General features: G+C 36.5%; 3 protein-coding genes and 1 non-coding gene across 4 annotated transcripts; 2 read left to right on the top strand and 2 right to left on the bottom strand.

Moving 5' to 3' along the window:
* Positions 1-14174: 14174 nt before the first annotated feature.
* On the top strand, positions 14175-14282 carry LOC148580960 (small nucleolar RNA R71). Its single transcript, XR_015899197.1, has one exon. It is a non-coding gene; the product is annotated as a small nucleolar RNA R71 (small nucleolar RNA).
* Positions 14283-41476: 27194 nt separating this feature from the next.
* Positions 41477-43550, top strand: LOC107622328 (ubiquitin-ribosomal protein eL40 fusion protein). Its single transcript, XM_016324185.3, has 5 exons — positions 41477-41765; positions 41863-41949; positions 42267-42369; positions 43099-43165; positions 43250-43550. The coding sequence occupies exons 1-5, from the start codon at positions 41663-41665 to the stop codon at positions 43274-43276; spliced, it is 387 nt and encodes a 128-aa protein (XP_016179671.1). The 5' UTR covers positions 41477-41662; the 3' UTR covers positions 43277-43550.
* Positions 43551-43690: 140 nt separating this feature from the next.
* On the bottom strand, positions 43691-55657 carry PLR1 (NAD(P)-linked oxidoreductase superfamily protein). Its single transcript, XM_088508776.1, has 9 exons — positions 55357-55657; positions 55055-55283; positions 54873-54972; positions 54678-54801; positions 54466-54567; positions 54207-54358; positions 54007-54100; positions 44007-44188; positions 43691-43890 (listed from the first exon to the last, which is right to left on the bottom strand). Exons 1-9 carry the CDS (start codon positions 55456-55458, stop codon positions 43887-43889), a joined length of 1089 nt encoding a protein of 362 aa, XP_088364902.1. The 5' UTR covers positions 55459-55657; the 3' UTR covers positions 43691-43886.
* A 1739-nt stretch (positions 55658-57396) lies between these two features.
* Positions 57397-59167, bottom strand: LOC107622327 (uncharacterized). The gene is made up of 2 exons (XM_016324184.3): positions 58431-59167; positions 57397-58254 (listed from the first exon to the last, which is right to left on the bottom strand). Exons 1-2 carry the CDS (start codon positions 58818-58820, stop codon positions 57877-57879), a joined length of 768 nt encoding a protein of 255 aa, XP_016179670.1. The 5' UTR covers positions 58821-59167; the 3' UTR covers positions 57397-57876.
* Positions 59168-72089: the final 12922 nt, after the last annotated feature.

Below are 72089 nucleotides of genomic sequence, written 5' to 3'. Positions count from 1 at the left end.
TGCTCAGCCCAAGCACACACCAAGTGGGCCCGGAAGTGGATTCTGCATCATTTACTCATTTCTGTAAACCCTAGGCTACTAGTTCTCTATAAATAGGACCTTTTGCTGTTGTATTTACACACCTCATGACACTTTACACGTTTCATATTGTATTCTCTACAGCATGAGTCTCTAAACCCCATGGTTGGGGGTGAGGAGCTCTGCTGTGTCTCGATGAATTAATGCAATTACTACTGTTTTCCATTCTATCACGCTTGTTTCTATTCTAAGATATTCACTCGCACTTCAACTTGATGAATGTGATGATCCGTGACACTCATCATTATTCTCACCTATGAACGTGTTCCTGACAACCACCTCCGTTCTATCTGCAATAGCTTGAGTGCATATCTCTTGGGTTTCTAATCTAAGATTAGAACCTTCGTGGTATAGGCTAGAATTATTGGCGGCCATTCCTGAGATACGGAAAGTCTAAACCTTGTTTGTGGTATTCCGAGTAGGATCTGGGAAGAGATGACTGTGACGAGCTTCAAACTCACGAGTGCTGGGCGTAGTGACAGACGCAAAAGGATCAATGGATCCTATTCCAACATGAGTGAGAACCGACAGATGATTAGCCGTGCGGTGACAGCGCATTTGGACCATTTTCACTGAGAGGACGGATGGTAGCCATTGACAACGGTGATCCACCAACATACAGCTTGCCATGGAAGAAGCCTTGCGTGCATGAAGAAGAAGACGGTAAGAAAGCAGAGATTCAGAAGATAGAGCATCTCCAAAACCTCAACCTGTTCTCCATTACTGCAAAACAAGTATTTATTTCATGTTCTTTTACTTTTTACAATTAAATACGAGAATTATTGATATCCTGACTAAGAGTTACAAGATAACCGTAGCTTGCTTCAAGCCGACAATCTCTGTGGGATCGACCCTTACTCACATAAGGTATTACTTGGACGACCCAGTGCACTTGCTGGTTAGTTGTGCGGAATTGCAAAAGTGTGATTGTGATTTCGTGCACCAAGTTTTTGTCAAAAACTTGGTGCACGAAATTGTGATCATCAATGGCGCCAACAACTTGGTACGCACAATTGTAATCTCAACTCTTTATCACAACTCCGCACAACTAACCAGCAAGTACACTGGGTCGTCCAAGTAATAAACCTTACGTGAGTAAGGGTCGACCCCACGGAGATTGTCAGCTTGAAACAACCTATGGTTATCTTGTAAATCTCAGTCAGGCAGATTCAAATGGTTATGGAGAATTGATAATTAAAAGATGAATAAAAGATAAAATAAGATAGAGATACTTATGTAATTCATTGGTGAGAATTTCAGATAAGCGTATGAAGATGCTTTGTTCCTCCTGAACATCTGATTTCCTATTGTCCTCATCCAATCATTCATACTCCTTCCCATGGCAAGCTGTATGTTGGGTTTCACTGTTGTCAATGGCTACCTCCCGTCCTCTTAGTGAAAATGGTCTAAATGCGCTGTCACCGCACGGCTAATCATCTGTCGGTTCTCGATCATGTTGGAATAGGATCCATTGATCCTTTTGTGTCTGTCACTACGCCCAACACTCGCGAGTTTGAAGCTCGTCATAGTCATCCCTTCCCAGATCCTACTCATAATAACACGGACAAGGTTTAGACTTTCCAGATCTCAGGAATGGCCACCAAAAATTCTAGCCTATACCACGAAGGTTTTAATCTGAAATTAGAAACCCAAGAGATACACATTCAAGCTTGTTTGCATGTAGAACGGAAGTGGTTGTCAGGCACGCGTTCATAGGTGAGAATCGTAACAACCCTGTTTTTCGAGTATGCGAGATCTTTTCTGAAGGCACGGATTTCTCCAGAAGATCAGTAAAGGGAAGACCTCTTATATATCATAAAGTATCTCAATCCTCATTGTCATTATGTCATCCTTAAGCTAGAACCTTTTCTGAGGCAAGCTCGATAACGCAATCACGAATAACCTAGTTTTTGAACCGTATCGTTTAGGAGTTTTGATTCTAGTTTGCGTAAATAGGCTCAGTTTGACGAACCGGACTCGATTCATGAGAGAAGAGAGATAATAGTATAGTATTAGTATTATATTAGTATTAGAAGATTCTTGAATGATATTATAAGGTTACCTGGTCTGTTTTAGTTAAAAACAAAAAATCAGTTTAACTGGGTTTACGGTTTACTGGTGCAGCTTAGCACCAGCACTCTTTGATGACTTTAGCAATGCTAAGGCCTCATTATTCATGTTTTATTCTTATAATAAATATGTTACTAGTGTCATTTATGCTAGTAGCTCAGAAAATAATTTTTAGAGATGTTTTACGAGTGTTCCAATACACCTAGTTTTAGTAGTTGTACACCAAAGATATTTTAATTTTATTTTAATCCACCTCCAAGCCAACCAATCACAACTCACCTTACACCCCCAAAACCTCCAAGGCTGTCTCATTTCATCATTTTCGCCAAAAATAATAAGAGAGAAAAGAGAGAAACTTTCATGAACACTTAATCTTCAAAGCTTGATTTCTTCTGAACTAAAACTCAAATCAAAACTCCGATTTCACCAAAATGATCCTCTCTTCTTCTTCTACAAAACCATGTGACTTATCAAGGCTGGAAATAAGGTGAGATGGCTGTCTCCCTCCCTCTTCAATTCGGTTTTCAAGGAAACATGCTTAAACAAGTGTTTTCTTGATGTTCTTCCTTAGATCTCTTGCTTAGCTTGACTTGTGGGCCAAAGATCTTTGATTTCCTGTACGTTTAAGGTGAGGATAACCTTCCTAGGATGCTTCTGAAGTTCGTTTAGTTGATGGTTTAGAGTTTTAAATTTGTTCTTGATGTATTTTAGGAGGAAAAAGTGCTTTAAGAACACTTCAAAGAGTAACCGGATTTGGAGCAGCAAATCAAGGTAGGTTTTGACAAATTTAATCTTGAATATTTGTGTTTGAGTTGTGTGAATGTTGTATGATTTGGCTGTGCTAAAAATTGGTTGCATATATGATTGATTCTTGGTGAAAATTTGGTGAAATTTTGATGAAATTTGATGAAATTCAAGCTATGAATGGGTGTTCTTGTGGCTGCTGGAAAACGAAACCCTAGGCCCTAAATTGGGGTTCAATTTGTGTTAAAATCATGTAGAAAAGATGGGGTTTTAGTGGCTGGGAATTTATTTTTAATTTTGGTAAAAATCGGTTGCTGAAAAGACTGAAAAACAGGTAAAAATAGAGAAAGAATTTGAAGAATATACGAAGAACATGAAGAACACTTTGAGTGTGGTGAAGAACATTGAAGAACACCTTTTAGATCTTAGAAAGGGCAAGAAAGTAAATATTTTGGTGTTTGAGGGGTTATTTTGTAATTTTTGAAAGTTAGGGTGGTTAAAGTAAAAATATTAAAAGTTACTGGGGTAAAAAGTTAATTTTAAAGGTTAAAAGGTAAAGGCAAGGTAATTTTCGAAAATTTAATAATAAAATAAAAAATAATAATAAAATATTAAATAATAATATTTAATTAAAAATAATATTTTAATAAAAATAATAAAATAATGCGAAAAAGGCAGTTTTTTGTAAAAGCTTTAGAAAGACAACTTTAAGTGCAGAATCTCATAATTACCTTCATAAAACATTTAGGGAGTGGTAATAACATGTTAGTGAGGCAAAGATAAATAAAAGATAAAAAGTTAAAGAAAGGATAAAAACCAAAGAAAAAGTCTGTAAAATTTTAAGGACAGAAAAACGGACAGAGACTAGTGAACGAACTAGGGCAACTTAGTTAGTACTTGAGTTGCGACTAGGGTTAGGTATAATATGAAAAGTTAAACTATTTCAGTATAGACTTAATGAACCTATACTTGGGACAGGCTAACTATTCATACCGAAATTTACATAAGCTTTAAACATATACGTTAAGCAGAGAAATCAGAGCAGAGTAGAGAAACACAGAAAATAGAGTAACCAGAGTAAAGTAAGAAGATAAAGAGAAAAAGAGTAATATAGATACAGATGAAAAGAGTAATCAGAGAAGAAAAAAGAGATACAGAGAACAGAGTAATTAAAATAGAGTAAAAAGATACAGAGAAAAGAGAAACCAGAACAGAGTAAAGAGATATTTATATATATTAGTTGCTTGATGCAACCCAGAGCTATATTTATATATATATTAGTTGCTTGATGCAACCCAGAGCTATATTTATACATATATTAGTTGATTGATGCAACCCAGAGCTATATTCAATATATATTAGTTACTTAATGCAACCCAGAGCCTCTGTAGGGAAACTAAGTTACCTACAGCCATTTTCCGCTTCCCTAGAGCAGAGCAGAGTATATATATATTTTCCTATAGTAAGCAGAGGCTGTCTCAAATGAGCGGCTATTATTATATGCACATTTATTTAGGAACGGAAAATCGTATCCGGGAAATCGGGATTACTCGTGACCGGATAAATGTCGGGATTGCGGGCAGTCAACCGACACATGAGCTCATGGCCTGCGCTAGGGCTAGACATGCATCATTCTGGTCTGCACATCATTCTCTGTTGCATTCCTTTCTGTGTGTGATCTACTTCTTTATGTTTGTCTGCTTGTATGCTATTTCTGTATTTTATTTTCTTGTATTCTTTTATTTGTGTTCTGCTTTCTGTTGTCTCTACTTTCTCTTTCTATCTTTATCTTCTGTTTACTGCTTCGCTATATTATGTTATTCGTCTATTAATCGACCCCAAATAAATGAACGTAACTAATAACCTCGGTCTTACTAAGAACTCCCCAGTTCTTACCCCTTCTCTCTCTCTTCTCCCTTCAGATGGAAGTAAGAGTACCTTACCATAGTTCGCTGATGACCGTTCCCAAGAAGAGGATTCTGCTCTAGATAGTCTTCTGAGTCTAGGGTGAATATTGTTCTCTGTTTATATGTATATACTGTGAGACCAGCCAACGTCTGCACCCCGTTCGTATGTGCACTTTAACCTAAATCCTGTGTACGAGATTCCTGTTGTGTGGCTACTTCATGAGGTACCAGAGAGACATCCTGTGGAAAAGTCTGATCATGCAGAGGAGTAGCAGATGATGTTCTATCTTTTGATGACGTTCCACCTGACTTGAGTTTTGAAGACCTAGAACGTACTTTTCCTCGCTTTAGTAGTTTAGAGGGACTAGGTGAGTATATAGTCTAGGCTAGCCTAGATACCAGCTTAGGGACCTCTTGAACAGGTCAGGACCTGGGATATTATATGTATGTATTATTATATAGTTATTATCTAGCTATATCTAGGGGTGTTCTAACTAAAAGTCCATACTCTGATAAAAGCTGGATCACGGAATGTTATCAACTGCTTGAAATGTATTTATGTGTGGTTGTTTATAACTGTTTTATCTGTTATCAGTTATGAATTAATTATGAATGAATCCGTCTACTAACCCAAATGTTTAAAAAAAAATACACCTCACAAATTAACTACGCTTTTAACAACGAATCAGGCTCATATGATAAATAATAGATAATAATTAGGAAGACAAATTGGTAGTGCTCAGTTTCCGGTATGATCTAGACATATTGAAAATTGGGTCGATACAATTTGGTATCAGAGCAGTTCGTTCCCAGTAGAGCCTGGGGAGTGGACTGACTATGCTTCATTGCATACTCTGCTTGTGTGTCTCATGCCGTTAGGGTATCTTTAAGATACATTTGGCATGAATGTCTATGAGCACTCATTTTGGGAATGTTCGTGCCTAGCTTGAGATATTAAGACTGATCACCTTAATGTTGATTGTTTGGTGCGGATAAGACCTCAATGACTATGAATAGGCATGGTTTAATCGAGCTCCGAACGATGAATCGACGTGAGCCACAGCAATCTTCATAGCTGTTATGATCTTAATGGCTATGGATGTGTGAGATTTGGATGCTATCAGCAACAAACCGATCTCTTCGTTAGGATGGCTTGAAGGAAATAGACCTCTTGAAGAAGGATTCTTGCACACGGCTGAAATTTTGAGGGCAAAATTTTCTTATAGGAGGGTAGAATGTAACAACCCTGTTTTTCGAGTATGCGAGATCTTTTCTGAAGGCACGGATTTCTCCAGAAGATCAGTAAAGGGAACACCTCTTATATATCATAAAGTATCTCAATCCTCATTGTCATTATGTCATCCTTAAGCTAGAACCTTTTCTGAGGCAAGCTCGATAACGCAATAACGAAGAACCTAGTTTTTGAACCGTATCGTTTAGGAGTTTTGATTCTAATTTTCGTAAATAGGCTCAGTTTGACGAACCGAACTCGATTCATGAGAGAAGAGAGATAATAGTATAATATTAGTATTATATTAGTATTGGAAGATTTTTGAATGATATTATAAGGTTACCTGGTCTGTTTTAGTTAAAAACAGAAAATCTGTTTAACCGGGTTTACGGTTTACTGGTGCAGCTTAGCACCAGCACTCTTTGATGACTTTAGCAATGCTAAGGCCTCATTATTCATGTTTTATTCTCATAATAAATATGTTACTAGTGTCATTTATGCTAGTAGCTCAGAAAATAATTTTTAGAGATGTTTTTACGAGTGTTCCGATACACCTAGTTTTAGTAGTTGTACACCAGAGATATTTTAATATTATTTTAATCCACCTCCAAGCCAACCAATCACAACTCACCTTACACCCCAAGACCTCCAAGGCTGTCTCATTTCATCATTTTGGCCAAAAATAATAAGAGAGAAAAGAGAGAAACTTTCATGAACACTTAATCTTCAAAGCTTGATTTCTTCTGAACTAAAACTCAAACCAAAACTCCGATTTTACCAAAATGATCCTCTCTTCTTCCTCTACATAACCATGTGACTTATCAAGGCTGAAAATAAGGTGAGATGGCTGTCTCCCTCCCTCTTCAATTCGGTTTTCAAGGAAACATGCTTAAACAAGTGTTTTCTTGATGTTCTTCCTTAGATCTCTTGCTTAGCTTGACTTGTGGGCCAAAGATCTTTGATTTCCTGTATGTTTAAGGTGAGGATAACCTTCCTAATATGCTTCTGAAGTTCATTTAGTTGATGGTTTAGAGTTTTAAAGTTGTTCTTGATGTGTTTTAGGAGGAAAAAGTGCTTTAAGAACACTTCAAAGAGTAACCGGATTTGGAGCAGCAAATCAAGGTAGGGTTTGACAAATTTAATCTTGAATATTTGTGTTTGAGTTGTGTGAATGTTGTATGATTTGGCTGTGCTAAAAATTGGTTGCATATATGATTGATTCTTGGTGAAAATTTGGTGAAATTTTGATGAAATTTGATGAAATTCAAGCTTTGAATGTGTGTTCTTGTGGCTGCAGGAAAATGAAACCCTAGGCCCTAAATTGGGGTTCAATTTGTGTAAAAAGTATGTAGAAAAGATGGGGTTTTAGTGGCTGGGAATTTATTTTGTATTTTGGTAAAAATCAGTTGCTGAAAAGACTGAAAAACGGGTAAAAACAGAGAAAGAATTTGAAGAATATACGAAGAACATAAAGAACACTTTGAGTGTGGTGAAGAACATTGAAGAACACCTTTTAGATCTTAGAAAGGGCAAGGAATTAAATATTTTGGTGTTTGAGGGGTTATTTTGTAATTTCTGAATGTTAGGGTGGTTAAAGTAGAAATATTAAAAGTTACCGGGGTAAAAAATTAATTTTAAAGGTTAAAAGGTAAAGGCAAGGTAATTTTCAAAAATTTAATAATAAAAATAATAAAATAATGCGAAAAAGGCAGTTTTCTGTAAAAGCTTTAGAAAGACAACTTTAAGTGCAGAATCTCATAATTATCTTCATAAAACACATAGGGAGTGGTAATAACATGTTAGTGAGGCAAATATAAATAAAAGATAAAAAGTTAAAGAAAAGATAAAAACCAAAAAAAAAGTCTATAAAATTTTAAGGACAGAAAAACGGACAGAGACTAGTGAACGAACTAGGGCAACTTAGTTAGTACTTGAGTTGCGACTAGGGTTAGGTATAATATGAAAAGTTAAACTGTTTCAGTATAGACTTAATGAACCTATACTTGGGACAGGCTAACTATTCTTACCAAAATTTACATAAGCTTTAAATACATACGTTAAGCAGAGAAATCAGAGCAGAGTAGAGAAACACAGAAAATAGAGTAACCAGAGTAAAGTAAGGAGATAAAGAGAAAAAGAGTAATATAGATATAGATGAAAAGAGTAATCAGAGAAGAGAAAAGAGATACAGAGAACAGAGTAATTAAAACAGAGTAAAAAGATACAGAGAAAAGAGAAACCAGAACAGAGTAAAGAGATATTTATATATATTAGTTGCTTGATGCAACCCAGAGCTATATTTATATATATATATTAGTTGCTTAATGCAACCCAGAGCCTCTGTAGGGAAACTAAGTTACCTACAGCCATTTTCTGCTTCCCCAAAGCAGAGCAGAGTATATATATATTTTCCTGCAGTAAGCAGAGGCTGTCTCAAATGAGCGGCTATTATTATATCGCATTTATTTAGGAACGGAAATCCGGGAAATCGGGATTACTCGTGACCGGATAAATATCGGGATTGCGGGAAACCAACCGACACATGAGCTCATGGCCTGCGCTAGGGATAGACATGCATCATTCTTGTCTGCGCATCATTCTCTGTTGCATTTCTTTCTGTGTGTGATCTACTTCTTTATGTTTGTCTGCTTGTATGCTATTTCTATGTTTTATTTTCTTGTATTCTTTTGTTTGTGTTTTGCATTCTGTTGTCTCTACTTTATCTTTCTATCTTTATCTTCTATTTACTGCTTCGCTATATTATGTTATTCGTCTACTAATCGACCCCAAATAAATAAACGTAACTAATAACCCCGGCCCTACTAAGAACTCCCCAGTTCTTACCCTTTCTCTCTCCCTTCCCCCTTCAGATGGAAGTAAGAGTACCTTACCATAGTTCGCTGATGACCGTTCGCAAGAAGAGGATTCTGCTCTATATAGTCTTCTGAGTCTAGGGTGAATAACGTTCTCTGTTTATATGTATATACTGTGAGACCAGCCAACGTCTGCACCCCGTTCGTATGTGCACTTTAACCTAAATCCTGTGTACGAGATTCCTGTTGTGTGGCTACTTCATGAGGTACCAGAGACACGTCCTGTGGAAAAGTCTGATCGTGCAGAGGAGTAGCAGATGATATTCTATCTTTTGATGACGTTCCACCTGACTCGAGTTTTGAAGACCTAGAACGTACTTTTCCTCGCTTTAGTAGTTTAGAAGGACTAGGTGAGTATAGAGTCTAGGCTAGCCTAGGTGCCAGCTTAGGGACCTCTTGAACAGGTCAGGACCTGGGATATTGTATGTATGTATATGTATATAGTTATTATCTAGCTATATCTAGGGGTGTTCTAACTAAAAGTCCATACTCTGATAAAAGCTGGATCACGGAATGTTATCAACTGCTTGAAATGTATTTATGTGTGGTTGTTTATAACTGTTTTATCTGTTATCAGTTGTGAATTAATTATGAATGAATCCATCTACTAACCCAAACGTTTTCAAAAAAAAATACACCACGCAAATTAACTACGCTTTTAACAACAAATCAGGCTCATATGATAAATAATAGATAATAATTAGGAAGACAAATTGGTAGCGCTCAGTTTCTGGTATAATCTAGACATATTGAAAATTGGGTCGTTACACGAATAGTGATGAGTGTCACATAATCATCACATTCATCATGTTCTTGTGTGCGAATGAATATCTTGGAGAAGAAATAGGCTTGGGTTGAATAGAAAAACAATAGTACTTTGCATTAATTCATGAGGAACAGCAGAGCTTCACACCTTAATCTATGGTGTGTAGAAACTCCACCGTTGAAAATACATAAGAACAAGAGGCCCAGGCATGGCCGAAAGGCCAGCCTCCCAAAGAGGGTTCAATCATCAAAACATGATTAAAAGATGATTCAAGGATGAAAATACAATAGCAAAAGGTCCTATTTATAGAAAACTAATAGCATAGGGTTACAGATATAGGTAATTAATGCAGAAATCTTCTTCCGGGCCCACTTGGTGTGTGCTTGGGCTGAGCATTGAAGCTTTCACATGTAGAGACTTTTCTTGGAGTTAAACATTGGCTTTTGTGCCAGTTTGGGCGTTTAACTCCAGCTTTTATGCCAGTTCTGGGGTTTTGACGCCAGAATTTTTATGCTGACTTGGAACGCCGGTTTGGGCCATCAAATCTCAAACAAAGTATTAACTATTATATATTGCGGGAAAGCCCAGGATGTCTAATTTCCAACGCAATTAAGAGTGCGCTAATTGGGTATCTGTAGCTCCAGAAAATCCACTTCGAGTGCAGAGAGGTCAGAATCCAACAGCATCTGCAGTCCTTTTTCAGCATCTGAATCAGATTTTTGCTCAGGTCCCTAAATTTCAGCCAGAAAATACCTGAAATCATAGAAAAACACACAAACTCATAGTAAAGTCCAGAAATGTGATTTTTATTTAAAAACTAATAAAAATATAATAAAAACTAACTAAAATATACTAAAAACATACTAAAAACAATGCTAAAAAGCGTATAAATTATCCACTCATCACAACACCAAACTTAAATTGTTGCTTGTCCCCAAGCAACTGAAAATCAAATAGGATAAAAAGAAGAGAATATACTATAAATTCCAAAATATGAATAAAACTTAGCTCCAATTAGATGGGCATGACTAGTAGCTTTTTGTCTCTGAACAGTTTTGCCATCTCACTTTATCCTTTGAAGTTTAGAATGATTTGCATCTATAGGAACTCAGAATTTAGATAGTGTTATTGATTCTCCTAGTTCAGTATTGTTGATTCTTGAACACGGTTACTTTATGAGTCTTGGCCGTGACCCTAAGCATTTTGTTTTCCAGTATTACCACTGGATACATAAATGTCACAGACACATAACTGGGTGAACCTTTTCAGATTGTGACTCAGCTTTGCTAGAGTCCCCAATTAGAGGTGTCCAGATCTCTTAAGCACACTCTTTTTTTGCTTTGGACCATGACTTTAACTGCTCAGTCTCAGGCTTTTCACTTGACACCTTCACACCACAAGCACATGGTTAGGGACAGCTTGGTTTAGCCGCTTAGGCCAGGATTTTATTCCTGTGAGCCCTCCTATCCACTGATGCTCAAAACCTTGGATCCTTTTTATTTTACCCTTGCCTTTTGGTTTAAAGGGCTATTGGCTTTTTCTGCTTGCTTTTTCTTTTTCTTTCTTTTTTCTTTTTTTTTCGCCAATTTTTTTCTCTTCTTTTTTCTTTCTGCAAGCTTTTCACTACTTTTTCTTGCTTCAAGAATCAATTTTATGATTTTTCAGATTATCAATAACATTTCTCCTTTTTCATTATTCTTTCAAGAGCCAAAAATTTTAACATTCATAAACAACAAATTCAAAAAAATATGCACTGTTCAAGCATTCATTCAGAAAACAAAAAGTATTGTCATCACATCAAAATAATTAAACTAGTTTCAAGGATGAATTCGAAATCATGTACTTCTTGTTCTTTTGTGATTAAAACATTTTTCTTTTAAGAAAGGTGATGGATTCATAGGACATTCATAGCTTTAAGACATAGACACTAATGATCATGTAATAAAGACACAAACATACATAAATATAAAGCATAATTTTCGAAATACAGAAAAATAAGAGCAAGGAGATTAAAGAACGGGTCCACCTTAGTGATGGCGGCTTGTTCTTCCTCTTGAAGATCTTATGGAGTGCTTGAGCTCCGCAATGTCTCTTCCTTGCCTTTGTTGCTCCTCCCTCATGACTTTTTGGTCTTCTCTAATTTCATGGAGGAGGATGGAATGCTCTTGGTGCTCCACCCTTAGTTGTCCCATGTTGGAACTTAGATCTCCTAGGGAGGTGTTGATTTGCTCCCAATAGTTTTGTGGAGGAAAATGCATCCCTTGAGGCATCTCTGGGATTTCATGATGAGGATTTTCCTCATGCTCTTGTTGAGGTCCATGAGTGGGCTCTCTTGTTTGCTCAATCCTTTTCTTAGTGATGGGCTTGTCCTCTTCAATGAGGAGTCTTGGCCACAACTTCATAGAAGTGGTCTTGATGGACCTTTGAGATGAATCTCTCCATCTCCCATGACTCGAAGGTGGAAGCATTGCCTTTCCTTTCCTCTTTCTAGAGGTTTCTCCGGCCTTAGGTGCCATAAATGGTTATGAAAAAACAAAAAAAGCTGAGCTTTTCCACACCAAACTTAAAAGGTTTGCTCATCCTCGAGCAAAAGAATAAAGAATGGAAGAGAAGAAGAAGAGATGGAGGAGATGGAGGTGTGTGAATTGTTCGGCCAAGGGGGTTTTAGGTGGTTATGATGTGGAAAAGGAAGGAGTGATGGTTTGAATTTTAGTGGGTGGGTGTAGGTGGGTTGTATGATGGTTTTGGAGGAGTAATGGAGGTGATTGGTGGAGGTTATTTAGGGAAGAGTATTATGAAAAGGTGTGAAGAAGTGAGAGAGAGTGAGTCGAGGTTGGTGGGGATCCTGTGGGGTCCACAGATCCTGAGGTGTCAAGGATTTCTCATCCCTGTACCAATTAGGCGTGCAAAATGCCCTTAGAGTGCAATTCTGGCGTTAAACGCCACCTATGTGCCCCTTTCTGGTGTTAAATGCCAGTATGGTGCCCATTTTTGGCGTTAAACACCCAGAATGGTGCCAGACTGGGCGTTTAACGCCCATTCTGCTACCCTTACTGGCGTTTAAATGCCAGTAAGCTTCTCCTCCAGGGTGTGCTATTTTTAATATTGTTTTTCATTCTGTTTTTGCTTTTTCAGTTGTTTTTGTGACTTCACATGATCATCAACCTACAGAAAACATAAAATGACAATGGAGAATAAATAGATATAATTAAATGAAATTGCGTTGCCTCCCAACAAGCACTTCTTTAATGTCAATAGCTTGACAGTGAACTCTCATGGAGCCTCACTGATAATCAGAGCAGGGTTGGGGCCTCTCAACATCAAACTTAGAGTTTGAATGTGGGGGGTTTTGTTTGACTTTGTATTGAGAGAAGCTTTTCATGCTTCCTCTCCATGGTTACAGAAGGAGATCCTTGAGCCTTAAATACAAGGTAGTCCCCATTCAATTGAAGGACCAATTCTCTTCTGTCAACATCAATCACAGCTTTTGCTGTGGCTAGGAAGGGTCTTCCAAGGTACTTAGTAACTTGCTCTTCAGTGACATCTTCATCCTCTTCAGAGGAGGAATATTCATCAGAGCTCATGAATGGTAACAGGAAGTTCAAAGGAATCTCTATGGTTTCTGTATGAGCCTCAGATTCCTTTGGTTCCTCAAAGGGGAACTCCTTACTGGTCAGTGGACGTTCCCTGAGGTCTTCCTCACTGGGAATCACTGCCTTTTCACTCTCTCCAGGTTCGGCCACACCAAGTAAGGTTATGGCCTTGCACTATCTTTTGGGATTCTCTTCTGTATTGCTTGGGAGAGTGCTAGGAGGAGTTTCCGTAATCTTCTTACTCAGTTGACCCACCTGTGCCTCCAAATTTCTAATGGAGGACCTTGTTTCATTCATGAAACTTAGTGTGGTCTTAGATAGATCAGAGACTATGGTTGCCAAGCCAGAATGGCTCTGTTCAGAATTCTCTGTCTGTTGCTGAGAAGATGATGGAAAAGGCTTGCTATTGCTAAACCTATTTCTTCAATCATTATTGTTGAAGCCTTGTTGAGGCTTCTGTTGGTCCTTCCATGAGAGATTAGCATGATTTCTCCATGAAGGATTATAGGTGTTTCCATAGGGTTCTCCCATGTAATTCACCTCTGCCATTGCAGGATTCTCAGGATCATAAGCTTCTTCTTCAGAAGATGCTTCTTTAGTACTGTTGGATGCAGCTTGCAATCCATTCAGACTCTGAGAAATCATATTGACTTGCTGAGTCAATATTTTATTCTGAGCCAGTATGGCATTCAGAGTATCAATTTCAAGAACTCCCTTCTTCTGAGGCGTCCCATTGTTCACAGGATTCCTCTCAGAGGTGTACATGAACTGGTTATTTGCAACCATTTCAATGAGTTCCTGAGCTTCTGCAGGGGTTTTCAGATGAAGAGATCCTCCTGCAAAATGGTCCAATGACATTTTTGACAACTCAGACAGACCATCATAGAATATACATATGATGCTCCATTCTGGAAGCATGTCAGTAGGACACCTTTTGATCAATTGCTTATATCTTTCCCAAACTTCATAGAGGGACTCACCTTTCTTCTGTATGAAGGTTTGGATTTCCACTCTAAGTTTGCTCATCTTTTGAGGTGGAAAGAATTTGGCCAGGAAAGCACTGACCAGCTTTTCCCAAGAGTTCAGGCTTTCCTTAGGTTGTGAATCCAACCATGTTCTAGCTCTGTCTCTCACAGCAAAAGGGAAAGGCATAAGCCTGTAGACCTCGGGATCAACTCTATTAGTCTTGACAGTGTCATAGATTTGCAAGAATTCAGATAAGAACTTATGGGGATTTTCCAATGGAAGTCCATGAAACTTGCAATTCTGTTGCATTAGAGAAACTAATTGAGGCTTAAGCTCAAAGTTGTTTGCTCCAATCGCATGAATTGAGATGCTTCTTCCATAGAAATTGGAAGTTGGTGTAGTGAAATCACCAAGCACCTTCCTTGCATTGTTGTCGTTGGGTTCAGCCATAGTTGTTTTCTCTGTTTCGAAAATTTCAGTTAGGTCCTCTTCAGAGTATTATGCTTTAGCTTCTCTTAGTTTCCTCTTAAGAGTCCTTTCAGGTTCAGGATCAGCTTCAACAAGAATGCCTTTGTCCTTGTTTCTGCTCATATAAAAGAGAAGAGAACAAGAAAGTATGGAATCCTCTATGTCACAGTATAGAGATTCCTTTATGTGAGTAGAAAAAGAGGAGAATAGAAGAAGGAGAAGAGAAAAATTCGAAAATTAATTAAAATAAAATAAAAATATTTTTGTTTTTATTTTAAATATTAATTAGAATTCAAAAATTAAAAAGAAAAATAAAAGTAAATTAAAATTTAAAACAATTAGTTAATTAAAAAGAATTTTGAAAAAGGGGAAGGAGTTTTCGAAAATTAGAGAGAGAAAATTAGTTAGGTGGTTTTGAAAAAGATATGATTGAAATAGAAAATTTTTAAAATCAAACAGAAAGTCAGGTAGTTAATTGAAAAAAAGATTTGAAAATCAAATTTGAAAATATAGGAAGTTAGAAAAGATTTTGAAAATTGATTTTTGAAAAAGATCTGATTGAAATTATTGAAATTATTTTGAAAAATATTTGAAAAGAAAATTAAAAAGATTTGATTTTTGAAAAAGATTTTGAAATTAGCAATCAAAAAGATATGATTGAAAATTATTTTGAAAAAGATATGATTGAGAAGATATGATTGCAATTTGTTTAAAAAAAGATATGATTGAAAAGATATGATTGAAGAAGAAATTAAAAAGATTTGATTTTGAAAATTAAAGTTGATTACTTGACTAATAAGAAGCTAAAAGATATTATTTTAAAATTTAAAGATTGAACCTTTCTTAATAGGCAAGTAACAACTTGAAAATTCTTTTTATCAAAACATTAAATGCTAGTAGTAATTTCGAAAATTATGAAGCAAAATAAGGAAAAGATTTTGAAAATCAATTTTTAAAATTTTCGAAAAGCATTAAAGGAAAAACAAAAAAGATTTTGAAAAATTTTAAGCAAGAATTCGAAAATATAAAAAGAAAATTGAAAAAGATTTGATTTTGAAAAAGATTTGAAAAGATAGAATTTTTAAATTGAAATTTATGAGTAAAATAAGGAAAGATATATTTTTTATTTTTGACTTTTTAATGAGGAGAGAGAAAAATAACTAAATGATGCAAAACATAAAAATTTAAGATCAAAACTAATAATGCATGCAAGAACACTTAGAATGTCAAGATGAACACCAAGAACACTTTGAATGTCAAGATGAACACCAAGAACTTATTTTTGAAAATTTTTTGAGAAAAGAAAAACATGCAAGACACCAACTTAGAAATTTTCAATGTTTAGACTCTAACAAATCTAAAATGCATATGAAAAACAAGAAAAGACACAAAACAATAAAAATTAAAGATCAAACATATAAAATCATCAAGAACAACTTGAAGATCATGAAGAACACATGCATGAATTTTTGAAAATTTTTAAGAAAAGTTAAAAAAGTTGCAATTGACACCAAACTTTAAAAATGACACAAGACTCAAACAGAAAACACAAAATATTTTTGGTTTTTATGATTTTATTGAATTTTTTTTTTGTATTTTTCGAAAATAAGAAATAAAAAGCTTATAAAATTAAAATAAAATTACCTAATCTGAGCAAAAGATGAACCGTCAGTTGTCCAAACTCGAACAATCCCCGGCAACGGCGCCAAAAACTTGGTGCACGAAATTGTGATCATCAATGGCGCCAACAACTTGGTACACACAATTGTAATCTCAACTCTTTATCACAACTCCGCACAACTAACCAGCAAGTGCACTGGGTCGTCCAAGTAATAAACCTTACGTGAGTAAGGGTCGATCCCACGGAGATTGTCGGCTTGAAGTAAGATATAGTCATCTTGTAAATCTCAGTCAGGCGGATTCAAATGGTTATGGAGAATTGATAATTAAAAGATGAATAAAAGATAAAATAAGATAGAGATACTTATCTAATTCATTGGTGAGAATTTCAGATAAGCGTATGAAGATGCTTTGTTCCTCCTGAACTTCTGCTTTCCTATTGTCTTCATCCAATCATTCATACTCCTTCTCATGGCAAGCTGTATGTTGGGTTTCACCGTTGTCAATGGCTACCTCCCATCCTCTCAGTGAAAATGGTCCAAATGCGCTGTCACCGCACGGCTAATCATCTGTCGGTTCTCGATCATGTTGGAATAGGATCCATTGATCCTTTTGCGTCTGTCACTACGCCCAACACTCGCGAGTTTGAAGCTCGTCACAGTCATCCCTTCCCAGATCCTACTCAGAATACCACGAACAAGGTTTAGACTTTCCAGATCTCAGGAATGACCGCCAATAATTCTAGCCTATACCACGAAGGTCTTAATCTGAGATTAGAAACCCAAGAGATACACATTCAAGCTTGTTTGCATGTAGAACGGAAGTGGTTGTCAGGCACGCGTTTATAGGTGAGAATAGTGATGAGTGTCACATAATCATCACATTCATCATGTTCTTGTGTGCGAATGAATATCTTGCAGAAGAAATAGGCTTGAGTTGAATAGAAAAACAATAGTACTTTGCATTAATTCATGAGGAACAGCAGAGCTCCACACCTTAATCTATGGTGTATAGAAACTCCACCGTTGAAAATACATAAGAACAAGAGGTCCAGGCATGGCCGAATGGCCAGCCTCCCAAAGAGGGTTCAATCATCAAAACATGATTAAAAGATGATTCAAGGATGAAAATATAATAGCAAAAGGTCCTATTTATAGAAAACTAGTAGCCTAGGGTTACAGAAATAGGTAATTAATGCAAAAATCTTCTTCCGGGCCCACTTGGTGTGTGCTTGGGCCGAGCATTGAAGCTTTCACATGTAGAGACTTTTCTTGGAGTTAAACGCCAGCTTTTGTGCCAGTTTGGGTGTTTAACTCCAGCTTTTATGCCAGTTCTGGCGTTTTGACGCCAGAATTTTTATGCTGACGTGGAACACCGGTTTGGGCTATCAAATCTCGGGCAAAATATGGACCATTATATATTGCTGGAAAGCCCAGAATGTCTACTTTTCAACGCAATTAAGAGCGCGCCAATTGGGCTTCTGTAGCTCCAGAAAATCCACTTCGAGTGCAGGGAGGTCAGAATCCAACAGCATCTGCAGTCCTTTTTCAGCCTCTGAATCAAATTTTTGCTCAGGTCCCTCAATTTCAGTCAAAAAATACCTGAAATCACAGAAAAATACACGAACTCATAGTAAAGTCCAGAAATGTGATTTTTATTTAAAAGGTAATAAAAATATACTAAAAACATACTAAAAATAATGCCAAAAAACGTATAAATTATCCGCTCATCAGTGGGGTATCCTATCGAGTCAATGCTTAGCCTAAAAAGGCTTAAGGCAATAATATCTAAGTTTCTTAGGTCAAGCTACGGTTTGATATGAGTTTTGCCTGAGAAGGTTGGTAAATATCTAAGGTTCTTGGTTGGTGGTCGAGTCATTTCTTAGTTTGAGAAGGCTTGAGATAATAATATCTAACATTCTTAGGTTGGTTGGATATCTATTTCGAGTCTTGTTTGAGAATGTTAGTTGAATATTTAGGGTTCTTAAATAGTGGGGTATCCAATCGAGCCATTTTGTAGTCCTAGAAAGGCTCTAGAAAATAATATATAAAGCTCTTAGATTATCCTAGACTCTAATCTAAGTCAAAGAAATAGCCTGTGAAGGCTCAACGTAAATAATTTCCTTTGTCCACTTATTCTAATAGTGAATCTCTTAAATTTTCTTAAGGGTTGGATGTAAGCAGTTTATCCGAACCAGTATACTTTTGCACGTGTTTCTTCTAAACTTTTAACTCCTTGAATTTGATGGTCTACATTATTTTTAGTTTATTGAACCTTAGTTATGCTTTTATTCCAATCTGATGATATCTCAAATTATTTACGGACTAGATCTAAAGTTTCTAAGGGATCTCAAAATCATCCCTACAATCTGAAGCACCATAAGATTAGCAATGCTAAAGGATCTCTAGAACTTACATTAACATTCTTGCTGCATACAAGTCCAAAGACTTGTTCAAGTTCTCTTGCTTGAAGAAAAATTGCCTATGCATGATTCAACCTTCCATCTCGTGTCAAGTACTTGTGCACCTTCATCATCGCCCACCATCGTCACTTTCTTGGATCTACACTACTTCTATCTTTGTAACCTCTGGCTTTGCTTCTCCACTCAATCATCGCGTCTCCTTTACCTTTGTTTCTTTTCTTTTGTCAGTCTCTGTCTAAAAATTTGTTCAATCTTCTGTTCATTTCTTTTTACATCTAAATTGTTGAATTAATTTTGAATTAGAGTTATTCATGATAGTTATTTGGATTGAGTTTGAAAAATTAGTGATGATAATAGTGGTGAGAAGTAGTGGTGGTGATAAAGAAATAATGATAATAATTTAGGATAAAATTGATATTTGAATTAGACTTTTATGTCTTGTATATCACCAATTATATCAAAACTTTTTGTATCTATATCTCTTAGTATATTTGTGTATATGTACTTATGTCTAAAGGACATTAACGATATACTACCTTAATTTATGGTTAGGGATGTTCAACCCAACAATTTTTAGCTTAAATCAAATATGTGGATATGAAAAAATTTCAAACTTAAAAAAGAGCTTTTAACCCTTTCTTTATGAAGATTGTGTTTTTTTTTTTTCCTTTCTTTCTTTCACCTTTATAGGGTTATTTTATTTTAAAAACGTTATAACAATACTTTTTTAATGGTACAAATAAAACAACCAATACAAAAAAAAATCTATCAATAATAATAATAATAATAATAATAATAATAATAATAATAATAATAATAATAATAGAGTGAGTGCAAAATAGAATACAAAATATACATTGAAAATGAATTAATATATGTATTTATACATAAATACATGATAATTAATTTGATGACTAATTTTTTGTGTGTAATATAACTTTTTTTTATTTGATCTTATGTACATACGATCAAATATTATCTCCAAAATCTGAATTAATACAAATTGGATATTCAAACTAGACGGATCTCATTTTTTTGGTAAACCACCAAAAATATATTTGAATCATTTTTGCATTAACAAAAATGCTTTTGAATTCTATTATTAACAAAAATGTCTTTAAATTATTTAAAATATGAAAAAAAAGGCCCTTGTTATTTTTCGTTGAGGTAGAGCATCTAATAAAAAAAAGATAAACAAAAAGACAAAAATTCAAACTGAATAAAAAGATATTGAAATTGAAATATAAAATAAAAAGAATAGATTGAAATTGAATACAAATAAAATTACTCTACTTTTATCCAATTTCTTGATGCAACAAGAAAAGGACTCCTCAACCTAACTTGTTCAAACTATAGTCTGGGAATTGAATCCAAAGGACTCCCTCAACCTTCTACCCAATTCTCTGATGCAATAAGAGAGCAACTCACTCAACCTCACTTGTCCACACTATAGTTTTATCACGAAACCAAAAAGTTCTTTGACACTCCTCTAATAATTCAATATGACGATTATAATAGTTTGTGAGGTATTTATAACCTCTTGTTAAGTTAAAACAAAGAAACTATAAGCCCACAAACATAAAGGCCTATTAGTAACTAAATAAATAAAATCAAAATACATCAAATTAAATTGAATATTCAAAAAAAAATATTAACTAATAACTCCTCAATAATACTTGAACTTTTAGATTAAGAACATTTGAAGTATGTATCAGCATCTCAGTTCACAAATGTGCATTTTTTGCACGTTTACAAATTATTTAAGAGTATTTTTGTTGATAATAAAAGACGGAGCATTGTTGTGCGCAACAAAATCATTCGAGTACATTTTTTATAGTTTATCTTTTTTTATAGTCTTATATTCATGACTAGAGTTAATTATTAATTTCGTACCAGAAAAATTTGAAAAAAAAAACCCTAAAATATGTTATCGACAAAATACTCTTGAATATTTTTAAAATTTTAACAAGGATGTGTATTACTTTGCCAAAGTCCATTTCTGATAAATATAATATTGAGGTGATCACCCAAGTTTGATGATTTAACTAATTCTAAAGGTGAATTACTGATGTGTTATTAAAATTGGACATTGATTAAATTAATTTAAAATATCAATCAGTAATTTATCTTTAGAGTTAACTAAATTATCTAATTCTGAATGATAAGTCAATATTATTTGAAAATATACACGCCAAGTTGTGCCGTCAGGGTTTTGTGACTTGTGGTGTGCACTAGGGTTTTGATCATTTTTGAGAGATATTGTGTGTGAGAGTGTGTCTCCATTCAATTTTAGGGACAATTCAAAATATCGTCAAGTGAAAATTGAATTTTGTGTGTGTGGTCAAACTACAATGTCAATTTTACCGAACTAAGGGGAGAGACAATCACATTAGGTTAATGATTTTAATGAGGAAGTGGTCATTTTGGAGGAAGAAGATGTGAGATCAGGTATCGAGGATTGTTCCAGGAGTCTGGTGGGAAGAATTATGGCAGATCAGGGGTTCGGTATAGGAACTATCGAAGGCGCTTTCACTGCTATCTGGAACTATCCAGAGGGATTTAGAATCAAAAGCCATGGAGACAATATTGATTAGTTTTTCTTCCCCAATGAAATTGATTTGATCAGGGTGGAGAGGGGCTCTCCATGCCTAATAAAATAATTTGTGATTCATCTAAGATGGTGGAATCCAGAATTAAAGCTTGCAGAAGATGACTATTCGAGAATCCCAATGTGGATCCAACTGTGGGATATACCAGGATTTTGTAAAACAAAAGAGGCGGCAAGGAGGATAGGGGGAGAATTGGAAGCGTCTTAGATATCGATTTCTTTCTAATGAGAGCTAGGGGAGACAGAATTATGAAAGTGAGAGTGGAGGTGGATGTGACTCAACCACTCAAGCAAACCATGAAGGTGACTAGCCCAGATAAAAAGATATGCGTGCTACAACTGAAGTACGAAAAGCTTGGGGTTTATTGCTATTTTTATGGATTTCTAGGATGGTGCACGAATTGTGAATCACACTTTTCACAACTCGTACCACTAACCAGCAAGTGCACTGGGTCGTCCAAGTAATACCTTACGTGAGTAAGGGTCGAATCCCACGGAGATTATTGGTTTGAAACAATCTATGGTTATCTTGCAATTCTTAGTTAGGAAGTCAATTATATTTATCAGTTGAATTGCGAATAAACAAGGGAGCATGGATTAAAGGTTACTTGTTATGCAGTAATGGAGAATATGTTGGAGTTTTGGAGATGCTTTGTCTTCTGAATCTCTGCTTTCCTCTGTTCTCTGATTCACGCACGCACGTCCTTCTATGGCAAGCTGTATGTTGGGGCATCACCGTTGTCAATGGTTACATCCCCTCCTCTTGTGAAAATGATCCAAATGCTCTGTCACAACACGGCTAATCATCTGAGGTTCCCGATCATGCTGGAATAGGATTCACCCTCCTTTTGCGTCTGTCACTACGCCCAGCACTCGCGAGTTTGAAGCTCGTCACAGTCATTCAATCATTGAATCCTACTCGGAATACCACAGACAAGGTTTAGACTTTCCGGATCCTCTTGAATGCCGCCATCAATCTAGCTTATACCACGGAGATTCTGATTAAGAGATCTAAGAGATACTCATTCAATCTAAGGTAGAACGGAGGTGGTTGTCAGACATGCATTCATGGATTGAGGAAGGTGATGAGTGTCACTGATCATCACCTTCTCCATAGTTAGGCGCGAATGGATATCTTAGATAGGAACACGCATGTTTGAATGGAAAACAGAAATACTTGCATTAATTCATCGAGACACAGCAGAGCTCCTCACCCCCAACAATGGAGTTTAGAGACTCATGCCGTCAACGAGTACAAAGTTCAGATCTAAAAATGTCATGAGGTACAAAATAAGTCTCTAAAAGTTGTTTAAATACTAAACTAGTAGCCTAGGTTTACAGAAAATGAGTAAACTATAGCAGATGGTATAGAGATCCACTTCTGGGGCCCACTTGGTGTGTGCTGGGGCAGAGACTTAAGCAATTCACGTGCATAAGGCCATTTTGGGCGTTCAACGCCAGGTTTGGATCCATTTCTGGCGTTGAACTCCAACTTTTGATCCTTTTCTGGCGCTAGACGCCAGAATTGGGCAGAGAACTGGCGTTGAACGCCAATTTATGTCATCTATCCTTGAGCAAAGTATGGACTATTATATATTGCTGGAAAGCCCTGGATGTCTACTTTCCAACGCAATTTGAAGCACGCCATTTCGAGTTCTGTAGCTCCAGAAAATTCACTTTGAGTGCAGGGAGGTCAGAATCCAACAGCATTAGCAGTCCTTTTTTTAGCCTGAATCAGATTTTTGCTCAGCTCCCTCAATTTCAGCCAGAAAAATACCTGAAATTACAGAAAAACACACAACTCATAGTAAAGTCTAGAAATATGAATTTTTCCTAAAAACTAATGAAAATGGACTAAAAACTAACTAAAACATACTAAAAACTATATGAAATTAACCCCAAAAAGCGTATAAAATATCCGCTCATCATAGGACATGAAATGCAAAGCTGCGATCAACTCCTTGCAATTCCAGAAACAGAAGTAAAGGAAGAGTTGAAATGGAGGCTTGATCTGAAAGCTGAACAGATAGGATGGAGAGTTAGAAAGACGGAAGAAACCAAGAGCCCTAACCTAACAAGGAAAAACTCAGTTGCAAAACCTACCCCTGTTAGCTTATTAAAAAGCTTTGCTAAACTATCTTTTCAGGAAAGTAGGAGCCAAAGAGGCCCGGAAGAAAACAGAAGCAACTCAGTTCCTAATTTTTTTACAAGTAATTTGATTGACCAGAACAGCTTTCAAATTGATGTACCTCATAAGAATGATGGAAAGATTAATAAGAGACAAAATATCAAACATCTGGCAAGAAGAGGAGGGCCGGGTGAATCAATAATCAGTGTGTTAAGGGAAAAACGAAAAATAGATGCAATGGAAATGCAAGCCGATCTGGAGGATTGGAGAGTTAAGGAAGGAAAGAACGTTGAAGGGGGGAGGGTGCCAACCCAAATATGGCACCCCAAATGCAATGAAGCTAATAATGTGGAATTGCCGGGGTTTGGGGAAACCCCAGGCAATTCACAACATCAAAGGGATAGTAAGATCTTATTCTCCCGAGGTGATGTTTTTATGCGAGACTAAAAATCAAACCTCGTTTGTTAATGGTAAGCTACGTGATAAACCCCGATTTCGTGGTTTATCTTGTGCTTATTTTGGGGGATTTTATCAATATTTCTCACATTTATTCACAAGAAATGCATGGTTTTGTGTTCACTCCCCAATATTGCTCTATGATGAAAAACATGCTTATTTTGCCTTAAAATTGCCATATTTTAATCCTCTTCTATTGTCATTCGATGCCGTGATATCTTTGTTGAGTAATTTCAGGAATTATAGGTTAGGAATGACTCAGAAGAGAGAGAGAAAGCATGCACAAAAAGGGAGGAACATGAAGAATTGAAGTCTTGGGAGCAGCAGCATCGGCGCGCCCGCACACTCCACGCGCTCGCATGGATGGGACTGGCTAGAAGCGGCACGCAAGGATGGATGTATCCACGCAGATTGGAAGATATCTATCGACGCACACGCGCAACTGGCGCGCACGCGTGGATCACAAAAGTAATCGGCGCGTGCGCACGCATGGCGCGCACGCGTGGGAAGCTGCACGTGACCTCATTAAGAGAAATCGTGCCTGGCGATTTCTAAGGCCAAGGAGGCCCAATTTCAAGTTGTTTCTGCATGAAAAAGACCCAAGGATGCTAAGGGGAAAAGGAGGATGACTCATTTTGACACTAGGACATAATTTTAGAATTTTTTTTTTTGTTCTTTGGTGATTCTAGAGAGAGAAACCCTTGTTCCTCTCTAGATCTAGTTTCCATTTTGATTTCCCCTTGTTGATTTGTGAATTGGATTTTGTTGATTACAGTTTTAATTGTTCAATTTAAATTCCTTGTTACAATCTTGCTTACATCTAGTGATAGTTTTATGATTCTTGTCAATTGTCATTTTTACCCATTTCATGAATGTTGTGGATCTTGTTTTGTTGATGTTACATTGATGATTTCTATGTTTAATCTTGTTGATTGTTTGATTGTACGTTGATAATTGTTAGTGGGTTTTTGTATAATTCAATTTAATTGCTATTTTGAACATGTCTTTTGTTAGTGCTTACCAAGTGTTTGATGAATTGTTCACTTTGATTATGGAATAGTTCTTCCTCACTCTTGGCCTAGGTCAAGGGAATTGGGTAAACTTGAGTCATTGGGTCTAATGGATTTGATGATTTGGGAGCCCTAGGTGGTCAATTTGATACTCATTGACGCCAACCCACTACTAATCTAATTATTAGGTAGGTTGGGACTTATGGGTTGATGTGATCAGGGCCATTTGACGTACTTCAAGTCTAGGAGTAGACATCACGTACTTAAGACTTGAGAGTAGACTTAATGAGCTTGGTTCCCCATAATTATCAAGATGTAGTTATTGGACAAGGATTGTGATCCCAATTCCCATGCCTAACCAAGAGTTGTTTTTGTCATTCACATTCGAAAACCAATTTCCAATTTCGATTGTCTTAGTTATAGTTATTCGTTTAGTGTAAGGTAGAATTAAGTAGAATATTGCTTGTTCATTGGAATTGCTTAATTTTTGCTTACGTAGTTGAATTCGTTTATTGCAATTTAAGATTACTTGCTTGTTAAGTTTTCCATTTATTTTCATGCTCATAACTCACAACCCTGGATTTCTAACCAATGTCGAAGTACATGTTTGCCCATTCCTTGTGAGACGACCCGAGGTTTAAATACTTCGGTTATTTCTATTGGGGTTGAACTTGTGACAACCAAATCCCTCTTCTAAATTTGACCTCCTGAGGATTGTTGTTGGTAGAGCTATACTCACAACGAGGTGATATTAAAGAGAAATCTACCAATACACCCTTGGCTCGAGTATACGTCAAATTTTTGGCGCCGTTGACGGGGAATGGTTGCAACATATGCCTTGATATTGGTTATGTGAATATGTGAATACTGTAGATATTTTGCTCTTTCAATACTTAGCTATAGTTTAAATTTCTCTTGCAATTGTACTATGACTTTCAAGTTTGATAACTCGGTCTCAACCGAATTCTAGCTTAGCCAACTTTGACTCCGAGATTGAAAGAACTTTGTTACATACTCGGCAAGCTAGAAGGCGATTGGACTACACGCCTAGTACTTCGGCCTCTCTTGAGGAAAACACCGAATCACTAGACGCCACCGAGGGTGACTTGAAGTCCATTACTTCCTATTCTTCTGTTGGCACTACTGATACATCTTTGCATCCTACAGGTGAGCCATACATGGCGGAGCCACGCCGGATCACTTTGCATGAGCAAGGAGCTCCGGATATCATACTTCCACCGTTACAAGCAAGGTATCCTAACATTGATCCAAACTTTGAGTTGAAGAATAGCTTGATAAATCTACTTCCTAAGTATCATGGGTTTCCGGGACAAGACCACATCCGACATTTGAAGGATTTTCATGTTGCTTGTTCTACGGCTCGAAGGCATGGAGCCGATGAGGTAGCTGTCATGGTTTTTGCCTTTCCTTTTTCTCTTGAAGCACAAGCAAAAACATGGTTTTATTCGCTACCGGATGATATTGTGACTAATTGGGATTTCTTGAGAAGAGAGTTTCTTGACAAGTTCTTCCCACCGGAGAAGACCGAGTACATCCGGAAAGAGATTTCGAGCACAATGCAAAGAGACCAAGTGAGCATGTATGAATATTGGTCTCAGTTCAAGAGGCTATTGGAGTCATGTCCACATCACGGAATGACCACTCGCTTACTCATTAGCTACTTTACCGGAGGTCTTTGTGCGGAAAATAGAAGATTGCTTATCGCCTCTAGTGGCGGGTCCCTTTCGAAAAACAAGACGGAAGGAGAAGCTTGGGATTTGATAAAGGATGTCGCCGAATCTATGCAACACATAAGAGTGAGGAATAACCCCCTTAAGGGTGTGGTAGAACCGTCCCCCTCCGAAGCAAGTCTAACCAAGGCACTTGGGGATATGACCACCATCCTTACACAAATTCAAAGAGATCAAAGGGAGTATTACTCCATCAAAGCCATCCAAGCCCCTCCTCCGGTTGCTCAACTTGAAGGCCCTCCTAAGATTTGTGGTTTGTGCTCTAGCACCACACATTACACCGACCAATGCCATCAAATTCAAGAGGAACATGCCCTTGTGGTAGCCAATATGAATTACAACAACCGTCCACCATATCCTTCTCAAGGCCAAAACAACTACCATCAAGGTAGTAATCAACATCAAGGGTGGAGAGATAATGCACAAGGAAGCAATCAGAACCAAAGATGGAACAACCCTTCTTCTCATCACAATAACAACCAATCTTCATCCCAATACCACCACAATAACACCAACTACCAAGCCAACCAAAACCAAAACAACTACACCAAGTACCAAACACCACACCATAGACAACAAAACCAAACCCCTACATCTTCCAACAATCAAGTTGATGAGCTTAGAGCCACTATGGAAAAATGAGATGAAATCAACAAGGCTCAATTCAAGGCCTTGAACACTCAATTGGCCAACCTTACCAACATGCTCTCAAAGATGAACATGTCAAACCAACCACCAACTCCCAATAACAACACCACCCAACCCTCAAGTTCTTCCAACCTTCCATCACAACCCCAACCAAACCCAAGAGGCGGTCTCAATGCCATCACTCTACGGTTGGGGACTACATTGGAGGAGATACCCCCAAGAGTCATGGAAGAGGTGCATGAGGAAGAGGTAGTTGTTGGAACTCCACATGAAGAAGAGGTGGTAGACAAAAGGCATGAGGAAGAAGGAGTAAACCCCAAGGAACCCAAAAGGAAAGCCGTAGTCGATGAATCAATTCCTATTCCATTTACTTCCATGGTGAAGAAAGCAAAGAAGACACCGGAATTTGATTTAGACATGCTCCAAATGTTCAAAAAGGTCGAGGTAACCATACCACTCCTTGACGCTATTCAACAAATCCCCAAGTATGCAAAATTTTTGAAAGACTTATGTACACACAAGGGTAGAATAGGGGAATTGGAGACACTATCCCTGGGTAGCTCGATTTCTTCCTTGATGGAGCCTACTCCAAGAAAATGTGGTGACCCTGGACCGTGCTTAGTGTCTTGTTGTATTGGTGGATACACTTTTCATGATTGTATGTGTGACTTGGGAGCTTGTGTTAGCATCATGCCACTTTCCATCTATGTGCGGTTGAATTTAGCTCCATTGAAGAAGTCGGCGGCGAGGTTTGCCTTAGCCGATAAAAGTGTGATCACAGTAATGGGAATAGCTGAAGATGTACTTGTGGCAATTAAGGATTTGGTTTTTCCGGTTGACTTTTACATCCTTGAGATGCCCCCAACGGAAGGTAGAAGCTCATCCTCCGTCCTACTTGGTAGACCTTTCCTCAAAACCTCCAGATTCAAGCTAGATGCCTTCACCGGTATATATTCCTTTGGAATTGGAGACAAGACTATCAGGTTCAATTTAGAGGAAGCCATGAAACATCCTCCCGAAGAACATTCCATGCTCCGATGCGATATAATTGATGAAGTGGTAGCGGAAGTACAAGAAGAAGATCATGACAAGTCGTGCTACCCCACCGTTGAAGAGATGGATGACCAAGAAGATGAACTTAAAGAAGTTGTCAAGAATGAGTCCCATGAGCTTGACGAAAAGGAACCTCATCTTGAGGTAGCAAGTGAACTGAAACCCCTTCCCTCCCATCTGAAATATGCGTTCTTAGAAGACAACTGTGGGTTTCCAGTTATCATTGCTAGTGAACTCCCAAGTAAAGAAGAGGAAAAACTCCTAGACGTTCTAAGAAAGTACAAGAAAGCGATAGGATGGAGCCTTGCGGATATTGTGGGGATTAACCCGCATAAGTGTATGCATAGGATATTTCTCCAAGATGGAGCTAAGCCGGTTCGGCAACCGCAAAGGAGGCTCAACCCAACCATCCTTGACGTAGTGAAGAAAGAGGTCACCCGACTACTGGATGCGGATATCATATACCCTATTTCCGACAGTGAGTGGGTGAGCCCGGTTCAAGTTGTTCCCAAGAAGTCGGGCATCACAACGGTCAAGAAGGAAGACGGAGAAATGGTCACTAAAAGAGTGCAAAATGTGTGGCGAGTATGTATTGACTACAGAAGATTGAATGCCGCCACACGGAAGGACCATTACCCCTTACCCTTCATCGATCAGATGCTGGACCGCTTGGCAGGTAAATCTCACTACTGTTTTCTTGATGGATTCACTGGATACTTTCAGATACATATTGCTCCTGAAGATCAGGAGAAGACCACGTTTACATGTCCGTTTGGCACCTTTGCCTATAAAAGGATGCCATTTGGACTATGTAACGCACCCGCTACTTTTCAGAGGTGCATGATGAGTGTCTTCTCCGATCTAATGGAGAATTGTCTAGAAGTTTTTATGGACGATTTCAGCGTTTATGGTGTCTCATTTGATTGTTGTTTGGAGAGCTTGGCCAAGGTCCTAGCTAGATGTGTTGACACTAACCTTGTCTTAAATTTTGAAAAATGTCACTTTATGGTACGACAAGGCATAGTGTTGGGACATGTAGTATCTCATGAAGGCATTTCTGTGGACCCGGCCAAGGTCGATGTTATTACTACTTTGCCTCACCCCTCATCCGTGAGGGAGGTCCGCTCGTTTTTGGGACATGCAAGATTTTACAAGCGCTTTATCAAGGACTTCAGCAAGATTGCTTTGCCATTGTCGCGCCTACTCCAAAAAGATGTGGACTTTGAGTTTGACAGTGAATGTGTAAAAGCTTTTGAAGAGTTGAGGAAAGTTCTCACCATAGCACCGATTGTGCGAGACCCCAACTGGATGTTGCCATTTGAGATAATGTGCGATGCGTCAAACTATGCTGTGGGTGCCACGCTTGCACAGCGCGAAGGTAAACTTCCTTATGTCATTGCCTACTCTTCTAAGACTCTAGATGCCGCACAATCTAACTATACCACTACCGAAAAAGAACTCTTAGCCATTGTTCATGCCTTAGATAAATTCAGATCTTATTTGCTAGGTTCAAAGATAGTGGTATACACGGATCATGCAGCTTTGAAGTATTTATTGACAAAGAATGAGTCAAAGCCTAGACTCATACGTTGGATCTTGCTTTTGTAAGAATTCGACATTGAGATTAGGGACCGGAGTGGATCTCAAAACCTGGTTGCAGATCATTTAAGCCGCATTGAGAATTTAAAAACTGATCCATTTCCGATCAATGACTCATTCCCATTGGAAAGTTTGCATGCTGTGTCAGCTAGTTTTCCTTGGTTTGCCCCAATGGCGAACTACTTGGTTGCAAGAATCTTCCCTCCCAAATTTTCGAAAAATCAAAGGGACAAGCTGAGGAGTGATTCCAAATACTATATTTGGGATGACCCTCACTTGTGGAAGAGAGGTGTAGACCAAGTAATCCGAAGGTGTGTCACGGAATCCGAATTTCAACCAATTCTGGAAGCTTGTCATTCGTCCGACTGTGGTGGCCACTTTGGCCCACAAAGGACCGCTAAAAAGGTGTTGGATTGCGGATTCTGGTAGCCAACCTTATTCAAGGACGCTAACCGGCTATGTGTGTCTTGTCATCAGTGTCAAAAGTCAGGAAACACATCCCAAAGGGATGAAATGCCTCAGCAACCTATGTTGTTCTGTGAGATATTTTATGTGTGGGGCATTGACTTTATGGGACCGTTTCCTAACTCTGGTGGGTATCTGTACATTCTGTTAGCGGTTGACTACGTGTCAAAGTGGGTGGAGGCCGTGCCTACCCGCCTTGACGACGCCAACACCGTTGTTTCTTTCATTAGGAATCACATTGTATGCCGTTATGGGTCGCCACGAGCAATCGTGAGTGACCAAGGATCCCACTTTTGTAACAGGAAGGTAGAAGCATTGCTCAAGCGCTATGGAGTATCGCATAAGGTTGCTACTGTTTATCATCCGCAAACAAATGGGCAAGCGGAAGTGTCCAACCGGGAAATCAAGAGAATCTTGGAAAAAGTGGTCAATCCACAAAGAAAGGATTGGAGCCTCCGGTTAGGAGATGCACTATGGGCATATAGAACGGCCTACAAGACTCCGATAGGGATGAGTCCCTTTCGGATCGTCTATGGTAAGGCATGCCACCTTCCGGTAGAGATTGAGCATCGAGCATATTGGGCGGTAAAGCAGTGCAACATGGATTTAGCCAAGGCGGGTGAAGCTAGGAAGTTATAATTAGAAGAGCTTGAGTGTTTGAGGAACGAGTCATATGAGAACGCCCGAATTTACAAGGAAAAGACTAAAGCATTCCATGACCATCACATTCGGAAGAAGGACTTTAAAGAAGGAGATGAAGTCCTCCTCTACAACTCAAGGCTCCGATTTATGCCTGGCAAGCTCCGTTCTAGATGGAAAGGACCTTTTAAGGTGAAAGAAATGAAGCCCTACGGAGTGGTGGAATTGTTTGATCTCAAAAGTGAAGCAACTTTCAAGGTGAATGGCCATAGAGTGAAGAAATATCATGGTTGCAAACCTCCAAGGGAGCTAGAGGTGTACATATTGGAGGATGCACCAAGTAGAGATGAAGCTTGAGAAGAGGACCGTCCAACTTAAGGACGTTAAAGAAAAGTGCTTGGTGGGAGGCACCCCACCGTGGTAAGATCTTCCTTGTTTATACCATCTTGTAGTATCTTTAGTTCCTTGAATTTTATGATCTTTTGATGATTGATTGAGTGCTTAGGAATGCTAGCTTTGTTGATTCTGTTAGATAGGTAGAATGTTCATATAGATAGGTTGTGAAAAGAGATAAAGAAAACAAAATTTTTCTTTGAAAAATAGCACCGACGCGCAAGCGCACAGTGCGCACGCGCGCCGGTTGCGAATTCCCATTTTCAGGCCAAAAATCCGAGAGTCAGGCCAACTTTGTGCCCAACTAGCGCCAGGCACCCACGCATTCGCGTGCATGCCGCCTGCGCGCACCATCGCCCGTTAACCATCGACGCGCAAGCGCACGATGCGCGCGCGCGCCGATGGGGCTATGAGAAGTCTCTGGTACAAAAACCAGAGAGTTGTGCCACGATTGGGCCAACTTTGTGCCAAAACTGACGCGTCCGCAAGTATTGCGCGCCCGCGCCAGCTCTTGAATACCACAAGCACGCGCCCGCGCATGGTGCGCGTCCGCGCGCATGCCTCCCTGGATCACCCTGGTACAAAAACCAAAGACTTGAGCCGGGTTTATGCCACTTTTGTGCCTGGGGCACAGCTCCTCTCGCGCGCGCGCGCCACTGACGCGCACGCGCCCTCAGCTAGTACCTTCACCGACGCGTCAGCGCACCGTGCGCGCGCGCGCCATCTTCATGAATCAGTTTTATACTTCGCGCTGTTCCACTTCCTTTCTCACTCACCCTTCTTTTTCTTTCTTAGCGCTTACTCTCTTCATCACTTCTCTTCTCTTCTCTTCTTCTCCTTCTTCCACAACCCACCATCAATGTCTCTGGACACTCGCCGGTGACAACAACCATTTTTTCGGTGGCGCTACACTTCTCCTATTTCCTCTCTCATCTTCACAAAAGAAGATTCAACCTTGCTTTTTCATACTCTTCAAGGTTTAACTTCTTCCTCTCCTTTACCTTTGCTTTTTCTTATACTATTTCTTCTAATTAAATGCTTCTTATCATCTTACTTAGTTTCTCTTTTGCTTGATAATGATATTTCTTGTTTTTGTTTGCTTATTTTCCCTATCTTTTCTTTGTTTCTCCATGGATATTGAACTTGAACTTAATTTGCATTACTAGATCTTTTGTCACCCTTTTACCATTGTGTGATGTTTATGTGGTGATTGATGTTCCATTTTGGGTTTTGAATTGGTTTAGTATCTCATAATTGCTCATTGCTTGATTATTGCACGCCAAGTGTTCGAGGAATTGCACGCACCCCATTTTGGCTCTATTTAGCCATGAACCTTCAACTTGGTGCTCCCTCCTCGCTCACTTGTTTCTTCTTGAATGCATTTAGTCTGATTTGTGTGTTTCAAGTTCATACTTGCCACTTCCATATTAATTGAATATGACTTGCTTTTTATTAAGAATGCTTGAGACTACTCTTCTCATGCCTTTGCATGTCTTACCTTCTCTTGTATCCCTTGACAAGTGACATGCCCCTTGCTTTCATATTTATCATGGGCATTACAAGTCACTTACATGTTTGCATCAAATTGTTTCTTGGGTCTAATGTTTTCCTTCTTTCTCTTCCTTTTTAGGATGGCCACCAAGAAAGGCAAAGAGATAGCTCCAAGGAAACCGGCCGCAAAAAGAGTATCCCAAGGGTCAAATTCTAAGGCGCACTCTTCAATAGGAGCCAAACCCTTATCAAAGAACGGAAAGACACCCGCTCCTATTGATGAGAATGACAAGGGCAAACCGGCACGAGACTCTTCAAGGTTCCCCAACCGCTTTTGTGAACTCAAGTTCTCTTCCATAGCCGTAAGGAACTATCATCCTGAGCATTTGCTAGCTCCGCCGGACAAGGTTGCTCCTTATATTCTGCCCCGAATTGAATAGCGAGGATGGAAGTTTCTCTTGAGGAAACCAAGAGAAATCAACCTCTCTTAGGTGGAAGAATTTTATACCAACTACCACCTTCCCTCTCTTCAATTGGTATACATGCGCCGTAAGCAAGTCTCAGTTTCAGAAGAGGCTATTCAGCAAGTACTTAATGTTTTACCAGTGCCAAAAAGCCCTACATCAGCGAGAAGAGTATGGATTCGATTGGGACTCGATCCTCCGAGTCATTGCTGAGCCAGAAACTTTTTGGATCCAAGGTCGACAGCGGATGAGGCCCAAGAGTATCAACGCTCGCTTCCTCACTGTGGAAGCTAGAGTCTGGGCCCAGATCCTTTCTCACTATATGCTACCTAGCACTCATAGGTCGTCCATCACGGCGGACCTTGCCTTGCTTGTTTGGTGTATTCTCACGGAAAAGCTGGTGAACATCCCACCTCTTGTCAAGCAAGCAATGAGTCAAGTTCACGACCGGGGTAACCTGCCATTTCCAGCTTTGGTATCTGACTTAGTTGCTGCTGCGGGTGTTTCTTGGGAAGCCAAGGATAAGAAGATCATGGTTCCGGCTAAGGGCGATGTGGTCCCAAGCGGAAAATACCTATATCTTCCCATGAACAAACCAAGCCTCGACATGGCCCCGCCACTTCTTTTTCCTTCTAGCTCATCATCACCACCACTGAGATCCACACATCAAAGGGTAGAAGATCTTCACCGAAAGCTTGATAGGTATGAGAGGCGTAACCATTGCCGATATACTTACATCAAGAAACTTCTGCATTGTGTCGCCCCTAGCATGGAGGAGCCTGAGATATTCACATTCACCTCGAACCCAAGCGATGAAAGTTCTGATGGAGGGGATAGTGAAGACTCCGGTCCCGACCGTCCCTTGCGTATCATTCGTAGCACAGAGGACCGTGCTAATTTCTAAAGTGTGGGGAGGTCGTTCGACCGATCTCCATGGGTAACACTCTCTTCTCTTCAATAACCATGGATTGGTCTTTTGCGTAGATGTTAGCATATTGCATGCGTAGTTAGTTTTTCTTGTAAATACCCTTGCATGATAGTTAGTTTTATTTTTAGGATTACTTGGTCAAAGCAATAACTTTCTCTCCAAGAAACTGTGTTCTGGGTGACCTACCAAAATTTTGAAAATTTTGTAGTGAACTTGCTTTAAGATTTTTTTTTTGGAACATAGTGATTGAGTTAAGAACACAAGCGTGAAAATTTTGAGCCTATTGCATGGTTACATCTTTTAACCATTATTTCCATTTTTGTGTGCATATCTCTCTCTCTATGAATGTGATCCTTGATTTGTCTAATTCTATATGTCCATTGCTTTGTGTATGAATGCATTTGCGTGATTGAGGCCATCATTTCAATAGTCACTTTTCCCAAATAGCCTTAACCCTTATATCTACCATTGCTAACCAATTTTGAGCCTTTGATAAACCCTCTTGTTCTTAAATGGAGCACGTCAACAACCCTAAGTGAAAAACCATGAATGTCCCTGAATTTGAATCCTTGATTAGTTTAGGTAAGTTAGGATGTGTATCATTCACATAGGAGGGGTATACTTTGGAAATTCGGGTAGATATATAGGCATGTAATTGTAGTGTAATTGAAAACTCTAGGATTTTTGGAACATACTCATGTGCTAATGGATTACACCATATGTATTGACACTTTGGTTCACTAAGAAACCCCAAGGAAAAGGGGATGATGATAATGTCATAAAAAAAATGCCCAAGGTAAAGTAATAAAAACAATGCATATAATAGGTGGACTGAAAAGAAGGCATGAGTATGCAAAAGGGTAGAAATTCAAGGGTAGCTAGGAATATATTGTAGTTGTATAGGTTGTTTTAGGTGTCTAGTGGGATCCGAGGTTGATCAAGGACTCAAATTTTAAGCCCACTTCGCCATATACGTCCTTACCTTCACCCTAGCCCCATTACAACCCATGAATAAGACCTCATGATACTTGTAAGCATGCATTAAGTAATTGTCGATTGATTAGATGAAAGACAAATCTTGGAAAGCATGATTAGGAGGAGATTGAGTGACGAACCCTAGACACTTGAGTGAATAGAGCGGATACACTTCCGATGAGGGTTCGATGCTCAATGCTTGTTCCCGGCTTTCACAAGCGTTCGTTTAGCAAGTCATATGCACTCTTTAGTGATGTTCAATTTGGTAGGGTTCATGAATTGTGCACTATCTTCACCCTATATGCTCACATGTATTCTTGAAGGATGAATTCACTTTTGACGAAGTAGGTAGATGATTTTACATTAGTTGCATGCATCCATTTAGATAGTTTGCATTTCATAAACCCTTTCCTCACCATGATCTTTGGTCCTTTTTATTTTTAAGCATGAGGACATGCTAGGTTTAAGTGTGGGGAGATTTGATAAACCCCGATTTCGTGGTTTATCTTGTGCTTATTTTGGGGGATTTTATCAATATTTCTCACATTTATTTACAAGAAATGCATGGTTTTGTATTCACTCCCCAATATTGCTCTATGATGAAAAACATGCTTATTTTGCTTTAAAATTGCCATATTTTAATCCTCTTCTATTGTCATTCGATGCCGTGATATCTTTGTTGAGTAATTTCAGGAATTATAGGTTAGGAATGACTCAGAAGAGAGAGAGAAAGCATGCACAAAAAGGGAGGAACATGAAGAATTGAAGTCTTGGGAGCAGCAGCATCGGCGCGCCCGCGCACTCCACGCGCTCGCGTGGATGGGACTGGCTAGAAGCGGCGCGCAAGGATGGACGCATCCGCGCAGATTGGAAGATTTCTATCGACGCACACGCGCAACTGGCGCGCACGCGTGGATCACAAAAGTAATCGGCGCGTGCGCACGCATGGCGCGCACGCATGGGAAGCTGCACGTGACCTCATTAAGAGAAATCATGCCTGGCGATTTCTGAGGCCAAGGAGGCCCAATTTCAAGCTGTTTCTGCATGAAAAAGACCCAAGGATGCTAAGGGGAAAAGGAGGATGACTCATTTTGACACTAGGACATAATTTTAGGGTTTTTTTCTGTTCTTTGGTGATTCTAGAGAGAGAAACCCTTGTTCCTCTCTAGATCTAGTTTCCATTTTGATTTTCCCTTGTTGATTTGTGAATTGGATTTTGTTGATTACAGTTTTAATTGTTCAATTTAAATTCCTTGTTACAATCTTGCTTACATCTAGTGATAGTTTTATGATTCTTGTCAATTGTCATTTTTACCCATTTCATGAATGTTGTGGATCTTGTTTTGTTGATGTTACATTGATGATTTCTATGTTTAATCTTGTTGATTGTTTGATTGTACATTGATAATTGTTAGTGGATTTTTGTAGAATTCAATTTAATTGCTATTTTGAACATGTCTTTTGTTAGTGCTTACCAAGTGTTTGATGAATTGTTCACTTTGATTATGGAGTAGTTCTTCCTCACTCTTGGCCTAGGTCAAGGGAATTGGGTAAACTTGAGTCATTGGGTCTAATGGATTTGATGATTTGGGAGCCCTAGGTGGTCAATTTGATACTCATTGACGCCAACCCACTACTAATCTAATTAGTAGGTAGGTTGGGACTTATGGGTTGATGTGATCAGGGCCATTTGACGTACTTCAAGTCTAGGAGTAGACATCACGTACTTAAGACTTGAGAGTAGACTTAATGAGCTTGGTTCCCCATAGTTATCAAGATGTAGTTGTTGGACAAGGATTGTGATCCCAATTCCCATGCCTAACCAAGAGTTGTTTTTGTCATTCACATTCGAAAACCAATGTCCAATTTCGATTGTCTTAGTTATAGTTATTCGTTTAGTGTAAGGTAGAATTAAGTAGAATATTGCTTGTTCATTGGAATTGCTTAATTTTTGCTTACGTTGTTGAATTCATTTATTGCAATTTAAGATTACTTGCTTGTTAAGTTTTTCATTTATTTTTCTGCTCATAACTCACAACCCCAGATTTCTAACCAATGTCAAAGTACATGTTTGCCAATTCCTTGTGAGACGACCCGAGGTTTAAATACTTCAGTTATTTCTATTGGGGTTGAACTTGTGACAACCAAATTCCTCTTCTAAATTTGACCTCCCGAGGATTGTTGTTGGTAGAGCTATACTCACAACGAGGTGATATTAAAGAGAAATCTACCAATACACCCTTGGCTCGAGTATACGTCACTATGTGCGTGTGGATTTAAAGAAACCTATTGTGTTGATGCAAATGGAACAGCTGGAGGTTTGGTGGTTGCTTGGAAATAAGAAGTAAAGCTGCTGGTGAAAGGCAGTGGGGACTTTTACATTTGGTTCATAGTGGAGGACCAAGACCAGCAACGCCAATGGGAGGTATTAGGGGTTCACCTTCATAATGTTGATCAGATCCGCAATAGCCAGTTTGAAGTACTTATTCCTATAATCCAGCAAGCAGGTGAAAGACGCATGGTAGCTGGGGATTTTAATGCTATTGTGATGTCCCATAAAAAGAGGGGAGGCATGAAGAAATCACCTCAAGTGATGCAGAAGTTCCAAGATTTTATCAACAGGGAGGATTGATAGATGCAGGATATATTGGAGATAAGTATACATGGTGGAACCGAAGTTGTCAAGATAGAGCAATAAAGAAAAGACTGGATCGGGTACTAATCTCTTCAAAACTCCGAGAAGAGTATCCTATGGCTAATGTTACTCACCTTGATGACAACGGATCAGATCATAGACCACTCTTAGTCCACATTAATCTGGAGACTCGCAGGGGCAACAGAAGGTTTTGTTTCCAGGAGAGATGGTGCGGTTTGGACGCAGTGACTAAAATTGTGAAGGAAAATTGGCAATTGAAGGTGAGTGGGTCAGCTAAGTTCCAGTTGTTTCAAAAACTCAAACGCTGCAAGCATGAGTTGGTGAAATGGCAATCCTCAGGAACAGGGAATAACAGGAAAGCTATGGAACAGTTAGAAGGCAGTCTATCAATCATGAAAGAATGGCCAAATGAGTACTAGAAGGAGGAAATACTGCATCTGGAGGATCAATTAGCAGAAGCTTATACTATGGAAGAAAGGTTTTGGAAGGAGAAATCAAGGGTGAATTGGCTGAAATGCGAAGATCAGAATACTAGGTTCTTTCATTCCAAACATCAAGAAAGGAATCGAAGGAATAAAATCTGGAAATTAGAAGACGAAGATGGACAGTGGTGTACTACCCCCGAGACTATTGGAGAGATAGCACAGAGATACTTTGAGGGCCTATTTTCAACAAGTTATCCTAATGATCCAATAGAAGCATTAGGCGGAGTAAGTAGAAAAATTTCAGCTGAAACTAACAGGGGGCTCACGAGACCAGTTATTGAAGAGGAGATTAAGAAAGTAGTGTTCTCAATTAATGCTGCAGTAGCTCTAGGAGATGACGGATTCACCGCTAAATTTTATCAGCACTATTGGAGTATCATTAAGGGAGATGTCTGTCGCGCTATTAAAATCTTTTTTGGAGGTAACAGAATTCTAAAAAGTTTTAATCATACACAAATTTGTTTGATATCAAAAGTGCTTAATGCTATGATGATGTCTCAAACTAGACCTATAAGTCTAAGCACAGTTTTCTACAAGATTATTTTTAAAATTCTTGTTCATCCACTTATGAGAAAAATTATTAGTGATAATCAAAGTGTTTTAATTCGGGGTAGACTTATTAGTGATAATATTCTGGTGCCACATGAATGTATTCATTTTCTGAAAAATAAAACCTTTGCTGATAATGACTTAGCTCTAAAACTCGGTATGAGTAAGGCCTATGATCGTGCGAGTGGAGTTTTGTATGGTTTGTTATGGAGAAATTGGGTTTCTGTAATAAATGGATAGAGTGGATGAAGGAGTACGTGTCAACTATTTCTTATTCTGTTATTGTGGATGGCTCACCATTTGGCTTTTTCAAGCCAACTAGAGGGCTCCAACAACGAGATCCCCTCTCCCCATACCTATTTTTAATTTGTGCAGAGGGACTTTCCTATTTGTTCCACAAAGGAGAACGAAATAACCTGTTTCAGGGACTGCGGTTGATTCATAGATGATTCTATCCTATTTTGTAAGGCAAACCAGCAAAGTTTCATTCATTTACAAGCCATTCTAGAGCTGTACAACAGCCTAAGTGGCCAAGAAGTCAATTTGAATAAATCAGCGGTGTTTTTTCGTAAGAATACACAACAGGAGGTAAGAGTTGGTGGATCTGCTTGAAGTTTCGAATGTGGGAACTCAAGATAAGTATTTGGGCTTGCCCTCTATGGTTAATACATTAAAAAAAGGAAACCTTTGCTTATGTGAAGGACAAGGTCACCAAAAACTGAACTACTGAAAAAGAAGTCTACTGTTCGTCAGCGGAAAAGAAATCCTTATCAAAGCAATTGGCACTGCTATCCCGATATACTCGCTAAGTTATTTTAAGCTGCCTGAGACATTAGTTGATGAAATACATAGGTTGATGATGAAATTTTGGTAGGCCCAGAAACATAATGAAAGGAAGATGCATTGGATTAGCTGGGATACGGTAAGCAGAGATAAACAGGAAGGTAGTTTGGGATTCAGAGACCTAAAAGCTTTCAATCTAGCGATGTTAGAAAAACAGGGGTGGAGATTATTAACCAAGCCAAATTCTCTATTCTACAAAGTCTTTAAAAATAAATATTATAGGCTTACCTCATTTCTTGAAGCTAAAAAAGGGAGTAGACCATCTTGGGCGTGGCAGAGTCTCTTGGAAGGAAGAAATGTACTAGAAAAGGGCGTGAAATGGGCAGTCTCTCGGCAATGGATGGTAAAGATATGGGAAGAACCTTGGTTTGGAGATGAATTCCGAATTCCACCAAATGAGCCGGGTAACCAACAATTGCTATGGTTTAAACAACTGATGGATGCCTCCGAAAAATGGGACCGGGACAAAATCAATGCAATTTTCAACAGTAAAATCAGTTCCAAAATATGCCAAACAAAGATTGAAGAAGGTACAGACAAACTAATATGGATACATACTAGCTCCGGTGAGTACTCTGTAAAATCTGGCTACAATATTGCATATCTCTTTTTCCATCCAACTTCAGTGATACTCCATGAACGATTCAGAGAAAAGGGGATCTGGAAAGCCATTTGAAAGACTAACACTCAGCCAAAAATTAGAATTTTTATCTGAAAATTAATTCACAACGGATTAGTGGTGAAGGAAAAGCTTCATGAGCACATACCTCAGGTAGACCCGCGTTGTCCTCGATGCTCTGCCGCTCCAGAATCAGCCCTGCATATGCTGATTTTTTGTCCAGAAATTGCAGGAATCTGGAACAACTCCCCAATGGCAAGTGCGCTTCCCAGGAACAACCTTCTTCAACCATGGCAATGGTGGATCGATGTTGTGGCAACGGTGACAACTGGAAGTGAGGCCAGATTGAACATGATTCGAATAGCTTACCTTCTTTGGGGTATATGGTTGGATCACAACTCCTTGGTGTTCGAAGGAATCATAAAAGAACCTGGGAAAATTCTAGCCCAGGCAATGAATCTCGCGTCAGAATTTACAAGGAGTAGAAATCAGCGACGTCAAATTGATTTTTGAGATTTGATATCTAGGGATTACACGCTGCAACCCTTAGAATGGTTGGTTCGGTTGATGACAAAAGCACAGATAAGAGAGGAGTCAAGTGCTCGATTAATTCACGTGGATTATAATAGCCATTGAAGATGAAGATATAAGAAGACTTTTTCTTTTCCTTTTATCTGAAGACTTTATCTCTAAAGCATGCTATTATCAATTTCTTAAAAATTTTCCTATTTTATGTTTTATTGCTTTTATATTCCTGTTACAGTAATTGTAAGCAAACTCTTTTTATTGCAATCAAATTACTATCTTAAAATTTTTTTTTTATCTAATTCTGATGGCCACTTTGATATTATGCTTATTGAAAATGAATTTCAATAAAGTAATTGATAAACTCCTCAAATATTAAAATTATTCAAGAATTTTTATCCATAATATCTTTTAAAAAAATTTTTTTATGAGCATCTAAATCTTTTGAGTTGACAAATAATAAAGGCAAACAAAGAAATTGGTGTGGGAATAAGAAAAACGGGTTACCAGTCAAAGCGTTATCTGAGAAACCCTAATCGTAAAAATCCGACCCCTATATATCGTAAAGTACGCAGAAACCCCAAAACTAACCGGGGTTTTGTGAGGGGGGAGAAAGAGAGAGGTAGAGAACAAAGAAAGATGCAGATCTTCGTGAAAACCCTAACGGGGAAGACCATCACCCTGGAGGTGGAATCTAGTGACACCATCGATAACGTCAAGGCCAAGATTCAGGACAAGGAAGGTTTAATTTTTCCCCCTTTTTCATATCGGTTATCTTGTTTGCATCACAAAAGATAACCACAAACATTGATTCTAATTTTTACTCCTGGCTGTGTCAGGGATTCCGCCGGACCAGCAGAGGTTGATCTTCGCCGGAAAGCAGCTTGAGGATGGCCGTACACTCGCCGATTACAACATTCAAAAGGGTTAGTCTGGCCATTTCGACATCGTAATTCTCGGAATTTAAAAACAGAAAGGAAATTCATGCCTACTTTTAATTGATTTGTTGAAACTATATTTCGGACGAATAATGTATGAAATGTGAGATTGTGAGAACTTGCGAAGTTGGAAAATGGATGATGGAAATAATTAATTCAGTATGAAATGTGTTTTAGGAAATGTGTATTAGGCAAGATGCTTTACTTTATTCCTGTCCAATGAGGATGTTGAATCTGGTGAAGTGCGTAGAATAATGATGGTTTAGATTTCGAGTCTTATTGGATCAGTTATCATTGTCTTGCAGAGTCGACATTGCATCTTGTTTTGAGGCTTCGTGGTGGAATTATTGAGCCATCTTTGATGGCATTGGCCAGGAAATACAATCAGGATAAGATGATCTGCCGCAAGTAAGTTCAAACACTACAATCTTGTTTGTTAAAAGTTTTACATTGTTCATTATGGAAGTAGTACTTCACAAAAAAGAAAAGTTTAATGGCCGGCAATTTTAATTTATATTAGCAAGCACTTTTAACCAGAACGCCAACATCTTTAGGCCAACAGCCCAACACCATTTCTTTTAGCAAACACTTTTAACTATTGTTGGCTTATTGCTAGCCAAAAACAATAAATTGCATTGGCCTTGTAGCACTGTTGCTTCACAAAATTTGATTAGTTCATTTTTTCTTGATAGCTACTAGTGCTTACTATGTGGTGGTTGATGAAACTGCCTGAAGTTAGTGCCTTCTTTCAGATGATAAATATCCAATTTAAAATCTTTGAAGGAAGAATTTGATTTAGAAAAATTTTGGTGACCAATTTGGATGACCATTTACTGGTATTATAGCTGTTATAATTTGTACTGGTATTATAGCTGTTATAATTTGTACTGATAGAATAATAACGTTATCAATGGATTCTTTTCAGAAATTATGAGTTTAACTGATTTATTGATCAACCTGCATTTAGTAACTGGTTAATAGCATAATTGCTAACCCTATATTGATGACTAGATTAACTTGAATTGGTTTGTTTATTATTGATGACTAGAATAACCTGGGTTGGTTTGTAACATTTAAATTTGGGACTATTGCTACATTTGCTCTACTTTGCCTAAATGGTGATATTGTGCTTTGCAGGTGTTATGCACGTTTGCACCCTCGTGCTGTCAACTGCAGGAAAAAGAAGTGCGGGCACAGCAACCAGGTACTGCTTACAAAATCAGAAAATCTAATTTGCATGGTATTTTTTATCTATTATTTAGTCATTAATTTTGTATTTCTATTGTAGCTGAGGCCAAAGAAGAAGATCAAGTAAACTGTTCTGATTGCAACCAATTTCATTAGCGTTTTAGTATTATGGGGAATGTGTTGAAAAGTGTCCTGGCAGTTACGTTTTTTTGAAAGATTTTGTTATTCGGGTTGAGTGTGTTGCCATCATTGGTGCTTCAGTTCCATGTGATGAGACATGCTTTATGATAATAAAACATGTCCACAGCCCACATTATCGGATTCTCATATTTTATAATTTACTTGTGTTATGGTAGCTTCTTGCCAGTTACGAGCTATGAGCTACTAATTTACTCGGATAATCATAACACTATTCTGGCTCTATTATTACGTTGGATCGCATGCGTAATCTTTTCTATCTTATGCTGGAATGAAAAATTTATGTGGCACTAACTCGGTAATTATCTTAGGTAACAAATGTTTTAGTGAAGCGAAAGATGACTTGTTCAAAATTATGTTGAGGCGTTATGGTATTAATTCATCACACTACACGTGCAAATGGTGAATATTGAATATTGTTGCCATTGCATTCAAAGTGGTCATCTTTGCCGAATCCTTCACTTCATTATATGGATAATAAACAATGATGAATTACGTAGCTTGAAATATGCCTAGTATAGAGGCATCCGCTGCAGATATTATCTGTTATGAAAGCCAAGCCAAACGTCAAGACCATTTGATATTTTCATACAACTTAGATTTATTTTATCTGCGTTTTTAATATCTAATCTTATGATCATTAATATTGATAAGTATACCTGGTTAGGAAAATGTTCTGGATCATCTTGCGAGGTGATTCCTGCGCTGCATACTCCAACTGAAGCACCTCTTCCGAAGATAAGCGCCAACCAAGAGCACCCAAGTTCTCTTTTACTTGCTTTATTGTCTTCACTCCCGGAATTGGAATTGTGTCTTTACATATGCACCAGTTTATGGCGACCTAACATGGTAAAACCGCAGCAGCATTAGATAACTAAAACATGTGATGTGGCACAAACTTGGTCAGCATTGTCATTTGCCTTGTCATACACACCATAATTAAGAAGACAAGAAAACTTGTTCGGTGGTTTTCTAGAGACCCTAGAGGGCATTTAGAAAGCTTTTAAATGAAGTTGCGTGGGGGAACACGGCATTTATAACACAACAATAAACGCTGTTTGGTATGGTTGTTGATCCAGGCAACAAACCAGATATGAACTATATTCAATGACATTAATTCAACTCAGAGCTTCAAGCACATCAGAAGAATGAAACAGAGAAAGAGAATTGGAGAAAACGTGCATTGCAAGAAAGTGAATGAATATTAGGGTTAAGTATTGTTTTGGTCCCTAAAGTTAAGTGTGAAAATCGAAACCGTCCCTCATCTAATTTTCGATTTATAATCGTCCTTAACGTTTTTTTTTTTGTATTAAAATCGTCCTTTTTAATAAAATTTTTGTTATTCCTAAATTACCCCTATTTCTATTTTAATAATAAAAGTTATAAAATTAAAAAAAGAAAAAAGAAAACGCGTGTTTGGGGGGGGGGGGGGGGAAGAAAACGCGTGGGAGGGGGGGAAGAAAAGGGTATCCGGAGGGGGAGGGGGAGGGGGAAGGGAGGGGGGAAGGGAATGGCGCTGGCGAAGCTTGGAGCTGTCGTCGCTGTCGCCGTCGCCGAAAGAAAGGAGAGAAAGGGATACAGAGAAACGGGGAGTGGGGAGAGAAAGAAAGGGGGGGGGGGGGGAAACAGGTAGGAGGGGGGGAGAGAAGGGGTCCTCGCCGTCGCCACTCCTCGTCGCTCCTCGCCGACGCCGCTCCTCGCCCTCGCGCCGCCGCCATACCCTCGCGCCTCGCCCTGCTCGTCGAGCCGTTTTTGCTCCTCCTCCTCTCCCTCGTCGTCGCCGCCTCGCCCTCGTTGTTGCCGCCGTGACCTCCTCGTCGTCGTCGGCTTCTTGCTTCGATCTCTGTTTCTGCTTTGTCTTTTGCTTCTTCTGCTTGATTTGTTGAATCTGATTTGATTTGTTGAATCATTGTTGGTTTTGTTCTTGTTTTGATTTCTGAATTGCTGTTGATTGATTTTGTTCTGTTTTTGATTTCTGAATTGTTGTTGGTTTTGTTGAATCTGGTTTTTGTTATTGTATTTTTAATTTGTTAATGGAAGAAGTTGCTGTTGTTTGGTGTTCTTAGTGGTGTTGGTGTTGGTGGTGGTGGTGGTGGAGGAGATAATTGTGTTGGTAGTGGTGAGGGTATTTTTGTCAAAAAAAAATTAAAAGGACGATTTTAATACAAAAAAAAACGTTAAGGACAATTCTAAATCAAAAATTAGATGAGGGACGGTTTTGATTTTCACGCTCAACTTTAAGGACCAAAATAGTACTTAACCCATGAATATTATGATTGCATTCACTATTCACATGATACATTAATATCCTATATATACAAAGAGTAATGCTCACTGCAATTGAGCCTGATGCAGTCCAATTACAGCTAGCAAAACAGATTTAGACTAAGTCAACTCTAGTTATAACAAACTCTATAACTAACTTAACTAACTTACTTATAGATCCCTCAAACTTTGTTGTAGTTGTGGTAACTACTCTAAGTTTGTCTCTAAACTTGTGAAAGAGAGGTGCAGAAAGAGGTTTAGTAAAAATGTCTCCTATTTAATCAGATGAAGGAATGTGGCCAACATAGAGTTCTTTATTGTTGACCATGTCCCTAAAGCAATAAAGATCAATCTCGTTTACACTTTGTATGTAGAATAAGATAAGCTGCCAATAGACAAGCACTTTGATTATTGCAATAAATGGTCTGAGTTGTGTAAGAAGTTGCAGGATTGATATAAGTTCAAATTGAGCTGCTGTCATTGCTTGATATTCAACCTCGGTGCTACTCCTACTCACTTTAGCTTGTTTATTGCTTTTCCATGACACTAAGTTATTCCCTAAGTACACACAGTAGCCAGTAATATATTTTCGACCTTCCAAGTCTCCTGCTCACTTTGAATATGTAAATGCAAGAAGTCTCAAATCAGTGCATTTGTTAAACTTTAATCTTGAATGAACTGTACCTGCAACATATCTGAGTAACCGTTTCACAACCTTCCAATGCTCAATAGTGGGAGAGTGCATGAATTAAGAAACTTTGTTCACTGCAGAGGCAAGGTTAGGTCTTGAAATTGTCAAATATTGAAGAGCTCGAACAATTTCTCTAGATTGTTTGGGGTTCTCGAAATGATCAACACTAATAAAAGTCAATTTTAATGAGAAAACCATAGGGGCATACGGTTGACAGTATCCATCTTTGCTTCGCTAAGCAATTCTTTGACATATTGTTAGGGACTTGGGTATTATGGGTGCTCAAAGTCCCACATCGAGTAGTATGAGATGCTTGATGTTGTATATAAGGAGAGTGGTTCTTCCCCTTTAACAGCTAGCTTTTAAGGTGTGGTTTCCCACTTTCCTTAGATACTTAACAATGGTATCAAAATGTGGTTGTCGGCGCCATGGAAAGGACTACCTATAGGCTGGACTGATAGATGGTAGCAAGGTGGCTACTGTTGGGTCAGTGTCGATAGAGTGAAGCCGCCGCCGTGGACGTCGGCTCTCCAGGGCCTATCTTTTAAGGTCAGATAAGAAAACTCTAAACCAGGGAAATAACTCAACTTGCCAAGTTACAACAATATCATTTGAACCAAACACTTGGAGATTGTTTCAATCCATAAATTGCCTTTCTAAGTTTACAAATCTTTGAGTCATTACCAAGTTGAGTCATAAAAACTTCTTCTAGATTGTCATTTAGGAAGGCATTGTCAAAATCGAACTGCCTTAGAATCCAACCAAGAGAAAATGCAATGGTGATGACAATTCGAACTATAGTAGGCACTACAGGGCTATATATTTGACTGTAGTCTATGTCTTCAATTTGAAGAAATCTTTTGGCAACAAATCTTGCTTTGTATTTGACTATATTGCCTAAAGGATCTCTTTTAATTGCAAAGACCCATTTTGACCCTATAACAGTTTTATTTATGGAGGATCCACCAAATCCCATGTTTTGCGTCTTGAAAGAGCTTGAAATTCAACATCCATAGTCCACTTCCAGTGAGGGCATTGGAGGGATTATTTGACATTTTTTGGTATATTGAGTCAAATCATATGAGACTGAAGTAGAAGGAATCAAAGCTTGAGGTTTTGGATTTTTTTATTTTGACCTTGTGATCATACTTTGAGTGTTTGTAGTGTGTTGCACATTATGTTGAGATGTAGAATCAAAAGGTAAGCATATTTCAAGACCTGAAATGGGTATAGGGTCATGGCTGGATGTAGTATGTGTTGGAGCCTTGGAGGGTCAATATGATCAATTGCTTGATGATCAATGGTTACTAGAGAACTTTGATTTTGATGTGTCTGAGATGGTGAGGATTTAATAGAGGTTGGTGGAGGTTGTGCTGTAGCTTTAATAGAGGAAGAGGGATTTGTAAAAGTAAAAGTCTACACATTGCTTGGTGAGGTGTAAGAATTATATGGAAATAAAGAATTATATGGAAAGTCTGTTTCATCAAATATATCATGTCGAGTAGTGTATCTTAACTTCTTTTGTCATGCATTTATAACCTCTATAGTTGTTATCATAACCAAGAAACATACATTTTTCAGATTTGAAAGCAAACTTGACCATATTATATGGCCTAAGATAGAGAAAACATGCACAACCAAATATTTTCAAATAACAATAATCTGGAATTCTACCAAACAGCATCTTATAAGGTGATTTATTCTTTAAAACAGAACTTGGTAACCTATTAATAATATAGATAGTAGAAGTAAAGAATCTTTCCAAAAAGACATTGGAAGGGCTGCAATAGCTAATCAGGACAATCCAACTTCAGTAATGTGTCTATGTCTCCTTTTTATACCACCTTGTTGTTGGTGTATATAGGGATATGACTTCCTATGCATAATACCATTAGTAGTAAGAAATTGAGTAAAGGAATTAAACATAAACTCCATTCCTTTATCAGTTTGTATAGCTTTCAATTTCAGTCCAATTTGTGTTTCCATAAACATTTTATAGTTTTGAAGAGCTTGTAAAGCCTTTATTTATTAGTCAAGAGAAAAATGGTGATAAATTTAGTGTGAGCATCAACAAATGAAAGGTAATATCTATAGCCATTTCTAGACAACATAGGAGAGGGACCCCAAATATCAGCATAAACAAGATCTAAAGGAGCATAATAGACAGATTCAGGTTTTTGAAAAGGTAATTGATGCATTTTTTCCATAGTGCAAAATTCACACACATTAGCTAGAGAAGAATCAAACTTAACAGGAACAACACACTTCTTTAAAACAGAAAGAACAGTTTGTATTGAGCTATGACCTAAACGTTTATGCCAAAGGTCAATTGTTATATCTTTGTTGCTTTGTGCTAAAAGAGCAGTTTTATCAGACAAAGCAAGACTACTTTCATTACAAGAAACAAAAGTATTACAAGGATTTGTATCTAGAGAATCACAAGGTGCAGGAACAAGCAGACCATGAAAGGAATATATTCTATCACTAGCCTTGCCTTGGAGAAGAATTTCTCGAGTATCTTGATCACGTACAATACAATCATAAGGCCAAAACTCAAAACATACATAATTATCTAAAGCAAATTGAAACACACTCGAGATTTTGAGTAATTTGAGGGACATGCAGTAAATTAGTTAGCAAGAAACTGATTTTCTTATTTTTATCATACAAAATTGAAGAGCCTTGAGCAAAGATTCACATACCTTAGCCATTACCTACAAATAATTGTTCTGACTCATGTGTTGATGGTGTTGAATTCAGCAAGTTTAGTGAATCAGGTGTGACATGGTGGCTGGCTCCAGAATCAGGATACCACACTGATTCTTGGTAATTTTGGGAAAAATTGAAGTAGGCACGAGGTTGATGAAATTGTGATGGTGGTGGTGGTGGTTATGTGGTAGAGTCGGAATAGAAGCTTGCTGAATTTGTGAACCATTTCCAAAAACTTGAAAGTTTGGTTCAAATCTATGGAAGCATATTTGAACATGGCCTTGGCGACCACATAATTGGCACTGAGGCCTATGGTTTGAGAAGAAAAATGACCTCCACAATTGAACCTACCACCTCTACCACTTCAGCCAAAAACTCCTCTTTCAGGTTGATAGTTGAACGGCGTGGGTGCTTGATGCATGTGCATCTTTTAGTAGTTTTCTAGTTAATTATCTTAATAAAGTTAGTGATTCTTCTCTAAATTTATTGTACTTTGGTCAATATACTTTAAATGTCTTGTGCTTTCTGTTTTGCAGGAGATTATTGAAGAACAAAGAATAAGCAAGCTAAGAGAGGAAGGAAAAAATAGAGGAAAAGGAAGAACAGAGAAGAAGAAAGCAAGTAGAGACATGGTGTGTCACTTGCTTCACGCCACCAACACGCTAGGCCAAAATCCAGAGAGATAGCAAGGTTGGGTGCATCAAAGGCGTGGCACTTGCTTCATGTCAATCCTTCTCCCCCATAGAAGGCGTGCCACGCCATTCACACCACCTTCATCCCAGCTTCAAAGGCATCCCACGTAACTCACATCCCTCATGCCCATTCTCTTCCACCGTTCAAGGGCGTTCCAAGCGAGGCACGCTAGGCTAAAATCCAGCAACCCACTGTCCCACTCTCCTCCCAGCTTCGAAAGCGTCCCATGTGACACACGCCCAAGCTCCTTCAAGCCTCCAAGGCGTCCCACGTGACCCACGCCAGGCAAGGCCCCCTAGCTTTTTTAAAAAAAAAAAACTAGTAGTAAAATTTAAGAAGTCCAACCCAATAAAATTTAATGATTTTTAAACTTTTTTTAAATCCCTAAACTGGCTAAACAGTAAACACTACAAGTTTACATTATCTTTCTTCCCTTATTCCTTTCTGACTTTTAGTATTCTTTTGAAGCCATAGCCTGATAGCCACGCCCTCCATTGTCAAGTGTCACAACGGTACAAGGTACAATATGCTAAACACTTTTTTATTATATATTTTAAATTTTAAATTTCTTAGACTTAGAGATTATATATCTTAAACAGTTACTATGCACTCTATTGTTCTTGTTGATATATCTCTGTGCATAGCCTAAGTAAACATGTTTGTTTAAAGCTTGCCACTATTTAATTTAATTTTCATTTAGATTTAGATTCACATTCTACAGTCTACAGCAGATGGAAAATTAACAATGATCTTTTAATTTTCAACAATTATCAAACTATTTTTAATAGTTAAACATCTACTGTTATTTTTAAATAACTTTAACAATAAAATTATTACTTTTATAAATGTTGGGTAACTTGGGTCATAAATGTATAAAATTGTTGTATTCTATACCATTTAACTATTGATACGGTCATATGGATTGGATTCCATTGATGCTGTACGCCTAGTAGTTTTTGAGCAAATGCCACTGTGAGCAAATACCACTGAGTTCTATTCCATTGATGCTGTACGCCTAATAGATTTTTTTTTTAGCGAAATTGATAGTGACTTAATGCAAAAATATTGTTAATTTGTTATTGATGTTTAATTAATAAAAAATATTTAGACTTTGTTTATTCATGTGAGTATATAATTATTTGAATTTTTTTTTCCAGGTAAAAAGAAACTAGAACATTTTATGATGAGAAAGCAAAGTAAAATTGATGCAATTTTTAAGAGAAAAGCTACTGATAACGTTGGAGTTCAAACAAGTCAACCCTTTAATCGTATCACTTTTTCTACTGAATTACTGTTGCTTTCATTTAAATTGCTGTTTTGGTATTCAAATCATCTCAAATCAAGTTTTCAATTATCTAACTAGAATAACCAGTTAACCATTTCTTGCTTAATCCATTAATTCTTGTGGGAACGATAACCAATTCACTGTGCACTTGCCGAATTTTGGAAAATCTTCCATCAATGCTTGAACAAGATTAGCCATAGGTATGCCACCTTGGGGTTTTTTATACCTTTCTATCATATCATCAAAGGCTTTGAGAAAGGTGATGAATCCATATTTGATGATAAATTTTGGCTTGAATTGAGTGAATTTCATCACATAAACTCGCATTTATTCGTTTGAATAGCATACTTTTGTGATTCCTCCCTAAATTGCACCTAAATGTGAAAACATGCTTTTTTGTGCTTAATTTGATCAATTTAATTCCACTTTTATTCCATTCGATGCAGTGATTTCAGGTCAATTAGGTAAGAATGACTTGGAAAAAGTGGAAGGAAAGCATGCAAAATGGGAGAACACATGAAGAAACAAAGGACATGCACACACTAATGTGTGCATAGACACAAGTCTGGACGCGTGACTTCATTAAAAAGTCACGTGACTCACGATTTATGGGGCCTTTTGGCCCAATTTGAGATGCCCAGAAGCTGAATTGAACCTCTTTCAAGGGGAAAACATTCCAAGAATACACACAATCAATTTTAGTTATCTTTTAGCATGTTTTAAGTTAGATTCTCTCCTCTCTCTAGGAATTAAGGTTTTAGATTTAAATCTCTCCTTAGTTTAGAATTTGATTCTTGTTTTAATTTAGTTTCACTCTCTTTATTTTAATACTCTTTATCTTAATTAACCTTTGTTAATTTGGAGTTTCTTTAATGCAATTTTGATATTTTATATTCTTTTGATGTTTGTTTGAATGATTGTTATTATTTCCTTGCAATTGATAGTTATAGATTTTTATCATTATTGCAATTTATACTATTTTTCCTTTTATGCATATTAAGTGTTTAATAAAATGCCTCTTTCAATTTTAGAGTAGAATTTTTTATTCTTGACTTGGGTTGGTAACTTGGAGACTCTTGAATTATCAAAATCTAGTGTTGATTGGTAAGTGAATGTTGCTAGTTAGCTTGAATTCCACTAAATCTAGTCCTTCACTAGGAATTGACTAGGACTTGTAGATTAGAGTTAATTTTGCTCACTTGACTTTCCTTGAATTGTTAGAGGATAACTAAGTGAGAGCAAAATTCACTTACCATCACAATTGAGGATGATAATGAGGATAAGAATTTCAACTCTGAACCCTTGTTAAGACCTTTCTTAGTTGGTGTCTTTAATTGTTTTAGTTTAATTGCTTTTGGTATTTAGTTATTATTTGCTTCTTTACTTTCTTACTTTTTACATTTCTTGTCTATTGCCATCATTATTCCTATTTTCTCATAACCAATAACATGCACACTTTCCTGCAATTCCTTTTAGAGACATCCCGAAATTTAAATACTCTCGGTTTTTATTGGTTTGACTTAAGTGACAAACAAATTAAACTTAATTGTTGGTTTGAATCTTTACTTCGACGAGATTATTTTTGTGAAAATTCCGAATCGACGATTTTCCTCCGTCTAAAGGCTTCAACTTCAGGAACTTTGTAGGATCCCAATCTTGACAGCATAGATGTGATAAAAACTGTATACTCTTCAAGTAAACTGTTAGGGACTTGGGTATTATGGGGTGCTCAAAATCCAACATCTAGTAGTATGGGATGTTTGATGTTGTATATAAGGAGAATGGTTCTTCCCCCTTATCAGCTAGCTTTTCAGGTGTGGTTTCCCACTTTCCTTAGATACTTAACAATGGTATCAGAGCGTGGTTGTCGGCGCCATGAAAAGGGCTACCTATAGGCTGGATTAAGGTGAATACCGAATACTGATAGATGGTAGCAAGGTGGCTACCGTTGGGTCAGTGTCGATAGAGTGAAGCCGCCGTGGACGTCGTGTATTGTTAGAGACTTGGGTATTATGGGGTGCTCAAAGTTCCACCTCGAGTAGTATGGGATGCTTGATGTTGTATATAAGGAGAGTAGTTCTTTCCCCTTATCAGTTAGCTTTTAAGGTGTGGTTTCCCACATTGAGGGTATTCCATACCTCAAAGAAATGATGCAAGCAGCCATGTACAAAGAGTAAGATCATCAAGCTTCCATGGTTTATAATCTTCAGTTTTTCTTTTCATCTTTTTTGAAGCATCTTGAAATTGTTCAGGAATCTTTGATGCATAAAGATGATCTTCTAAGCTAAGACTTTGGATTGTGAGTAGGACCTGATGCCTCCAGGTGTTAAAATTATTATCAACCAATTTATCTGCAATTGATGATATGCTTTTTTTGGATGATGATGAGTCTGAGAGTGTGAGGACATGATGATGAAGAAAAGAAGGATCAAATTTGATTGAATCTGAAGGAAGAGAAGAGAAAAAAAAATTGGAAAGGATCAAGGAACAAGAATGATGATCTTCAGACTCTTGGTACCCATGACAACAAACCAGATATGAACTATATTCAACAATGACATGAATTCAGCTCAAAGAGCTTCAAGCGCAGCAGAAGAATGAAATAGAGAAAGAAAATTGGAGAAAACATGCATTGCAAGAAAGTGAATGAATTAGAGAAATTATGATTTCATTCACTGGTCACATGATACACTGATATCCTATATATACAGAGAGTAATTCTCACTGCAATTGAGCCTAATGCAGTCCAATTACAGGTAGCAAAACAGATTTAGACTAAGTAAACTTTAGTTATAACAAACTCTATAACTAAACAAACTTACTCACTTATAGATCCTGATAATGAAGCAACAGCAATTTTAATTTTATTTGTACAAGTTATTTTTTTGGTATCTTCAGATAGTGTATCCAAACACAGAACAAGTATAAAAAGTCGCATAAAAACTAACCAAGGGAGCATGTAACAAATAGAAAATTAGTAATAGAATGCAACAAAAGTGAAAGGGAAAGAGATTACTTGTGACATGGTTTTGCGCCTTTTGTTTGCAATGTCTCTCAAGGAACTTAATAAAGGATCTAGGCCTGGAAGTATTTGCTTAAATAGCAACCCCCTGTAAAATACCATAAATAACAAAGGTACTAAGAATTCATTAGGATACTGGTTAATCTCTTATGTCAAATTTTTGAACTATTTGTTAAAATCTCTTATGAACCCACCTTGGGCCAGTTGGAAGTGTGGAAGGTGAGTATTTCCCAGTGAGCATTCCAAGTCCTAAGGGACTATAAGCAATCAATTGAATACCCAGTGAATCACATATGCTCTTTATCTCCAGTTGATCTTCCCCCATGCTTAGCAAAGAAAATTGCACCTTCAATGTTCAAAATTATGGTTATATTCAAAGTAGGTGTTCATTTGACAACCACAAAACTCGAGTATTTTTGGCCTTAAAACAAGGTATAATGGATGACTGCATACCTGGGCAGAACATAAAGGGACTCCACACTTTTTCAAATAATCATGTATCTTCAAAAGCTGCTTTGGTCCATAATTGCTTACTCCAACAGCTTTAACTAAACCCTAAATGGCACCATAGTTAATGAGTGCAGCAATTTTTGTTATTGAAAATTTAACCATTGAATTCAATGTCTAAATAGCATGGATTAAATTAAACATAATATTATTGTAACCTTATCATACATTGTCACTAAGCCATCCCAAAGCGCCAATTCCTGAAAAGGGGCATAATTTGCAGTTGACCAATGTAGTTGACCTATCCCAATTTGCTCAATTTGCATCCTTTCTAGTGATGCCCTGAAAAGTGAAAATTCAGTTCATTTAATTTTCGATTTTGTACCCTAAAACCTAAACACAGCAAAGAATACCTGCAAGCATTCACAAACTGGCCTGGCGTAAGGCGCCATGGATATGCTGCAAACTTTGTAGCAATTACTATGTCACTGTCACTGCCACTCCCTTTTTGTTCTGAATAATTGATTACTCAACAAAACCGCAAAGCCATGTACGAAATGAAATTGAAATTGAAAAAGGAAAATATGTGATGAACCTTGAAAATTTCGGATGAACCTTCCAAGAAGCTTCTCGCTCTGGCCATTTAAGCTTCCAGTGCCATAAGAATCAGCAGTGTCAAATAGATTGACACCATTCTCCAGAGCAATATTGAACACTTGTTGAAGCTCGTTATCCATGGATTCTTGATAACCCCAAAGAAGTTGATTGCCCCATGCCCATGTTCCAAACCCCATCGGAGACACACTCAGAGGCCCTATCTTCACCTGTCATGACCCCTGAATACTTGTCATCATCATATACATCACATGAAAAAGAATAGATGTACGTTGAACCAACCTTCTGAGTTTGCAAGAAAGGAGGGAGCTTGAGAGACTTGAATATGGAATATGAAAAGGGGTTAAGGTTTGAAGGGCCAAGACTCAATGCTGAGAGTGCCATAATTGCTCAGTCTTGATAAAAGCATAAGAAAATAGATTTAAAGTTCTCAGCAGATTCAGCAACACAAACACAACTGAACTGTTGGTTAGTTGTTTGGAGGTCGTGTTCTGATGTATTTTGTGTGGTAACCGTTGAATCCTGCACCTTGTTGCGGATCAAGCCAATTGACTTCTATCTCCTGAAAATTTAAAAGTTGAATAATTTGGCCTTAAACTATCTAAATAATATTCAATCTAAGCAATGCTAAATCGTCAACAAAATATTATTATTTTTAGTCTAATTGATAATAATTTATACCCATATTTACGTATATTTTATATACAAAAAATATATAATTTATACTCATATTTATTAATTTTACACATATAAATTAATATAATTTGTATTCATATTTTTTAAAAATAATTTAATATTTATACCGATCAAATAATGACTAAAAATATTAAAAATTATTGAGCTCAAGAGCTTTTTTTTTAAAATTGATACGTTAAGAAAATGATAAATTCAGAACATTAACAAAAAAAATAACAATATTAGTTATATATTCTTCGAGATTTTAATAATTCAATTTTGATGTGATTTTTTTAAATATTATTAAAAGAAGTGAGTTTTTCATCTTTACAAATTTAAAATTTTCATATCAAATGTTTTGTGAACTTCTTTTGGATAAACTATCAAAATTACTTCTGATTTTTTAGTATACCGGTAACAATACTCCTAATTTTTGTTAATGACAAAAATATTTTTAAAATATTTTGAAATACAATAAAAATATTTAATATTAAATATGTTTTCAAAAAGTTCATTAGAAGTTTTTGTAAATATGACTAAAAAAATAAGATAATTTTATTTTTAAAATTTAATGACTTTGTGTTAAGTAGATTTTTTTTAATCAATGACTAAGAATATCTTTAAAAAATTATAGAAATCGAATTTTTATTCAATTTTTTGTATGTATTATCTAAATAATTATCTACATATTCGTACAAATTTTTGGATAAAATACATATAAAAATCGCTTGTCACTTATAATAAAAAAATTATTTTTGTCACGTTTTATAATAATTTAAGAATATTTTTGTCGTTATCATCCCGTGAATTTTGTTAGTTTATCCTTTCTCTCTTGTGAATGACCGAAATTTTTTAAAACAATAAAAAAGAGGTATGAAAATTGAATTTTGTTTCGTTTTTTTCATCAACCTTAAAAGTAATATCCAACTATTTTTCGCAAATCAAATGCACAGACTGTTTCTTAAATATAAAAGTCATTTTTAATATGAAATATTGATGGAGATGAAGTGCCAGCAGAAGTGTTGGATATGCAGCCAGAAGTACTGATTTTATTAAATGCTTTCATTTATATTCCATCAGTGATTTGTTAAACCACAAGCAAATTTCTTACTCTCAGACAATGTCCTACCAGTTTTTATGTAGGATAACAACAGAACATACACGACTCTGGCCTATGGACACTACTTCTTTAATACTATCTGGTAATAATTTATAAAAACAATGGGTATCTTTATTTGAATATAACTATTATAATTAATTCTAGAAAGAATATCAATGCTCATTGCTCAATTACGAATTTACGAATGATTCTGAAAACATTGTCAATAGTCAACCGCACAATAAAGCTTAGTAATAAAGAAATATATTTTCAACATCAAAGTTGACCTCTACGCCCATGGGATGATCAATAATTATCAGGTATGGCTTAATATATTGAAGCATTTTCCTTCAGGCCCTTCGTTTATATTATTTATATATATATATATATATATATATCCAATACCAGTTCAATTCTTTGAACAAGCTTAGCAGATCAGAGTCAATGTATGCTGAAACTCTGTCTCATCAGTAGACAAAAGTTGCCAAGGTTATTGGCTGCATATATATCATAATTCTTAACAGCTTAAAATAGGAATGGAAGGCAAGTTAGGAAATAAGCAAGTTCATTGTTTCATTATGTCAAGTAAAGCAATATCATCATTCACTGTTATCCATTTTACACATGTTAAGAGGGGCATAGCTAATATAACAATACACACGCACGCCCATGCGCACACGGATCTGAAGGCATGCAAGCATGAGGAAACATAAACAAGGCACAATATTATTCTTCCAAATCTCTATAAAGAAAAAGGAAAGGAAAAAAAGAATTGAATTATCCAGTGAGAAGTGAGGAGGGAGGCTATCTTAGTTCTCTCCCTATAAATCAAGCCTACAAAACTTCATCTCTTTGAACAGTTTGGCATATCCAACATGAGTTTCCTACATTCTTCTTGTGCTAGCACCTCTTGATCATCACATCGCTATGCTGGCTTCAGAAGAAGAACCGAACTTTCTTTGTTCCTTCTTCTTCAAGGAACCATCGTCATAACATGCAAGAAAAGAGTGTGTGTGTTTTTTTCTTTCTCAAGTCCAGAAATCCAACCATTGTGAAGTGCTACATGATTGATCCAAGATTCCACTTGGATCCTCACTGTACCATTTCTCAAGTGATTCCAAAGGAATCTCTAAATGCTGCTCCTCATCATCCATTCTCATATCTTGGTGGTGGTGATGGCGGTGGTGATCTCTTTCCTCATCAGGTTTATCATCAGAAGGTAAAGGTACTGTGTCATTTGAAAAACTTGTCTTTGCTTCTTCTTCTTCTTCGTTAGGCCTCCAATTGCTGTGAGGACTTCCTGAACCACCATCATCTGTTCTACTTCCCTTTGCAATAACCTTCTCTTGTCTTCTTCCATCATGATGAGATGCTGATACCACCATCAAATCATTCAGCTTCTTTAGCTGTTTCGGGAGAAGGGGAAAAAAGGAAAAAGAAAAGAAAACAACACAGTTAAGGCTTCGGAAACTTTATAATATATATTTGTTGAGCATAGTATAAGAATTTTTCATCTCTTACAATCGAACCAAGGCTCGGCATTCAAAGTAAATGAATTAAGAAGTGGAAGTGTAAGTTTTACCTCTAATTGTAAAGAGTCCTTCTCTTTCTTTAGAGACTCAAAGCGAGAAGCTAAGCAGTCATATTCATCTTTAAGCTTCCTATATTCCTGCTCTATTCGTTTTGATTTCCACCTTGCCCTTCTGTTCTGAAACCATATAGCAACTTGCCTTGGCTGCAATCCAAGATCTCTTGCTAGCTGAATCTTCTTCCTTGGCTCAAGCTTGGACTCTGACTCAAATATGCACTCAAGTGATCTAATTTGCTCATCACTGAATCTTCTCTTGTTCTCTATCTTACTCTTTTTCTTCTTAGCATTTTTGTTCTGTGGTAGTGCTACTTCTGAACATGTGAAACTTTCAACATTCTTCCCTTTAGATGCTTGAATATACTCATCATCACCATCCATCATATATGCCTAGTGGGTTCAAAATGGATGATGATTTTAATTTCAAAGTCTATGGAATTGGAATTATTGGTTAGAAATAGACAAATATGTTTGTCACCAACATAGAAAATATGATGAAAATTATAGTTTTAAAAGACTAGTGGGGGGGATCAGGTGCAGAATATATAGCAATAAAGAAAGTATGTTATATTTATGTATATGTATATGTATATGTGAATGGGAAGGTTATTGTTGGAACTTGCAAATGAAGGATCATATGGACCTATGGGATTAGATACCGTGTGGCTCTTGATGTCTTTGGTTCTCTGTAGGAAGAAATTATCTATCTTTTGCTTTCTTTTACTTGTGTTGGCTAACTATAGGGCCATTATTAGGTTCCTATTATACACTATTTTGTTTGTATAAGGAACTTGCTTACTTGTCACTTGTCTTTTGTCACCCCACACAAGCACACGTCTCTATTTTTTTTTTTTTTTAAGAGCAAATGATTATGAGGGGAAAAAATATCCATAGAAAGAGTAACAAGTATTTTTTTTACCTGTAATTGCTAGTATGTACTTGTTGGAATTTAACTAGTTATTATCTATCAAATAAGTTATTTGTATAAAATACGAATATGTATTACACGTGACTATCTATGGCTTTAATTCTCGGAAGATTAGTTTGCTCATGAACAAAATAATCTTTTGGATACTATGGATATGGAATCTTTATTAATATTGGATAGAATATTTTTAAGAAAACTAACTTTTCGATAGTTAAAATTGTGGGTTGATCAATTTCGGCAGCATAAGGAGCCATTGATATGTTACTGTCACCAATTAGTTATGTGGTGAAATACACCATACTGATAAGGTTGATCCAATAAATAAACACTTAAACGACATAATTTTGCTTGTGTCAGCACGTTAATTTGCTATTTCTTTTTAAATTAATATGGACAAGTAATCATTTAACTTTAACCATATGTATTAATATATTTAAAAAGCTTAGTAATTATGCTGTAGACCTCAAGAAACAAAACTACAAAAGTGACAAGAAGGGCAAAAGGACGGAAATATAACAACATAGAAAGTAGAAACTGACATAATCAACATGGTCCCTAATCCCTATGTAATGAAGAGTGTGGGTTTTGAGGTCAGAAATTTCAAAGAAGTGGAACAGCAAAACAAATCGGAAGGAAAATAAATTAGTGTGATTATTGAGCTTAGTGAATAAATTATTCTGTATTGTAGTAGCTGCCAAGAACCGAGTGTCGTAGGACTAAAATGTGATCGTAAGGTTCATCTAAATTGGAGCTTTCTTTGTTATGGAAGGACTTATGTTTCTATTAAAAAAATGGCATTAATTTAGTTTTGTTGTTGGGATCTGTTGACGAGAATTTCTTTCCCTTTGTCATTATTATAATGTTGCTTTCTCGAGTGGGATAGTTAAATGAAGGTCGTAGAAATTTTACAAACTGAAGACCATATGTTTTATTTCTTTGATGTTCACTCTTTTCATAAAGCTGATTAAGTAGTAAAAAGGTGCAATTTCTTAAGTACAAATAATTGGAGGCCAATGAAGGAAGTTAATGTTTTTATAGCTTCTAAGTTTGTTTTGTTTTTTAAATTGTACAAAAACTCCGCCTCCATTATATTATTATTAAAATTAGAATATGATTTCAAATGTTTAAATACTTACAAAATATTTTAGAATTGCCATATAAAAATGATATGGGAAGTTATTATTACTAATTATGCTAACTATCTTTTACGATTTTGGATCAAACACTTCTAAAATAATGAGGTTGAAGTTAGCTAGAAAATATGACAAGTTACTCATGTATAGGAGAATATTTCGACAGAAGTAAAAAAAGAAAAGTGATTTAATGGAGTAATTGGCTTCCACAACAACAATAAGGGAATCCAGGTCAAAATAAAGGATCCTTTGAAAAATTTATGGCCACTAAAGGAAGAAACAGTAACTTCTGGTTCAAGAAAACAGTTTGTAGAGTAAACAAAATTTGATGTATGTGTAGAGAAGAGAGGAAAAGGAACTAATGTAATAGGGGTGTACATGGGTCGGCCACACTGAGTTTGTCTTAACCCAGATTTAATCCGAAATATATACCGAGCCTATTTTTTAGACCCTAATCTAGCTTTAGACTCGATGAAACCTTTACACCTTCGGATCAGGTGAAAATCATGTAAAAATCGGATAAAAACCAGAGTTTTAGCATGTGAAAATCTCCAAATCTCCAACCATTATTTCACAATTCACATAGTAAAATTCACTTAAAAAATTATAACAAGAACCAACCATTATCTAAAATTAAAGAATAACCACAATCAATACTAATATTGTTTAATAACACCAAATAGTTAAGTCACATACAAATAACACAAAATATTATGCATTAGTCTAAAATCTTATACTTCCTAAACATAGAACTTTAACTCATAGTTTTTATAACACAAAACATTAACCACAGAAGAATAGTCATCATCCATCAATTGCTATTAATGTTGTCAACTTGTTCCTTGTGATGTGGATGCATAGTAAAACCTACAAAACATATAAAATTACTCATTTTCATATAAGAGATTATTACTTCAAATAATTAAGTCACAATAATAAAAATATTATAAATGTACCTTCAATAATCCTCTGACTACTATCAAATTGATCAAACTCTTGATCTCTAACTTCTTGTTTAGAAGGGCACAACCAACTTTGAGTGCATATCAAAGTTTCAGTCATTAATGGTGACAAAGAGCTGCGGAAGACATCAAGCACACGTCCATCAGTGCTAAAGCATGATTCAGAAGCAATGGTTGAGACCGGAATACCTAAAACGTCACGGGCTATGAGAGAAAGAATCTTGTATTTTGAAGCATTCACTTTCCACCAAGCCAATATATCAAAATTCTCATCTTCCATAGTATTCTCGACAAGATACCTCTCCACATCTGACTTGATATCTGCATTAGTCTTCTCTCTTTTTTGTATTTTTTGTTTCACATATTCACTCTATTTGAGACTTTAGTATTGTCATCCAAGACATCTCTAGATGAACTTCCACCATCCTCCCTTCCTTTATCATCTGCAACCTCCTTTTCATAAAACATATATAAAGTCTCCAATGTAAGTTGAACAAAATCAGTCATACTAGTAGACACTTCTTTGTCATAAACATCCTCCAAACACCAACAGAGATAATCTAGTTTGTAATGAGGATCCAATACAACAGCAACAAGTAATAACGGGTTGAATTTGTCAACAGGTCCCCAATATTTATGATATTTATTTTTCATAGAATATGCCATAGTTCCTAACAATTTAGAAAGATTGTGGCTCCAATATGTTAATTGAGAAGCAATAGATGCAATTTCATAAAAATATTTGTTTGATGTAACATGCAAAGAAGATGAGAAACTCAAAGTTATCTCGTAGAAGATTCTCAAAAACTCAATGAATAATTTAGCATATTGTCAATTAAGTAGTGTAGGTGGACCAACTTTTCTTTTTCTCCCACTATCATATCCAAACCATCTAAGAAAATTAGGTTCTTGATAATAAAGTCTACCAAAAGCTTTTTTAAATTTTTCGCCATGTTCCAACATTAGATAGGTAGAATTCCACCTAGTTGGAACATCCAAGCACACAAGGCTTTTAGATTCAATCAAGTCAGCCTCAATGCAGTCTTTAAATTTTTTAGTCCGTTGAAGAGAGGACCTAACATACCTGACAGCATTTCTAATGCTTTCAATTGAAGTTTGTTGCTCTTAATTCCTTCCTTTACTATCAAATTAAGAACATGAGCACAACATCTTATATGCATATACTTTCCTCCACACACCAACCTACCTCTTGCACCTAATTTCCTTTGAAGGTAAGTAATAGTCCCATCATTCGAACTTGCATTATCTATTGTGATTGTGGATATTTTTTCAATTTCCCACTCTCTCTCAAGCATTTCTCAATTTCTCTTCCTACTGTATCACCTTTGTGGTTCTCAGTCTGACAGAAATTTATAATTCTCTTTTGTAACTTCTATTCTTCAGCAACAAAATGTGCAGTCAAGCTCATATAACTATAATTCTGATTTGATGTCCATCAATCCGTTGTCAAGTAAACCCGAGCACATGACTTTGCCAACCATTCTTTTAACTTTTTCTTTTCATCTAAATAAAGTTGAAAGAAATCTCTTGAGACCGTCACCCTAGATGGCACCGTAAATCTTGACTTAAATCGATTTAACATTTTGCAAAACCCAATCCCCTCAACAACTTTAAACAACATTTCATCAAGTACAATGAACTTAGCTACAGACTTCTTACAATCTTGCAAGATATAACCTTTAAAGGCTTTGCATAGTTCCTCTTCTTCATCAATTTTAGGCATATAACCATAAAGTATCTCCTGCTTCTCCACTTTAGTAAATATCCACTTATGAGCACTCTTCAAGTACTTGTTTAGAGAAATTGTGCCATGTTTAGTAGGGTAACAATTATATTTTTTTTGCCATTGAATATATTTAGCTTGGTGCTATCCCTTTGTCTCAGTCAATGGAAGTTTAGTAAAATGCTACCAAACATATGATTTTTTCCTAAACAAACAACATTAAGAATAAATTCAGCAATAATCAGCAACACATCAAAAGTTCAGCAATAATTAGAACACACTTAAACAGGAAGAACAAAGTTGCACCTAATCAAAAGTTTCAATAATCAAGAGTCATAACAATAATCAAAATTCTGATTAGAATAATAATTAAAATTTTGATTAGAACAATAAACACCTAATCAGAACAATAATTAAATACTGAAAAAGGAAGAATAATAAACACTTAATCAGAACAATAATCAGAATTCCTAATTCAAAATTTCAATAATCAAATCCCTAATCAGACATTTTAATAATCAAAATCCTTAATTAAAAATTCCAATAATCAAATCCTGAATCATAAATTTCAATCATCAAAATCTTGAATCAAAAATTCCAAAAATCAAAACCCTAATTAGAAATTCCAATAATCAAAATCCTAATCAGAAATTTCAATAATCAAATCTCTAATAAAAAATTCCAATAATCAAATCCTTAATAAGAAATTCAAAACATTAATTATTTATCTGAGCTTGAGCAGGGGCCAGAGAAGAGAAGAAGAAGAAGACCAGCGGCAGAAGCAGTCGTCATCATCATTCAGGTCTTGATGGTCAGAGAAGCTCCATCGCCATTTGTAGTCGTTATCGTCGTCGAGGGACGTTGTCACCGGGAGGCGAGAGGCAGTGCACCACCGTCGTGACTTTGAGGCTGGGGAGCAGTGATGGACACTGTCATGGTGGCTGGTGAGAGACAGAGAGAGGGCTGAGAGGGAAAGAGTGCGACGGTTGGTGAGAGGCACAGAGAGGCTGCGACGGAAAGGCTGGCGGTGGCGCCGTGTGGGCATGAGGGGAAGGGCTGAGATGGGACTGTGGCAAGGTGCATGACTGTGTAAAAGCGGGCTTGTGAGGTCGTGGATAGTGGGCTCGTGGCTACATGAAAGTGCCCTAGTTCATTGTGAAATCTGAAATGTGAATTATGATTCTATACCGGGTTAGGTCCGGGTGACCCGAGCTATGACCCGGTCCCGGTTTCATCTCTCTCACTGGTTTTATTTCTTTTCTCCGGATCAGTCCCGGATCACTTCAGGTCCGAGCCGAGTCTTTAAGTCAGACTGAACCATACCATGTACACCTCTATAATGTAATATCAATTAATGAATTATGAAATGTAATACAAGACTAACTCTTCTATTCACTGAGACTGACATATATAGTTATACAAGCCTTGCACATTATTACACTTATCATAATAGAACTATTCTAATAGAACCCTTCTAATAATAGCAACCTCTAACTAACTATCAAAACAGAATTCTAACCTCCACTTTGACCTATATCCTTGACACCTCCTCTTAATTCAAGTTGGTCCTAGAAACAACTTTGACAATAGTTTGGTCAGAATATCAGTTATCTACTCATGGCCAAGAATATGAATTACATATAGTTCTCAGCTGGCAACTATATCATGAACAAACTGAATGTCTAACTAAAAATATTTGATTTTGTCATGGAGTACTGGATTCATAGTGAAGAGGACAGTACTCATTATCACAAAAAATAGTAGGTGCAATGATCAGTGTTACTTGAAGCTCTTCCAACAAGTTCTTGAGCCAAAACATCTCAACCTCACATGCTTTAACACTCCAAAACTCTACCTCAGTTGATGACCTTAAGATTGTCACTTGTTTTTGAATTTGGATCATCTAAATTTTGAATTTTCACTTTAGAGGGTAAAGTGTGATCTCTCACCTTTGAATGGTTTCTCTCTCGTATTTTTTCTTGGTCCCACCTATGGTATAAATGATGAGAGATCACACTTTATCCTTTAAAGTGAAATTCAAAATTTAGAGGATCCAAATCCCTTATTTTCCATACCACCAAGAGACCAAGTTAGTTTCTATGAAAATGCAAACTCCTGACACTGATTTGGGGTCATCTAAATCTGAGGCCCAATCAGCATCAACAAACCCATATAACCCTAAAAGTCGTTGTGTATGATCAATCTTTGATCTTTTGTTCCTTGTAGATAGTGGAGAATTCTCTTTACAGCTTTTCAATGAACATATAATGGCGAATGCATAAATTGACTCATTTTACTCACCGTAAAAAAAAATCTGGCCTAGTGATAGTAATATATTGAAGAGTTTTTGTCACGGACCGATAATGACGGATCTAAAAAATTTTAGAACTACGAGCAAAATAACATTGCCAAATAATAAAAAAAATTGACATTAATATATTTAGATATTTAAACCTTAGAGTATATTAGTTACTCAAGTTTTTAATAAATAAATGTAATTAGTAATGTAAAAGTATATTAATTTAAAAGTATTTTTTTATTCAATATTTTTGTAATATTGCATGTGTAGTATATTTATTATTAATACTAGCGATTAGTCAAGCATCTAATACTTGTCAAATTATATTTTTATTGATTAATTTTTATATGATACAAAAAAGAATTATTATCTATAGCTAAAAAATATAAAGAGTATAACTTGAATAAACTAATTTAGAAATTTCACCATTTTTTGTCTGAATTTTTATTAAAATGATGTGAGAGGGACAAAAAATTTATAAAAAAAATAAAAATTTAAATTAAACAACTACAATTCTCTTTATGTGTAGGTATAGATAAAATAATATCTTTTTCTATTTAACAAATATTCAAATAATTTTTAATATTTAATTAAAAACTTGACATTTTATAATATTATGGTAAAAACCTTTTCGACAAAAATAATATTATATGTATAAACAAAACTAAATTAAATAAAACAATAAAAAGTAAATAAATGATATATATTATAAAAGATATTAAATATTAATAATCTCATTTATATTTAAAAATGAAAGAGCTCTGAACCTGTTGACATTAGCTGGAGTAAAAAAATGGTGGGTGTTGAGATAGAACTAGCCTCTATCATACCTAATTTTGAAAGCAAATCACATATAAATTTTGTTTTAGAAAGGTGAAAATTTGACCTTGTTCAGGCCATTGCACTTCTATTTCTAAAAAATAATTATGCCTGCCCAAGTCTTTTAAAGGGAACACATTGTCCAACCTTTTCATCATGTTTTCAATTTCTAATGAGTCATTACCTATAATAATTATATGAAAAAATAGATAAAAATATACTTAAATTTTTATATGGTGGACAGATGTACCCTTCAATTTTTTAATGAGTCATTTACACATATGAATATAAAATTTCGTTGTCAATTTTATCCTTCCGTGATCTGAGTAATTTTTTCGGCAATGATGGAGGCCAGGTAGCACGGTATTGTGTGATGTGGCCAATTTGGGGTGACACAGTGGAAAATAGAATTATTACATTATTAAATTTATTGAAATAAATATAAGAAAAGGATACAATGAAACTACTGTTCATCCTCTTCATTCTCCAATTCCTTCGAACTCTAAGAACCCTAACACAGGGTGAAAAAAAATTCTTCCTTCATTCTCTTCATTTTCTTCTATACATCTTCTTCCTTTATGTCGTAATAGGGGTTTGTAAACTCTAATATATCAAAATGTCACACTCTCAACGAAGAAAGAATATACCTCATGCTTGTGCCAATGATTGTGGTGGCTCGTCTTCTGCCCCAAAAAATAGAAAGAAGAAGAAGTTCGACTACAATAATGGCAAGTGTCTGCATGGACTTGACGTAGTGGTGCTTGAGTTTGCTACAAACCCCTGAAAAATTGTTTTTTCGTTGAGGTATGTGAATTTTGATTTTGTTTATGAATCAGAGGAATCAGGCTCCACATGAGGAACAAAGATCTTTGGTGCCTCATTCCTTCCTCCTTGCACAAACCTTTGACCAGTTGGTGCTGGTCTCTTATATGATGCTCTTCTGTTCTTCTGACTATTTTTAGATTGCTGGGTGGATACTTCATTCTGACCTTCTTGTTGGGAACCATTAGGACGTGGTGAACAACATGCTTCAAGGTCCATGCTGGGCACTCCTCACTGACCTCATCGCCGGAGACCAACGGAAAACGCGGACGGCCAACGCTGGCTTCTCGTTCTTCATGGCGGTGGAAAACGTCATAGGATACGAAGGAATTGGAGAAGGAAGAGGATGAACAGTAGTTCCATTATACCTTTTTCTTATAAATATTTCAACAAATTTCATAATGTAATATTTCTATTTTCCACTGTGTCATCCCAAATTGGCCACATCATACAATACCGTGTCACTTGACCTCTACCACTACCGGAAAAATTACTCAGGTCACGAAAGAGTAGAATTGACAACGAAATTTTATATTCATGTGTGCAAATAACTCATTAAAAATTTGAGAAATACATCTGTCCACCGTATAAAAAATTGAGTGTATTTTTGTCTATTTTTCTTAATTATATTATCAACATAGCATTGGATTTGAATCACATAAGTTGTTCTAGTTTTTACTTTTTACAAACAAAGAAGTATGAGACTGAGTATTACAAAAACCAAATACTTTTAGAGTTTAACTTAGTTTTATAAATCACTTCTTAGAAGCCTGCTTTAAATTGTACAAAGATCTATTTAGTTTGCATATAAAATTATCATAATTATCTTTAAAATCTTGAGGCTCTAAGTTATATAAATAATTTGATGAAAATATATCTCTATTAAAAAAATAGTATTAATAAAATTAAATTACTATTAAAAAATAAGAATTAGAATTTGAGAAAAAAAAGAAAAAAATGAGAATAATAGATGAATTTATTAATGATTATTGTTATACACAAAATATCACAAGGAGGCTATTTATAGCTAAGGACCCAACTTCTAGCTGACTCAGCTAGATTGCATCTATAATTGATTCTATCTACTTAAAATTTAAATTATGGCTATAATTTAGGGCATCTATAATAAATATATTTATAATACTCCCCCTTAAATGTCTTTAGTATAATGCATTAGATAGCTTCTTTGTTAAAAATTTTATCAGAAAAAATCCAGAGTAGGATAAAAACCATGGTTAAGAAAAAGAGTACAGCTCGTATTACTCCCCCTGATAATTAGATCACTTGATATCTTTTAGCCGACGCATCCCAATCTTATATACTAACTTCTCAAATGTTGAAGTAGGTAGTGTTTTAGTGAACAAATTTGCTAAATTATCATTTGAACGATGTCTATATCATCACTTTGTTGAAGATCATGAGAGTAGAAGAGTTTTAGTGAAATATGTTTTGTTCTATCTCTTTTGATATATCCTTCTTTTAGTTGATGTATGTAAGCAGAGTTGTCTTTGTATATGACTGTTGGTATTTTCTTCAAAGGTAAACTACACATATCTTGAACATGTTGGGTGATTGACCTAAACCAAATACATTCTCGAATTGCTTCAAGAATTGCCAACATTTCTGCATGATTTGAGGAGGCTGTAGCTATAGTTTGCTTTGTTGAGCGTCAAGATATAGCTATTCCTCCATTTGTGAATAAATAATCCATTTGTGACCTACCTTTATGTGGATCAGAAAGAAAACCTGCATTTTCATATCCAACTAAATGAAATATTGTTTCATTAAAGTAAAATAAACCCTTATCAATAGATACTTAAAGATATCTTAATATATGTTAACACCATTCCAATGTCTTATAGTTGTATAAGAACTAAATCTTGATAACAAGTTTACTGAAAGTACTATACCTGGTCTTGTATTGTTAGCGAGATACATTAGTGCACCAATAGCACTAAGGTAAGGGTACTTCAGGAGCAAGGAGTTTTTCATTACTTTTACAAGGTTGAAATGGAGCTTTATCTACATCTAGTGATCTTACTACCATTAGAGTACTCAATAGGTGTGCCTTGTCCATGTAAAATTTTTTCAAAAGTTTCTCATTATAAGTTGACTGATGGATGAATATACCATCCTTCAAAAGTTCAATTTGTAAACCAAGGCAAAATTTTATCTTAACAAGATCTTTCATTTCAAATTCTCTTTTTAAATAATCTGCAGTTTTTGAAATTTTTTCGAGTGATCCAATAATGTTCAAATCATCAACATAAACTACAATAATAACAAATTTATATTCAAACTTTTTCATGAATACACATGGATATACACGGTCATTTTTGTATTCATCTTTCAATAAGTATTCATTGAGACATTTACACCACATAAATTTAGATTGTTTTAATCTATACAAGAATTTTTAAAGTTTTACTAATCAAATTTTTGGAGAATTATTATATACTTTAAGCACTTTGAATCTTTCAGGAATTTTCATATAAATTCCTTTATCAATTGAGCAGTATAAATAAATTGCAACAACATACATTAGACGCATGTCAAGTTTTTCATGCACTGCCAGACTAATAAGCTATCTTAACCTAATTGAATCCACCACAGGAGAATATGTTTTCATATAGTTAATACTAGGTTTTTGTGAGAATCCTTGTGCTACTAGTTGTGCTTTATATCTTTTTATTTCATTTTTCTCATTGCGTTTGTACACGAAAATCCACTTATATCCTACTGGTTCTATACCTTCAGGTGTTTTGACTATACGACAAAAAAACTTCACATTTTCTAAGAGAAGTTGATTCAGCTTGAATTCCGTATTTTTATTTTGGCCAATCATCTTTTTTTCTGCATTCTTTGACAGATTTTTGTTCATAATCCTCATCTTGATTTACTAGTTCAACAACAATATTATAAGCAAAAATATTGTTGACAATAGTATGCTTTTGGTTCCATATTTTTTCGGTAGTGATATAACTTATTGAGATTTCTTCATTTTCAGGTACTTGAACCTCTTCAGAGGTTTTATCAATATTTATGTTTTCAGATTTTCTTTGAGTTCTTGCCTCCATATTGTGACCATCATGATTAATTATCTCTTTCTTTTTTTTGGGGATTTTTATCCTTAGAACATATTGGTCTTCTATGCTTTTGGCATGGATTGCTTTCATTTGCACTAACAACTTGTCCTTCTGAGACACTTGTTCTTATTAGTACATTTGCAGCAGGAACGTGAGATTTGGTTACTCTCCTTAGGTCAATAAATGCGTCTGGCAATTGATTTGTAATATTTTGTATATGAATTAGCTTTTGTACTTCTAGTCTACATTGTCTAGTACGAGGATCTAAATGGGATAATGACAACGTATTTCAAGTAATCTCTTTTTTTTAACTGCTTATTTTCTCTCTCTAATTATGAAAAAATTGTTTTATCAAAGTGACAATCAGAAAATCTTACCTTAAATAAATCACCCATCGTAGGTTCTAGGTATTTTATAATTGACGGAGATTCATAACCAACATATATCCCAATCTTCTTTGGGGTCCCTGATAAACCACTATTTTGTGATTTATCTTGTTCTAAATTGAGTGGTTTTTATTAGTTCTTCACACACTTATTCATACAAATTGCATAGTTTTACAAATCCTTCCTAATTTTGTTCTATGTTTGAAAACTTGCTTCTTAAGCCTTTAAATTGCCAATTTTTAATTTCTCTTTATACTATTCGATACCGTGATATGTGAGTTAAGTGTTTTCAGGCTTTATAGGGCAGGAATGACTTAGAGGATGGAAATGAAGCATGCCAAAGTAGAAGGAACACAAGAAACAAAGGAGCTGACCAGCGAGGATCGACGCGCACGCATGGCTCACGCGTGCGTGTGACTTAGAGCATTTCACAGCGACGCGTACGCGTGACTGACGCGTATGCGTGACAAGCGCAGAAGATCAGCGACGCGTACGCGTGACAGAGCGACGTGCTGCATTAATCAAAACTCGCAGGGGGCGATTTTGGACTGGTTTTGGACCCAGTTTTTGGCCCAAAAATACAGACTAGAGCCAGGGGGCAAGCTGAGACTCAAGACACATTCACTTTCACTTTAGTTTAGTTTTAGTTTTTGAATTCTGGAGAGGAAACACTACTTTTCTAGGGTTCTTCACATTTTTAGATTTTTAGTTTTTTTATGCTTTTGGATTGGATATTGAGAGAATTTTTACCTTCAATTGAAGTCGCCATCACTATAGTTTGCTTTTCTATTACTCTACTCTTTTGTTTTTCATTTAAATTGCTCGTGGTCATATATGGATATTGTTGATTTTGAGATTTATTGATGCAATGAACAATTTTTACATTTAATTTCAATTCATGTTTGATTTCCTTCAATTAATTATCATATTCAAAATTATCTTTTATTAATTTAATTTTAATTACCATGTCTTCTATCTACTCCCTTTACATGTTTGTGCATTTGACATTCATGCTAATGGAGTAAAGCTCCCAACTTGGCTTTGGAGTTGATTAATAGGAAACTCTTGAGTTGGAAAACTCAAGTATTAATCTGAAATTGGAAATTGCTGACTAACTCAGTTTTCACTAACTCTAATCCTTCCTTGTGAAGCAATTAGGACTTGTGAATTAGAGTTAGTATATTAGTTACTTGACTTTCCTTTATTAGTTAGAGGATAACTAAGTGAAAGCAACAACCTTTTTTTATTATACTTGAAAAATTCAACAAGCATAGAAACTCCGATTAATCTTCTCCTTGCCAAGGCCTTTTATTTCAACTATCTAATACCTCTTGTCATTATTTTCTGCTTTAATTGATCGCCACTTATTTTTTCCGTTCTCAACATTAAAAATTTCTCGAAAAATTTCTGATCAATAATTTACAATGCTGTGTCAACTCTTTGGGAAATGACCTAGGAATTCTACTCCCAGTTA

This window comes from Arachis ipaensis, chromosome B10 (genome assembly GCF_059453495.1).
Source record: "Arachis ipaensis isolate K30076 ecotype BB chromosome B10, ASM5945349v1, whole genome shotgun sequence".
In the NCBI taxonomy this organism is placed as follows: domain Eukaryota; kingdom Viridiplantae; phylum Streptophyta; class Magnoliopsida; order Fabales; family Fabaceae; genus Arachis; species Arachis ipaensis.
The sequence above is the reverse complement of the archived record's forward strand: the minus strand, read 5'-3'. Positions and strand labels throughout refer to the sequence as shown.

What these genes read in the sequence shown, in the direction of transcription:
- LOC107622328 (XM_016324185.3), top strand. Translation starts at nt 41,663, where the DNA reads ATGCAGATCTTCGTGAAAACCCTAACGGGGAAGACCATCACCCTGGAG. An exon ending in CGATTACAACATTCAAAAGG is followed by an intron (nt 41,950 to 42,266) that starts GTTAGTCTGGCC and finishes ATTGTCTTGCAG; the next exon opens with AGTCGACATTGCATCTTGTT. An exon ending in GATAAGATGATCTGCCGCAA is followed by an intron (nt 42,370 to 43,098) that starts GTAAGTTCAAAC and finishes TGTGCTTTGCAG; the next exon opens with GTGTTATGCACGTTTGCACC.
- PLR1 (XM_088508776.1), bottom strand. Translation starts at nt 55,458, where the DNA reads ATGGCACTCTCAGCATTGAGTCTTGGCCCTTCAAACCTTAACCCCTTT. An exon ending in GTTCATCCGAAATTTTCAAG is followed by an intron (nt 54,973 to 55,054) that starts GTTCATCACATA and finishes TCAATTATTCAG; the next exon opens with AACAAAAAGGGAGTGGCAGT. An exon ending in TAGTGACAATGTATGATAAG is followed by an intron (nt 54,568 to 54,677) that starts GTTACAATAATA and finishes GGTGCCATTTAG; the next exon opens with GGTTTAGTTAAAGCTGTTGG.
- LOC107622327 (XM_016324184.3), bottom strand. Translation starts at nt 58,820, where the DNA reads ATGATGGATGGTGATGATGAGTATATTCAAGCATCTAAAGGGAAGAAT. An exon ending in AGGACTCTTTACAATTAGAG is followed by an intron (nt 58,255 to 58,430) that starts GTAAAACTTACA and finishes CTCCCGAAACAG; the next exon opens with CTAAAGAAGCTGAATGATTT.